Raw genomic sequence first — 72,089 nt, forward strand, 5'->3', positions numbered from 1 at the left:
TAATGACAATCTGGAGATTATATAGTCAATAACTCACCTCCTAACTTGATAAAGTCATTCTGCTGTTTAGAAGTCACAGATCAATATTGCTGAATACTGTCCACTTGGCTAGTTGAGTGCAATGCCAAGATCACAAAAGGAGCTCAGTATCATCCAGAAATAAGAACATGCATCCACCTGGATCAGAGATCCATGCTAGTCTGGAAGTTGAGGCCCAAAGCATTCCAAGGCAAGCAATCCCAGAGGTTGAGTCAGTCAAGGCCTGAAGGTCAAACCCAGAAATGATGAGCCCTGGGGTTGAGGCCTGAAGGTTAAACCTGTCATCAGTGAGTCCTTGGATCGATATCCAGAGGTTGCTGAAGTCTGGAGGGCAAAGCTGAAGGTTGAAGTCCAGGGCTCAATGAGTCTAGAGGTAGAAAGCCCAAAAGGTCAAAGAGCGAAGTTGATGAGTCCAGGGGTAGAAAGCCCAAAAGGTCAAAGAGCAAAGTTGATGAGTCCAGGGGTAAAAAGCCCAAAAGGTCAAAGAGTGAAGTTGATGAGTCCATCCAGAGGTAGAAGTCCAAAAGTTGAGTCTGCAAATCTGGACCAGGGACTGGAAGTTGGAGGCTGGAGTCTGTGCATCTGAGATTCTTAGGTCAAGGACTGGAGGCCCAGAGGCGGCCTGTCTTGGGGTTGGAGGCCAGTGTGTGTGTGTGGGGGGTGGGGGGGAGGAGCTAATTTTGCTATTGTTGTCTTATTTTGTTCTGCTGAACATTGTGATATACTATGTTAGTGCTGCAATGTGTGGCGACATTTACAGGCTGCCTCCTGCACATCCTTGGGTGTGTTGGTGTTAACATAACTGACTCATTTCACCTTATGTTTCAACGTACATGATTAATAAATCTGAATATGAATCTAAATCTTCTCCTAGCTGTGCAAGTTTCCATTAAATGTATTAATTTCACTTAAGCCTCAAGAATTATACTCAATGTTTCCCTGTTAAGCAGTGGCTTGCCAGCCTGATTCAGTAATTGCGAAGTAAATTTTTTAAAAATGCCGGAAATATTCAGTGAGTCTGGCAGCATCTATGAAGAAGGAAATAAATTTGGCATTTAAGGTTGATGGCATTTAATCGGAACTTGGAAAATTTGGAAGGGCAACATTTTAAAAGTATCAGTGGAATATCTGTAGTACGGAAGAGAATAAGAGAAGATGGATGACATGGATAGATGTCAAATGAGAGAAGGCAGTAAAAGGTTGTTAATGGAAGTTAACATTGCTGGAAGAAAATCTAAAGAGAGACTGAAAGCAGTGAAAAGAAAGAATGAAACAGAAACAATTTTGTGAGCTACAGAACATAATAATTGTTAGTAATCTGAAATAAGGGTGAAAGGTGAGAAAGCACAACAGTTCAGATAGCACATATTGCAGTGGGAAAAAGAGTAAATTTTACAGGTTGACTTTTTCGAACATCCTTCTTCATTTCAGATTTTCAGTCACTGTTGTGATCTATATCACAGTTTGTTAGTTTGCTGGTTTGGGTTCTTGCTTATTTCCTGTTCTGATATATCACCTTCAACATACTTTCTCCAAATAAATAATTAAAGTCAAAAATATGAGCACTAGTAAGCCATTTAGCCCTTTGACCCTGCTCTGTCATTTAATAGGTCATAGAAACATAGAAAATAGGTGCAGGAGTAGGCCATTCAGCCCTTTGAGCCTGCACCGCCATTTATTATGATCATGGCTGATCATCCAACTCAGAACCCCGCCCCAGCCTTCCCTCCATACCCCCTGACCCCTGTAGCCACAAGGGCCATATCTAACTCCCTCTTAAACATAGCCAATGAACTGGCCTCAACAGTTTGCTGTGGCAGAGAATTCCACAGATTCACCACTCTCTGTGTGAAGAAGCTTTTCCTAATCTCGGTCCTAAAAGGCTTCCCCTCTATCCTCAAACTGTGACCCCTCGTTCTGAACTTCCCCAACATCGGGAACAATCTTCCTGCATCTAGCCTGTCCAATCCCTTTAGGATCTTATACGTTTCAATCAGATCCCCCCTCAATCTTCTAAATTCCAACGAGTACAAGCCCAGTTCATCCAGTCTTTCTTCATATGAAAGTCCTGCCATCCCAGGAATCAATCTGGTGAACCTTCTTTGTACTCCCTCTATGGCAAAGATGTCTTTCCTCAGATTAGGGGACCAAAACTGCACACAATACTCCAGGTGTGGTCTCACCAAGGCCTTGTACAACTGCAGTAGTACCTCCCTACTCCTGTACTCGAATCCTCTCTCTATAAATGCCAGCATACCATTCACCTTTTTCACCGCCTGCTGTACCTGCATGCCCACTTTCAATGACTGGTGTATAATGACACCCAGGTCTCGTTGCACCTCCCCTTTTCCTAATCGGCCACCATTCAGATAATAATCTGTTTTCCTATTTTTGCCACCAAAGTGGATAACTTCACATTTATCCACATTAAATTGCATCTGCCATAAGTTTGCCCACTCACCCAACCTATCCAAGTCACCCTGCATCCTCTTAGCATCCTCCTCACTGCTAACACTGCCGCCCAGCTTCGTGTCATCCGCAAACTTGGAGATGCTGCATTTAATTCCCTCATCCAAGTCATTAATATATATTGTAAACAACTGGGGTCCCAGCACTGAGCCTTGTGGTACCCCACTAGTCACCGCCTGCCATTCTGAAAAGGTCCCGTTTATTCCCACTCTTTGCTTCCTGTCTGCTAACCAATTCTCCACCCACACCAATACCTTACCCCCAATACCGTGTGCTTTAAGTTTGCACACTAATCTCCTGTGTGGGACCTTGTCAAAAGCCTTTTGAAAATCCAAATATACCACATCCACTGGCTCTCCCCTATCCACTCTACTAGTTACATCCCCAAAAAATTCTATGAGATTCGTCAGACATGATTTTCCTTTCACAAATCCATGCTGACTTTGTCCGATCATTTCTCCGCTTTCCAAATGTGCTGCTATCACATCCTTGACAACTGACTCCAGCAGTTTCCCCACCACATGATACATGATCAATATTCCCACTTTATCCCCTTATTCCTTGATGCTTTTTGCCTAGAGGTGGAAATAGGCAAAAAACAAAAACAGTACACAGTTTCATCAAAGGAACTATGATTCTGCAGAAGAAATAATAAAGAGAAAATTTGAATTAGTTTGTAAATTCTGTGGAGTTATTTCAGAGCACTAATGTGCATAAAATTTAAAATTCCAGTTTGAGCTCCTACAGCAATTCAGATACCAGGTTCACACTGACCCACACATATTAATCCCATCTCTCAGCGGGTGATCCATAGCCTTCTTTACCAAGGCAATTCAAGTGTTCATTTAGATAAACTTCATCTAAAACACCACTTCCACCCCTCTCTCAGACGATGCAATCCCGGTATTCTGTGGGTGAAAAAAAATCCAGCTCAAATCCCATTTAATTCTCTTACCCTTTATCTTACATCTGCCATCTAGTTTTAGCTACCTCCAATATGGAGAAAAGTATCCATCTATACCCTTCATAATCTTATGTGTCTCAGTCATGTTCCTTCTTAACCTCCTCCACTCCAACTGAAATGCTCCATCCCAAGCAACATTCTGGTAAATCTCTTCTGCAGGCTGCCCATCATATTTTTCCAGAAATGCAGCTGAAGTCCGATTTTTTTATTAGTTCAGTATATAACTTTCCAGCTCCTGTATTTATTGCCCTGGCTATTGAAAGCCAGTATCCTATGTGGGCACGTGGCCAAGTGATTAAGACATTTGTCTAGTGATCTGAAGGTTGCTAGTTCGAGCCTCAGCTGTGGCAGCGTGTTTGTGTCCTTGAGCAAGGCACTTAACCACACATTGCTCTAGTGTCTGTGCAAGGAGTGGCTCCCCACACAGACTTCCAATCTGTGCCTTGTAAGGCATGAAAATGCCCGACACAGGCCTCTCATGGTCTGAATCAACATTCCCATCCTATAGATCTGCTTAACCAAGCTTCCATTGCACTGCCATCTTCAAGAGTCTTTGGACTTGTACACCAAGGTCTCTCCATTCTTCAATAAACCCCAGTGCCCTGCTTTATGTCCCAGACTCATTTGTACTTTATTTGTGAATTTCGCCGAGATTTTATCATGTATTATAAGATTTACAATATCAGATTCAGAGGGTGCTTTATAGATCGGATGCTGAAAGTATGTGCAGTTTATGAGCTAAAATTTCAGAACTAGCAACTTAAGGTGAAAATAAAGAGGGATTTCTTGCTAGACGCAAGAGTTATTAAATGTAGTCATGGCCAAATTCTGGCAAATATTTGATCAAGAGAATATTGGGAGAAAAAGTGGTTTTGAGGCTTTACATGGACAAACTGTGAAATGAAAGTTTTCAATAACTGAAATCAATTAATTTTGCCAACACTGATGAAAGTCAACCCTCTACAGAACCAGAAATAAAAACTGTAAAAATCTTTACAAAAACACCCTTAGTTTACTCCTCAATGATAACCTTTAGATTTACTATTTGAAGAACATGTTGACGTTAGTCATTAACTCTCCTGTTAGAGAGACTCAGGAGATAGGGATGGCAGGCAGGAGGACAGTGGTTGGAAGGGATGATGGTTAAGGAGTTACTCATTTTTGTGCCACTTGATGGAGAGCCTGATAAATTGGCTGGTTTCGTACCACTCTAATTTACTATTCCAATTCCCAGTTTGCTGTGATTTCAACTTCACAGCATTCTGGATGAGGAGTCCAAAATTGCTGTGTCCATAGAAAAGTCTGAGGATTTCTTTGTGGGTCTTTGATCTGTGGTTTCAAACAGATGCATACTAGTTCTGCTTGTGCCATACCAGTTAATTTCTATAGAATGCAATACCAACTTGGCGCAACCTCTAACCCCCTTCACCTTCACAACCCACTCCCACCACCATCATCATCATCATCAGGTGCCATGCCCAGTTTGAGCTTTGACTGCCATGGCCCACACACTCCTGTTTCAGGTCAAGTGGATCAATTCATTGGTATTCATTTCCAGTTCTCTAGCTGCTGTCTCCATCATCATTTGTCTTTGTCTTCCTCTTGCTTTCTTCCCTTCAATCTTTCCCATAATTACCATGCATTCTAACTCCTCTTTCCAGATCACATGTCCAATGAAGTTATCTTGCCTTTTCATGATCTCATACATTATTTCTCTTTTTGTGTTTGCTCTGTTCATGCATCCTCGTTAGATATTCATTTTGTCCATGATATTCTTTGTATCCTCCTCAAAAACCACATCTCTGCTGCTTCAATTTGTTTCCTCATGTTACTAGATATTGTCCAACATTCTGAGCCATATAACATAACTGGATAAACGTAACAATTCAGTACTCTGAGGCGGGTTGCCATGCCTAGTTTAGTATTGGTCAGTATACCCTTCATTCTCATAAAGGTGTCTTTTGCCATCCCTATTCTTCTTTTAATGTCCAAGTTGTGCCTGCCATCTGATGTCACCCAGCTTCCTAAGTAGCAAAAGTTCTGTACTTGTTTTATGTCTTCCCCATTTGTTCCCACTCCCACCACCATGTATTTTTATAGCTTCATAGCCAAACTGATCAATTGTTGTAGGGATTTATAAATTTCAGTTGAGACATTCCTAATATTTGGCATCATTGAATTCAGGAGTAGGAGTAAGACGAGGAGTAGGTTACCTGGTCTCTTCAATGTGATCAGTCTGATCTACTCCAGGCCTCAACTTCTTCTTAATGCCAGATCCCCATGGCCTTCAATCCCTCAATCTTTCAAAATTTCATCTTACTTTACTTAAAATGCTTCTAATGAGTTAACCTCCATGAGTTTCTGGGACAGAGAATTAAGAGATTTGCCATTCTGTGCTGCAGAGCTGGTATAATTCCGGTTATCCTGCACATCTTCAGCAAGACGTTAGATTAATAAGCATCTTACAGGTTCAGATTTTACTTTGAGATTCTATCTGGCTCCTCATTTCTAATTTTGGGGTCTACATGATCATTTTTCTCTTTTAAATACGTCTGGATTTGAACAATTTGTTTAACTATTGGCAAAAGGATACATGACACTCTCCATCAGTTGATGAAATTAATTTCTATTTTAGCACTTCTTTGCAATAAATTCCACACTAAAATCAGAGAGTGTACTGTTGTGATTCTTATAAACACCTCTTTTAATGACTTTGGTAATAGAAGACTTTTTATTTGAACTTGTGTAATCACAGCAGGAGTCCTCCTTGGTTAAACACTCTGCCTGGTCCCTTGGAGAAAGCTCTACAGATGGTGTGAGCTCATTCTTTTTCATGCTGAGGTGTTGCCTTGTTTCCACAGGATATAAAGTATGAGCTGATGTGAACAAACTAGTGCAACAGGAACTATTACCTAAATAAGAACCACAAAGTAGAACATTTTATGTTGCCAACATAAGTAGCTTAGATTCTGAACAATAACATATATCAAACTCATCTGATCAATATACATATTAATATACAAACTAATTCAGTTTTTTCGTCATTTAAATTACTTGTATTAAAATTAACCTATTTGAAAATGTAGTTCTTAGTTATCTGTGATACTTTTAAACAATCAAATAATTTGAAAAAAAAGCAATGATATCAGGTCACTCACATTTTTTATTTGTTGTATCATCTTGGATTCATCATAAAATGCTTAATTAGAATTTGATTATGGTGTCTAACTGCTATTTTAAGAACTAGTTTTCATATTTTGGAAAAATAATATTTGTCAAGTTCTAAGTATGAGGCTGTAAATTATATTGCAAATTAATTTTACACAATTGTTTGAATAGTTTTCTCAAATTGGTATTATGTAAACTCAGAGAACAGTGGTCTTAAGAGTTTGGGCTTCGATGACTGATAGTTGTTAGTAAATTGGGTCTGTAGCGTCTTCTCAGTACTGTCCTTTGATTAGACAGCGTGTCATTAGTGCCAGTCAGTAGGGTGGCTGGTGACTACTTTCACTTTTTATAGTTCATGAAGAGTATGGAAGCAATACAGCTGGTGAACTTGGTCCCTTAGAATTACCACAGTGATATACAACTAGCAGTCTTGGAGCTTGAGCACTGACTAAAGACTGAAAGTTACATGGAAAGCCTATTTTTTTTTTAAAAAAAGAGATGGTCATGCCGCAGCTTAAGGAAAAGGAGTCAAAAAGGAATGGTGACTTCCAGACAGAGAATATGAGCCAGGCAGACAGTCAGTAAACCTCTGATGCATCTTGATCAATTGGCATTTCAAATGGTGAGAGTGACTTTATCTCTGAAAACTCCAGACAGATCTGATGTGGACGTAAATCCAAGATGGTGTGTCTACATTAATGGATCTGGAGCCAAGGGTCTTATCAATAGTTGCAGGCCATTCTACATTGAGCGGGTAAATTGTCATTTGTTCTAACAACACAGGAAAAAGATAGATGAAGTGCTGCAAAATAAATTTAGGAAGCTAGGTCACAGATTAATCAGAATCAGAAATCAGCTTGATTATTATTGACATCTGTAGTGAAGTCTGTTAACTTGTGGCAGCTGCACAGTGCACAACATAAAATTATTCAAGCTACAATAAATAAATAGAGCATAGGAGTAGTAACCAAGTAGAGTTCATGGACTGTTCGGAAATATGATGGCAGAGGGGACAAATTTGTTCCTAAAACATTGAGTGTGAGTCTTCAAGCTCATGTACCTCCTCTCTGATGGTAATAATGAGAAGAGGACATGTCCTGGATGGTAAGGGTCTTTAATCAGGATCAGAATCAGGTTTAATATCACAGGCATATTTCATGATGTTTGTTGTTTTGTGCCAGCAGTGCAGTGCAATAAATAATAATAAAAAAAAAACATAATTTACAAAGAAAAATATACATAGTATTTAAATTAAATAAGTAGTGCAAAAAGAGAGAGAATAAAGAAAAATAGTAAGGTTGTGTACGTGGGTTAATTCACCTCTCAGTAATCTGATGGTGGAGGGGAAGAAGCTGTTCCGAAAACATTGAGTGCATGTCTTCAGGCTCCTAAGCCTCCTCCTGAATGGTAACAATAAGAGGACATGCCCTGGGTGATGGGGATCCCTAACGATAGATGGAGCATTCTTGAGACTTCTCCTTTTGAGGATGTATTCAATGTTTGGGAGGCTAGTGCCTATGATGGAGCTGGCTGAGTTTGCAAACTTCTGCAGATTTTCCCAATCCTGTGCTGCCCCTCCATACCAGATGGTGAGGTAACCAGTTAGGATGCACTTCATGTACATCTGTAAAAATTTGCTGGCGTCTTTGGTGACATACCAGGTCTCCTCAGACTTCTAATAAAATATAGCTGCTGTCATGCCCTTTTGTAATTTCATCAATGTGTTGGGCTCAGGATAAATCTTCAGAGTTGTTGACACCCAGGAACGAGAAACTGCTCACCCACTGCAGATCCTCGTTGAGGACTTGTGTGTGTTCCTTCGACTTACCCTTCCTGAATTCCATCATCAATTCTCTGGTCTTGTTGATGTTGGGTGCAAGGTTGTTGTTGCAACACCACTCAACCAGCTGATCTGTCTCAATGCTGCATCTCTCCTCGTCAACGTCTGAAATTTTACAACAATATTTGTGTCTCCGGGAAATTTATAGATAGTGTTTAAGCTGTGCCTAGCCACACAGTCATGGGTGTGGAGAGAATACAGCAGTGAGAGAAGCACATATTCCTGACATGCACTAGTGTTGTCAGCAAGATGGTGTTATTTCTGATTTGCACTGTGGTTTTCCAATGAGGAAGTCAAGGATCCAGTGCAGAGGGAGGTACAGAGGCCCAGGTTTTGCAGCTTGTTGATTAGTACTAAGGATGAATAGTAATGATTATACTTCTTAAGGAATTGCCTCTTGAAGATGTCCTCAATGGTGCGGAGGGTTCTGCCGATGATGGAGCTGCCCAAGTCCACGATCCTCTTTTAATCCTATACATTGGAGCCGGATGTACACCTTGCTGTTGTCTAAGTGTTCAAAAGCCAGGTGGAAGTCAATGAGATCACACCCACTGTAGACCATCGTGGTGTTAGGCAAACTGCAGCAGGTCCAGGTCTTGCTCAATTGGGAGTTATTTCTAGCCATGACCAACTTCTTAAAGCACCTAATCGCAGTAGATGCAAGTGCAAATCGGGTGAGGTTGCTCACCCTGCTATTTTGTACACTGGTATGATTGCTGTCCTGAATCAGGTGCGAATCTTCGATTGCAGCAGTAAGAGTTTGATGATGTCCTTGAACACTCCAGCTAGCTGGTCTGAACAGATTTTCCGTACCTATCAGGTACACCACTGAGAACTAACGCCTTTCAAGCATTCATCCTCATGAAGAATGTTCTGATGTCAACTTCCAAGACAGATCACAGGATGGCCAGATGCTGAGGGCATATGCACAGGTGTAATGTTATACTCTCTTTGGAAACATGCATGAACATCACAGCCAGCTAGGTTTTGCCTTATAGAATGTTATGGCATGCAAAGCCTGCCATAGCTGTCGTGCATACAGTTGGGTCTCTAATTTCACATGGAATTGATTTTTTTCCTGTTCTCATGATGGCCTTCCCTCGGTTGTACCTGGACTTCTTGTGGTGCTCTGAATCACCAGTCTCGAATAGCACAGATCTAGCCCTCAGCTGACTGCAAATCTCCTGTGTTCAATCCAGGTTTCTGGTTTGGGAAAACTTCATATGTTCTCAAAAGCAAATGCTCATCCATGCATGCCATGAAGTTAGCGATGACTGTGTTGTATTCATTTAAATCTGAAGATGATCCCTGAATATGGTCCGTCCACCAATTGAAGAGAAACCTGTAAATGCTCCTCCGCCTTCCCTGACCATACCTTCGCAGTCCTCACCACTGGTGGTGTGGCCCTCAGTCTCTGCCTATGTACTGGGAGTAGAAGTACAGCTACGTGATCGAACTTGCCAAAGCGCAGGGGTGGGATAACATGGTATGCATTCTTAATGGAGGTGTAACAGTGATTGAATGTGTTGACTCTACTGGTTCTGCAAGGTAGCATGTTGGTGGTAGTTTGTCTGAGATTTCTTCAAGCCAGCCCGGTTGAAGTCCACCCCCCCACCCCCCAATGATCGGAATGCATCAGGGTTCACTGTTTTGTGCCTGGTGATCACATGCTCAGTTTCTTGAGTGTTAGCATGACCTTTACCAGGTTGTAGTCTTTGGGTTAACTCTGCCATGGATGATCCCAAGCCCCGCTGTGAAAGGAAGAGGGTTGTGTATGGGGCTAGCACCCCATTCTGTAAAAACCTAGAGCTACAGAAGCTCCAAAGACTCTCCCAGGGAGAGGATGATTTTCGCCTAGAAGACATATGAAGTGTTGTGGTGGAAACTGCAAGTCTGTGGAAGCCATAGGGCTGATCAACCTTCTAAAAGAGAGAACAGCCAAAGGATACCTGGCAACATGACCTTGAAGCTGATGCCAAGAAGATCTATTTGTTCTATACTTGGGGACAACCTGACCAGAGCAGAAGACTCTAGTGAGCTTCTGTCAGTGGCCCATGCCCCAGAAAAGCTGATGGTCTTAAGAATCACCACCTCTGGATTGATTCCTATGCCTCACACTCAGTGAGTGATAGAAAGACATGTCAGCTGTGTGTCTAAAGGGATGTGTAGGAGGCAGGGATTCAGTATCCTGGATCATTGGAATTGCTTTTGGGGAAGTTGCAACATTTTACTATAACAATCTGGAGGTACCTGAATGGAAATGGATCCAAAATCCTTGCAGGGAGGTTTGCTGATGCTGCTGTAAAGGGTTTGAACTAATTCGGCAGCAAATTCACTCCCCCTCTGACCTTGCTGTCTGTACACATCTGCACTGTTTCAATAAGCTCCTTACATTGAGGCAGAATTGAGGCCAGGAACATCAACTCATCTCAGTCGACTATCTATTCATTTCCATTGATGCTGCCTGACTGGCTAAGTTCCTCCAGCATTTGTGTGTGTTGCTTTGGACTTCTTGCATCTGCAGATTTCTCATGTTTACCATCTTCTACCTGCTAATTTTTCCAAATTATATTATGTTCAAATTCCATCTTACAAATTCTCTACCTTCCTGTCTCATCTCTGACAAAAACATCTTTTTTTTCCACCACTGGCAGCCAGCCTTCATCTCCCTTGCCTTTCAACACCAGAATTTTTCACTGAACCTCTAAATACATACAGATAATGCTCCAGACTTGGTTCAGACACCATCCACTGTCTGATTATGCCTCTGTGATGCACCTTAAGAATTTTTTTTTACTAAATTATAAAACAAATTCTATTGGGTAATGCTATAAGCTTTGATTGTGGTGTCCTTTGGCTCTCTTGACATCTCTTCTTGGGGTTATATACTTCTCTCCCTTTCAACCCAAATAGCTTTACCACGTGTATTTTTGGTAAGGTAATGGTCAATTCTACTCCTTATAAACATTGTATGCATCTTCTCCAATTCTAGCACAGCATCTTTTCCCTTTTCCTCTCTGCTATCATTTAGCTCTTTCACTTCACAGCTCCTCCAGCAAGAGCATCTCCATCCACTGTATGACACATAGTGGTATCATATTCTTAGTCTAAACCCTATCAGGGATATGCCCCTTCCACTTCACCCCCTTCTATGTAACTTACTAGATTTGATTTCTACTTTTCCTCCATTCTGATGAAAGGCTGGTAACCTTTATAAAGAGGCTGCCTGTTCTCTCGAGTATTTCCATCATGATGTCACTGTTTAAAATAATTTCCTGTAGAGTTCAACAAATAAAGTAAATTGTTAAACCCAAGTAATTTAAGGAAACACATTGTTGAATAAGAGGCTTCCATTCACAGTGGCCTCACTCTAAGGAAAGTGCAATCCAACATTAACTCAGGTTACTTCTCCTTGGTGTAAACATATTGGAACTGCCACAGGCTTTTTTTTTTACAATAACGTACTGGATGAAGAAACATGCACATTTTTAAAAACTTCCATTATCAATTTGTGCTAAATAGATAATGAAAACTGTTGCTGAAAAATCAAATTGATCAAATATGATCATTATTAATCTTTAAATTATTTCAAATTTATCTGGTTAAGTATTTACCTATACCCTAGACGCAAGAAAAAATACATGCAGAAAGTTGATGTTCAGAGAATTATTTTTATTTTACAGGCCATCAATTATTAGAAACAACCAGCATCTCATATTAAACATGGAGAAACTTAATGCATGCATACTGTAATTCAAATTGCTGGATAAGATGTAGCAAATAATCTGCTGGATGAACTCAGTGAGGGGAAAGTTATCAAAATTCTACATCAAGACTAAGAGTGGAGAGGGGAATATAGCCAGTAAAGGGGGGGGGAGGTTGGTAAGCAAAGACCAGAGAGGATTACTGTACTGATGGGGTGAATGATGATGGATAGATGGAGCCAGACAAGGAAGGGGAGGGGTGGAGCTGAAGTCATACATACATGGATAACAATGAAGGTAGACAAGTAAAGAAGCAGAGGCACATGGATTCAAGTGCGGGAGGGGAGAGTGCAGGAAGAGGCTGAGGGGATGGTGATCATCAGGAACACAGAGGTTACTGGTGTTGAAATTTAATGTGAGGAAAGTGATCATAGGAACCATTAGGAATGAGGTGAAAGGCACATGGAATCAGAACCAGATTGGGTGGTGTGTGGTTGGTGAGATGGGGGAGAGCAGGCAGATGAGATGTGTGGATTTTGGGTTGATGGAACTGGGAGGGGAGTATGGAAAGGAGACAGGGCAGGGAAGAAACTCACTGGAGGTGATGGTCACCTGAAATTGAGAAGTTTAATGTTCGTACTATTGGGCTGTATATTGCTCAGGTGGAATACAAAGTGTTGTTCCTCTAGCTTGTGTTGGGCCTCACTATGGTTGTCAAGAACAGACAAGTTAGTGTGGAAATGGGAAAGGAAGTTGAAACATCTGCTCAAACGGCTGAGTTCCACTTGCAGATTGTGTGTTACTCCAGATTTCAGTATCAGCAGTCTCTTAAGTCTCCTCTGGAGAAGATATGTTATGTTAAAATGTACAACCAGAAACAACATGAAGTTCATTATAACTCTACTGCAAAGTAACAGATGCTTCAAAGCAATATGCCTATTACTGTTTTTGAACAGTAGAGGAAAGGACATTATTTGTGAAAATGAATGTGATCTGTGACTAACACAGTACTGCTGAGACACAAAAATGAACACCCCTTCAAAGTGTTCAAGTTTATTCTCTTCTCTAATTTACAGTCACAAATTTCAAAAGTAAAATTGGAAAGATAATGCATCTCCTGTAAGAGAAGGACCAATTGTTTGGCCCTTCAGTCAAAAGTAGATATTGTTACTTGAATGCTGTACGATATTTACCTTTCTTCAACACAGCTAAAGCTTTCAAAAGAATACTTTGATAATTTCAACCTTTCTAAACACATTATAATATTATTTGCAATGCATAAATATCCAAGTGCTTTAATGTGTCATTTGAAAGTAACCGCAGTACTCGGTCATGTAGTGCTTTATTTGGGTTACATCATTGCCCACACTTGTAAGCAGATATAAAGAGCCAACTACAACAAGATGAAATAATTTGTACAATTCTGTTAACGTATCTCAGTAATTATTTTCCCAGACACAAGCCCAGATCCAAGGTATGATTACATAACAGCTTAAGCTGGAAGAGAATACCCATTTCTTCTTGAAAACAACATATTGATCAGCATTTTGTTTGAGAGAGAAATAACCAACAGTTCCCTTATACATCACCACTCAAAAAGGGATTGTTAGTGACAGGAACACTATAAATCATGGTTTTGTTCTACAGGCCAATACCTATACTCAGCAGTCATCGTTCATCTCTTCTGGGCTAGCTGCCTGACAGGTGCTGGGTGGGGTGAACACAGATGGATCGCTAATCCCTAAACGCAGATCAAAAAAGCGTGTAGAACTTGTAACATTGTAGCTCTTGGTGTAAGTTTCTTGCACTGGATAGCAATCCTTTACAGTGTAAACTCCAACCCATGTTTCAACTGTGGAAAACAAGCAGAAATACAAAAAAAGATAAAAGTAGCCCAATGTTATTTTGAGATATAATCAATCATTTACATACCAAAATTAAAACAGGAAATTATAACCCAAAACAAAACCTAGATCAACTGGGAAAGTGGGCAAAAGAATTGTAGATGGACTATTTTGGGAAGTTAAGACAGGGTAGGAGTTGCACAGTAAATAGCAGGACATTGGGGAATACCATACAGCAGAGACACCTTGGAGTACAAATACAGTTTACCAAAAGTAATGACAGAGGTACAGTATATAAGGTGGTGAATAAGGCGTATGATATGTCTGCCTTCATTGATGGGGCATTGACTGTAAGAGTTGAGATGTCATGCTACAGCCTCTGGTGAAAGAGACCTGGAATATTGTGACAAACAAGAGAGAATCTGCAGATGCTGGAAATCCAAGCAACACACACAACATGCTGGAGGAACTCAGCAGGCCAGGCAGCATCTATGGAAAAAAGTGCAGTCGGCGTTTCAGGTCCTGCTGAAGGGTCTCGGCCAAAAATGTCAACTGTACTTTTCCCCATTGATGCTGCCTGGCCTGCTGAGTTCTTCCAGCATTTTGTCTGGAATATTGTTTGCAGTTCTGGTAGTCACATTAAAGGAAGGCTGTGATTAAGCCAGAGAGGGTGCAGAAAAGACTTAAGGATATTGCCAGGATTGGTGAGCTTGAGTTATGAGGAGAGACTGGATAGGCTGGGACTGTTTTCCCCTGGAGTGAAGGTTGCTGAGGAGTGAGGGGTATAGATAAGGTAGATGGTCACAATATTATCCAAGGGTAGAGAAGACTAAAACTAGTGGGTATTAGACAATAGATGCAGGAGTAGGCCATTCGGCCCTTCGAGCCAGCACCGCCATTCACTGTGATCATGGCTGATCATCCACTATCAGTATCCAGTTCCTGCCTTATCCCCATAACCTTTGATTCCACTATCTTTAAGAGCTCTATCCTTCTCTATTTTGAAAGCATCCAGAGACTTGGCCTCCACAGCCTTCTGGGGCAGAGCATTCCATATATCCACCACTCTCTGGGTGAAAAAGGTATTGGTGCAAGTTGAGAAGGGATAGATATAAAGGGGACCCAAGAAGTTAAGTTTTTGATACAGAGGGTGTTGAGTATATGGAACAAGCTGCCTGAGGAAGTGGTAGAAGAGGTACATTTACAACACATTAAAAATACATCGAGACAACTTCATGAATCAGAAGGTTTCAGAGCAGGGGTCGGCAACCTTTTTGCCTCTGTGGTCCGGATCGCGTTTAATGAGCGGATGGGTGGGCTAGATAAATGCCATAAAAAACGAAATATGGGAATTATCCATTTAAATACATCTAGTTATGTTCTGCCTCAAATTAATGAATAACGCATGCTAGAAAATCATTTGTGCTCAAGGTTTCCTACCCTTGTTTTAGAGGAATACGAGTCAAAATGTAGAGAAATGGGACAAGCTTAGAGAGGCTCATTTCTGTGTTATGTAATTCTATGACTCCGAGGTCAGATAGCAGCCGTGGAAAGAGAAACAAAATGTTTCGGGTCTGGGCCCTTATCAGAACTGGGAAAGATATAGATCTGTTTCCACAAATACTGCTGGACTCGCTGAAAGTATTTGGTTTTTATTATAGATTTCCAACATCTACAAGTGTTAAATTTTAAATTGTCAAAGTGCATTCCCTCACAGTTAACCTGCCTGCTAACTTGTTATGATTCGTGTATTGCAACACCTCCATCTCTCCAAACTTCACTCATTTGCAGTCTCTCAGTTTAGATAACAATTTGACTTTTACTTCTGCGTAAGTTATGGTAAGGTAAGAGTTTAAGACAACATCTGGGTAAGAATAGTCTGGGGCAGTTGCAGTCAAGTAAGACCGCCTCTGTTCACTACAGATGAGATAGGAATAACGGAAAGATCTGAAACACACCCAACAACTAAAGGATAAATGCTTCACTAACTTCAAAATATCATCGGTTGTCAGCTTGAAGTTTCGATTGACTTTTAATACCTCAGTTGAGAACGGTGATTGATCTTGTAAGGAATTCAAACATATACAGTACAATTTACCAAGTGGTCAATATCGGTAACTGATATGTCAATTCTGTCTGTAAAAAAAATAGCAGTATCTGTTCAGACTTCAGAACAGTGTGTGTGACAGGGGCCCATGCCGATCTTCTGGTGTACAAGTGGTGTGTGTGTGTGTGTCCTGGGCCCAGTTATTTCAGTTACTTTATTTTATTATCAGCGATGACAATTTCTCTTACTTAAGTGCATGACATCACATTTTGTCATATTAAACTTCCTTTGCCAGGTTTTCACCAAATTATTCACTTATTTAGTCTCTCCTCCCCCTCCCCCACCCCACACACAAATTCTACAACAGCAAATTTAATTTTACATCTCAAATTATTGGGTAGTGATCTGTGAATTCTGTAAGGGTGAATATCTATAATCTGAATATCTTACCCTTTTATAAAATATCACAATAGACCATTTCACCTATTTTCATATCATCTGCAAACTTGGAAACTCTACATTTGTCCACTCAACCATGTCAATAATGTAATTAGTAAGTGATTTCAGGCCAAGAACAATTGCCAAGGTACTCCATTTGTTTTATCCTCCAACCAGAAAAGGACCCATTTCTCCAACTCTGTTTTCTATGTGATGGCCAGTTTTCAATCGATGATACTTTTGGCACTTTGGGCTTTTAATTCAAGCACTGGCCTCTTTTGAGGCATGCTGTCAAATGCCTTTTGGAAATCTAAATACAGTAGATTTCTCTCTTTCAATGCTCCATGTCATATCTTCAACAAATTAAAGCAGATTTATCAAGCATGATTTACGTCTCATACTGACCCATGAGTTATTTCCTCTTTAATTATTGAATTTTACAAGTTAATTTACAAGAGGGTCACCTTGGCTGATTTCCAATCTTCCAGTACCTTCTCTGAATTCCAGTACCAATTCTGAACATTTTCAACCAATTTATCCACTATCTCTTCAATTTAAGTTTACATTAACTTATGCTTGTCCTCCTCTTATAATGTACAGTATTGTTGCAAAAGGTAATTTTGTTGGGATTTATATGCTGTGTATGTACACCTATAATAAGCTTGAACTTAAGGCAGTCCTTTTAAGCCTTTGAGCACAAACTACAAGGTTCCAGTGATTTTTTTTCCCCTTTAGTACCGTGAGTTTCTTGAATATTTTATCTTTTGTGATTGGGATAGTTACAAGATCCCTCAACTATTACCTTAGGGATTTTCATACAGTGCTCTTTAGTGAAGATCGATGGCAAAGGATTGATTTAACGTGTCTGCCATGCTAATCAGTAGGAGTAAACAGGTCAACAAATAGACAGGCAAGCTAAGCCCTTAGCAGGCATGTTATGTCTGAAGGTCAACAATGCAACAAGTCAGGACGTTACTATATTGCTTTTGGCGACCTCAGAAGAACTTCAGCAAATTGCAAGCATCAGAGGGAAGCTGTGGATATATGCAAAAGCGACTGAGGTCCAAGATAGTGACTGGAGAATAGGACTGCAGGGGAGTGAAGGGCTGAGTGAAGAATTTAGAGGAAGAATGCATCCAGAAGTGATGATAGGTGTCACGTTGTCTGCCAGGAAAGCCATGAAACAGCAAGAATAAGAGAAGAGCACCGAGAAAGGAAGAAATTATTGACTCAGGTTCAAAAGCAGACTAGATGAGGTTTTGTTTGAGTTGCAGGTAAGACAACAAATTAACAGACCAAGGCTTGAACCGAGAAATTTCTGCCTGAAAGGTCAAATCTGAGCATGAGACGTTAGTTCATTAATTGAAACTAGTTAGTTTGACACCAGCTGATGGCTGATTTTGGTCATCCCAGCTACACATAAACCAAGAAGGAATCTTCAGCAGCTAGCCAATGCTAAGAGTAGGAAATAAAAACAACATTCATGGTTTAATTTAACATTCCCACAAAAAGTACAGAGCAGAACATCAAAGTTAAAGACCCAAGATAACAAGTTAAATAGAGAACAAGACAAAAAACAAGAACAAAGACCCAAGACACCAAGAGGTTAATGAAGCAGAAAGCCAAGGAATGGAGAGCATGTGAGTGAAATCAGGGGAAAAAAAAGGTCATTATCAAATTGCCACAACAAACATTAAGAAAAATCCAGAGATGATTTCTAAGTTCATAGAGGTATTGTACAAAAGGATAACTAAGGAAAGAATAGGGTCTATTAGGGACCACAAGATAGGCACATATAGAGTCATGTGTGGGTATGGTTCTCAATGAGTATTTTGCAACCATCATCACAAGATGGGATGTCATTGCTGTAAGCTAAAGACACTAGTTTTTCAAATATTGGATGGAATAAACATAGCAAAAGAGATTTACTATTTTTGAAAGTGGATAAATTACTAGGTCCTGATAAAATATATCAAAAGTTGTTAATAGCAAGGAAGGAAATTGCAAATGCTTTGACCATCAATTTTTAATCCTCTCTACCTATGGTGGCACAGAGACCAATCCGATGACTGCAGTGTACCATCTGTAAAAGTGACTGAAAGTATAATCCAAGCTATTGTAGCCTTTCTATGAAGGGTTACCTGACTTGAAACATTAACTCATTTCTCTCTCCACAGATGCAGCTTGATCTGCTCAGTTTGTCCAGTGCTTTGATTCCACTTCAGATTTGCAACTTGTGTTTTTTTAATTAAAAGCCAGTTAGTTTAAATTTGTTGGGCAAATTATTGGAATCTGTTTAAGGGACAATACACTAATTGTTCATTTAGAAAGATACAGATTAATCAAGGATAATCAATCTTGATTTATTATAGGAATATTGTGTCTGACTAACTAATTTATCTTTTTGAAACGATGTAAGTAATCTTACAGGAAATATGGTTGCATTGGAGTAGGTGCAGATGAGATTTATGAGGAGGCCGTCAGGAGTGGAGAACATTAATATTAAAGATTCTAAAGACAGGATACACTGGAGTTGTTTTCTTGGGAATAGGGCTTTTGAAGAGATTCCTAATTGAAGTAGACAAAATTACAAAGGGTCTGGATTAAGTAACGGAGGTGTCAAAAATCTGGAAGATGGGGAAGTGTAAATTTAAGGTTGTCAGTAGAAGTAATTAAGAGAGTGAGGAAAAATTATTTTCACCCTGAGCATGGATGGAGTCTGCAACTCATCATTTCAAAGATTAGATGAGGCAATAACCTGCATCACTTTGGATGTGCACCTGAACACCAATGATATACAGGGCTAGACCAAGTGCTGTACCGTAGCACTTTCTTAACTAGTGTGGTCAATGTTTCCTTTGATGCTGTAATTTTCTAAAGATACCCATCATAAAAATCACAGTGTGGGGAGGGTGTTTGCAAAACTTACGGACAGAAGATACATCACGAATATGTGTAGTACAGCAATGTGATTTCATTGCTGCATCACAATTCTGAATTTGGATGTAAATGATTACGTTTTATGTAAAAGTCTAGATAAATTTAGACTACAGTGTTTGAAGATGAAGAAGAGATTTCTTTCTTGGCCAGAAAATTGATAAGTCTATGGTGGTTTGAGATTCTTCATTGGATTTATTTGGAATAATGTTAAAATAATCTTCTAGCTATAATTTACAAGGCATAGAAGTATTAACTCAATATAAAACAGTGATGCTTTTGTTTTCGTAAAAGATTTTTTAAATTTCTATCTAATTTTTAAACCAGACTTAAGATAGTTATAACTAGACTGCATCCAACCATCTTTTAAGTAATTACCCAAAATGAAACAGGTACCAAATTTCCTGCAACTGAGAAAAATCTAACCTACTTAAGCAATGACAAAGTTTGGAAATATGGCTAAAGGGATTAGGAGCAAGTAGCTTAACCACTCCTCTATTAGCAGACCTCCTGCTAATAGAACCCCGGTCTTGTTTGGCAACTATTCAATTTCTAAGCAGTAGAGTGCCAATGTCAGCCATAAAATGCAACTTACCATACACTAAGTGAGTACTTTTCATGACAGAATAAAATTACTGTTTCAAATAAGATCATTTCTAATTCCAACATTCAATCTAAAATTTGGACTTCCTTCTGAAGGAATCTCAATTCCCAACACTGCAAATTCTCAACAACTTTGCTTCTACAGCTGCAAAATTCTAATCTCAGTATTTTTCACAGCAAAAAGTCTGATTGAAATTCTTAAAAATCAGACACAGTAGAATATACGCAAATACTATTTGCGTAATATTCAAACTAAATAAACTACATTCATATTTACAGAACAAACAGAATGCTTTTGCAGCCAAGTTCAAAGTTTGAAATCAAAATTCACTTTGGACAGACCTTGACATATCTAGTCTCTAGCCAACAGCTAAATAGAAACCTACCTTCTACTAAACTTGCATTTTCAAGTAATTTTTATAGGATCCAAAAGATAGAAAATATATTCAAAACTAGAAAATGCGCTTCATAAAAATTTAAAACACAAAGTTGGATCTTATTTAAATTCTGGACATATTAGCCTACGCACACAGCATGCAGCAATTGCATTCTGATCTGTAAAACAAATTATTAAACTATTTGTCTTTTCAGCAGCATAAGCAGTACTGGATGATAACAAGTAAATATTTAATGCCTTTTTAAAAACATTAGCCTTTGAGATTATATAGATATTTAGACAAGAGAAGATCAATGAGAGGAATAAAAGATTTGTATTTACATCTCAGTTGGGCCAACTTGGCAAATTGAATGTGTTATCTTAAAACCTCTACCTTAATCTACATTGGCCACGAGTTGTTTTTTTGGTTCAGGAGATCACATTATGCTTTAAATATATTCCCACAATGGCCAAGACCTAGTTTGTCAGCCCTTCCATATCTATTGCAATAAGTTTATAATTATTGCCATATGATACAATGAATCAGATCAAAAACAGCATAACAAAAGACATCCAATTCCACAGGTTGGGAATTGCAGCAGGGCTAATTTGGAGATGGGGGGAAATTGGGTAGGTCAATTGGATGAGCTTGTTTGGAGGAAAATGAACAAATGGCAAGTGAAAAGCTTTTAAGATTGAGATATCAAGAGTTTGGGGGCAGCATGTTCCTCTTAAGGTGAAGAGTAAACCTGGCAAGTTCAGGCAATCCTGGCTGACAAGAAATATTGCAGCTCTAGTCAAGAAAAAAAAAGTAAGCATGCATCTGGTTCAGGAGGTGGGGGAGTGTATCCCTTGATGACTAAAAAAAGGTTAAGAATATACCAGTGAGAGAAATCAAAACAAGGAGAGGATACAAGATGCATCTGTCAAGGTAGGGTTAAGGAAAATCCCAAGAGGTTCTATAGCCATATTACGAGTAGAAGGTGGCTAGAAAGAGAGTAGGTCCCCTGAGATTAGCAGGGCCACCTATGTCTTGAGCCACAGGAAATGAATGGGATTTTTAACAAATTTCTCCTCAGAGTTTAATGCTTCACAGTGCATTAAGGTGGATAAATCCACAGGACCTGAATGAGCTTGTGGGAGGCTATTGAAGAAAAGTGAAGAAAATGCTGAGATTCTTTGCTTCATTAATAATCACTGGAAGTCCGCAGAGGTGACTAACGTTGTCATGTTGTTTAAGGGCAGCAAGGACAAGGTAGGGAACTAAAGGCCGATCAGCCTGACATCAGATACTAGGGGGGAATTCAAAGCCATATAAATCTACCAGCATCTGGATAGGCAGTCTAATTAGGTGGAGTCAGCATACGTGCGTGGGAAATTGTGGTTGACAAATCTTGTAAATTCATTGAGGTAACTAGAAGTATAGCTGAAGGTAGGGCAGTGGATGTCATCAAATTGGTCCGTAGCAAAGCTTTGACGAAGTCCTGCATGGCAGGCTGCTGTAGAATCCAGGGAGGTGCTAGTAAGGTGGATTCAAAATTAACTCAAAGGTAGGAAGCAAAAGGTGGTGGTTGAATGTTATGGAAACTGGTGACTAGGAGTGTGCCGCAGGGATCAATGTTGGGACCGTTGTTCTTCATCATTGATAAAAATGATTTGGATGTGAATGTACATGGCTCGATCAGTAAGTTTGCAGATGATACAAAATTGGGAAGTGTTGTTGATAGTGACGTAGGTTCTTGTGGATTACAGTGGGGTTTTAATCACTTAGAGAGGTGGGCTGAAGGATGGCAAGTAGATTTTAATACTGATAAGTTTGAGGAGATGTATTTTGGATAGTCTAATCAGATGAGGTCTCATATTATGAATTGAAGGGCACTAGGGATTAAAATGGAACAGATTGCAAGTGGCATGTTCGCTGAAAGCAGTGTCACAAGTAGACAAGGTGGCAAAAAAGGTGTTTAGCATGCCAGGGCACTGAGGATAAGAGCTGGGATATTATGTTGCAGTTGTGTACGAGTTGCCCATGAAGCTGTATTCGGAGTACTGTTTACAGTTTTGGTCACCCTGTTAAGGTAGTTACATTGGAAAGAGTACAGAAAGAATTTACAAGAATGTTGCCAGTACTGAAGCAAATTATGATAAGTATAGACAAGGTGGATTATGTCCAAAATTAGGGCGCATAGATTTAGGATGGGAGGGGAGAGATTTATAAGGGACCCAAGGGGCAACCTTTTCACCATACAACGTCTGGTGAATAAATGGAAAAGTTTGCCAGAGGAAACGAAGAGGCAGGTTTATTAGTATCATTTAAGAAGTGCTCAGCTAGGTACATTAAAGGGAGGGGCCTGGAGGGAGATGTGATGAATGCAGAAAATAGGGACACCATACTCGGTATGGACAAAAGAGCCTGTATCCATTCTGTATCACTCCGTGACACTTTATAACTGCCATCAAACACTAGAAACATTCTTTAATGCACACCAATATTTGAAACTACCACTATACTCAATAATTTAAATGATCCAGTAGCTTAAAACAAAACCAGAAGACACAAGTGACAGGAGAGTTAGGACATTCAGCCGCTAAATCTGCTCTGCCATTCCATCACAGCCGATTTACTACACCGCTCAGTCTCATTCTCCTGCCTTTTCCATGTAACGATTGACGCCCTGACTAGGCAAGAACCTATCAACCTTCGCTTTAAATACACCCAATGACTTGGGCACCACAGCCGCCTATGGCAATGAATTCCACAGATTCACTCCCCTCTGGCTAAAGAAATTCCTCATCTCTCTTCTAAATGGACCTTCCTCTACTCTGCGGGTGTGACCTCTGGTCCTAGACTTACCCATATAGGAAACATCCTCCCACATCCACTCTAGCCAGACCTTTCAATATCAAATAGGTTTAAATAAGATCCCCGCTCATTCTTCTATACTCCAGTGCGTAAAGGCTCAGACCCATTAACCTTTTCATTCCTGGAATCAAATATAACACCTTCAGTCCTGTATTCATCGCCCTTTTAAATGTTGGCCCCATGTTACACGTCAACATCCCACTGGCTGCAAATTTGCCCCGTCATCTGCCTGTCCTTCATCACAGTTGCACTAGACATGACATCTACTTGTGTATCAAAACAAGGTTTTATATACAGCTATTCAGAATATCAGAAGTTCTAAATTTTGGAAGGCTAACCAGGATATTATTGCAGATGTCAATAGTGAATTCAGTGGAAGTATTCAGTTGATTTATACAAATTAAGATATCAATAGCCTAATAAAATACTAAGTTTTAGGTTTTAACTCTTATCCCTCGTTGCATGTAATGGTGCCTTTATTAATACTTGTTTCTATTTGATTACTCTCAGAAGAGTTCATTGGGTCAATGAGAAATGTATGTGGTTTTGATATTGTTGCAATATTTTAATATCAATGAGACTTATAGTAGGGGGATTGCATCAGACATCAACTTTGTGTTGCATTATCTGCATCCACTGGGAATAAAATTGCATTGAAGTTCACTGGAAGAAATCCCAATCTTAATATCTTCAATACTTGTAGTCTCAATCAGCTAAAGTATCACCACCTAATGCACCTCTACAAATAGCATGCTACTTACATTGACGAGCAGGTTTCCTATCGGACCATTCTTGAACCTCAATCTGGTCTCCTGGCCCACCGATGTTGTACTGATCTTCATACGTGGAGTTATCAGGAATATCATATGGGTCCCATGGCTGAGGAAGAGGCAGTTTGGTACACTGCATTGTCACTTGCTCAATCTTGAAAAGCACTGGGTTTTTAAACAAATAAATGTATTCATAAAATCTAGAAGGAACAAAAAGAAAGTCAGGGGCCATATAAAGAGATATTGGACATCTGAAAGAAAAACAGAAAATAATGCAGATACTTTAATGACTTACCTCAATGTTGTCAAATTATGTAAATTCTGCATCTGTTTCTTAAAAGTTACCAACAGCCTATCCATGAAATCTTTTAATGAAACCCGATCTCCCATAGTTTATTTTGTTTAGATTTGGAATCCTAGCTTCAAAATGAATTACTGCACCTTTCATCTTAATGACTTATGTCATGGTCACTACTTCCTAATGAACTTTGCCCTACAAGTTTAACTAACATTGTCTTATTGAAAAACACCCAGTCAAGGGTAATCTTCTTCCAGTTGGCTGCTCAACAAAATGATACAAAAAGTCATCCCACACACTACAGGAATTCTTCCTCTGGAGTATTATTGCAGATTTAGTTTGTCTTGACTATAAGCAAAATAAAGTTACTAACAATTCTATTAGCATTGTCCATGATACATTCACCCTTCATTTCCTGTTTGCTGTCCCCTGTATTACCACAATAATTTGGTGTTTCAAGGTGTATAGACAACTTCAACCAATAATTTTCATGTTTTTGTTTATTCGCTCCATGCAGGCCCACTCCTTTACACAGGTACTGGAAATGACATGAAACAATTTTTAATCTTGAAATTGACTTTATTCTTTACTAGCAGCAACACACTAACCGGTTTTTCCTTTTTTTAAGTTCACAGATATGATAAAGAATGCATGCTGAATGCAGAAACTAGTAGGTTGAAAGATGACAACCAAGGAAACTACTTTTGTTTTGTAATGAGGCAGGATGGGCTGGTAGGGGAAAACAGATACAAGAAGTCTGAGAAAATAAGCAAATGTTTCATCGACCAACACAGAAGGGAAAACAAGTTTCCTGAAAGAGTGGAAAACTTAAAATGTCCTGAAACAGACGATCTCATCGTGAAGGCAGATGCAACAGAAAAACTGGGAGAAAGGGAGGTCATCATGATAAGAGACAGTGTGAAGAGGTGTAGTCATAGAGTTTTAAAGGAGGGAAGCAGGCCCTTCAGCCCAAGGTCCATGGGGACTGTGTTGTCCAGTAAGCTAGTACCATGTGCCTCCATTTGGCCCATGGCCCTCTAAACCCCTATCCCCATACTTAACAAGATAGCTTTTAAACATTGCTAATGTGCCTGCCTCGATCACTATTTTTGGCATCTCATTACAAATACGCAACCCTTTGTACGAAAAAGCTGTTCCTGGTATCCCTTTGAAATTTCTCCCTCTCATCTTAAACCTATGCCACCCCCACCCTTGCTAGGGGGGGAAAAAAAACAATGTGCTTTCACTCTGTCTATGCCACCCATGATCTTATATACCTCTTCAGGTTACCTCTCAAATCTCGTGTTCCAAGGAATAAAGTCAAAGTCTATGCAAACCCACCTTCTAACTCACCACCGCCCCCCCCCCACCACCTCATCCAGGCAACATCCTGGTAAAGCTTTTCTACACCATTTCTAGTTTAATAGCATCTTTCTTATAATAGGGTGACCAAACTACATAATAGTTCCGAACTCCTGTACTCAGTGTCCTGACCGATGAAATCCAGTACCCTAAGCACCTTATTCATCACCCATCTTTCAACAAACTATGCAGTTGCACTCTGCAGGGCCCTCCCATTCATTGTACAAATTCCACCCTGGTTCAACCTTGCAAAAATGCAATACCTCACATTGATATGAATTGAAAGCCATTTACCAATCCCCATCCCATTTACCATCTGATCAACACTCCCCTGTAATTTTTTATGACCTTCCACACTGCCAAAACACCAGCTATTTTAGCATCATTTGAAAACTTGCGGACACTCAAATCATTACAAAAAAGACAAAGGTTTCAGCACTGACCCATGGCACACTACCAAGTCACAGGCCTCCAGTCTGAAAAATAGCCCTTGACCATCAGCCTTTGTTTCCAGCTGTGAGCCACTTATTAATCCCAATTAGCTATCTCCCCCGGATCCCATGTTTACCTTCCAGGCTAGTCTGCCATGTGGGACCTTTTCAAAGGCTTTGTTAAAGTCCATGTAGACAACATCCACTGCCCTAAAAGAACTCCAAGAGATTTGTCAGACATGACTTCCCACACATAAAACAGTGTTGAGTGCCCTGGATCAGAATCTGTGTCTCTAAATTTTGGTAGACCTGTCCCTCAGAATCCCCAATGTCAGACTAACTGCCCTATAGTTTTCTGGTTTATTTTTTGCGACCCTTTTTAAACAATGGCACCACATCAGCCACTCTGCAGTCCTCCAAAGCTCACTTGTGGTCAGAGATGAAGCAACAAATCTCTGTCATTTCTTCATTAGCTTCCCACAAGGTCTGAGAATGCACCAGGCCAGGCATTGGAGATTTACCATTTTAATGCACTTTGGCTGGTGGGGTAGAGCTACGTCTCTACCGAAGGAAGTGCAAGGCACTCCTTCCTACCCCTAACCTACAGGTGACCCTTGGGCAAGGTGTAGCACCTGCTTAGTTCCCCCCCCCCAAAAATCAGGGTCACTCAAAGCCATGGGAAGAGGTGGTGGATGGTTGTATGAGCAGCTGGTGCATATCACAAGTCCTGGGTATGCAACCAGTGACGCAGACAATCTCTGAAGAGTATTGATAATGGCTGAGGTCAACTGTCTTGTAAAGACACTGCCCAGAAAGAGGAAAGGGCAAACTACTTCTCTAGAAAAATTTCCCGAGAATGATCATGGTCTTAAAGACGATGATCGTCCACACCATCCGGCACGGCCCATAATGGTGATAATGAATGTACTTTAAGAACTCCAATACCTCTTCCCTGCTAATCTGTGTGATCCAAGACACCATCACTGATTTACCTTATTTCTTTAGCCTCCATTGCCTTCCACAATAGAAAGTGAGGAGGAATATTTATTAAGAAGTTTTATCCATTTCCTCTGGCTCCACACACAGACAGCTATACTGATATATAGGGGGACCTGTTCTTTCCCTAGTGATCATCATTTTAATATACCTATGGTATATTGTGTCACCTCGCATACCAGATCCCTCTCATCTCCTCTTTTTGACCTCCTAACTTCTCTCCTAACTGCATTCCTACACTTGTAAACATTAAACGATTCACCAGTTCCCAATTGCTTACAGTGCATGACTCCTTCATTTTCTTAACCTGAGCATGAATACCTTTCCTCAACCAGAGTTCCTGAAACTTACCAGCCTTGCCCTTCAGCACATCAGCTCCTCCCTGAGAAGCAACTTGGATCTAGTACAATTTGCTTACCATCACAACAGGTCTTCCTAGAACATTTGGATAGCATAGACACATACATTAGGATGCTCTTCATTGACTACAGCTTGGCATTCGTTACTATTATCCCCTCAAAACTAATCAATAAGCTTCAAGTCCTAGGTCTCAATACCATCTTGTGCAACTGGATCCTCATACAGACACCAGTCAGTTCAGACTGGCAACATTTCCTTCACAAGCTCCCTCAGTTCAGGTGCACAAGGCTGCGTGCTTAGCCCCCTGCTCTACTCACTTTATACTTATGACTAAGGCAGTTTCAATGCCGTATTTAAGTTTGCCAATGACACCATGGTCATTGGCCAAATCAAAAGTGGTGAAAAAACAGCATATAAGAGGGAGATTGAAAATCTGCCTGAGTGGTGCCATAACAACAACTTCTCACTCAAAGTCAGCAAGATCAAAGAGATGATTATTGAATTCCAGAGGAGGAAACCCGAGATCTTCGGGAGATCAAAGCTGGAGAGGGTCGGTAACTTTAAATTCCTCAGTGTTATCATTTCACAGCATTTGTCCTGGGTCCAACACACCAGCACAATCACGACGAAAGCACAGCAGTGCCTCTACTTTCTCAGAAGTTTGTGAAGACTTGGCACGTTGTCTAAGACTTTGACAAAATTCTATAGATGGGTTGTATATTGACTGATTGCATCACAGCCTGTTATGAAACTACTAATGCTCTTGCACAAAAAACTGATAAAAAAGTAGTGGACACAGCCCAGTCCATCACGGGGAAAGCCCTCCCCACCGTTGAGCACAATAATATGAAGCGCTGTCGCTGGAAAGCAGCATCGATCATCAAGGACCCCCACCCTCCAGGCCATGCTCTCTTTTTGCTTCAGTCATCAGGAAGATGGTACAGGAGCCTCAAGACCTGCACCAGCAGGTGCAGGTTCAGGATCAGTTATTACCCTTCAACCATCAAGCTTTTGAACCAGAGGGGATAACTTCATTCATTTTCATTCGCCCTATCACTGAAATGTTCCCAGAAGCTAAGGCCTCAATTTCAAGAACTCTTCATCTCATGTTTTTGATATTTATAACCTATTTATTTATTATCTTTCATTTTGTATTTGCGCAGTTGTTGATTTTTTCACATTGGTTGCTGTCTGTCCTGTTGGGTGGGGTCTTTCATTCATTCTGTAGTGTTTCTTGTAGTTACTGTGAATGCCTGCAAGAAAATAAATCTCAGGGTTGTACATGGTGACATGTGTACTTTAATCATAAATTTACTTTGAACTTCACCTTAACAAGAGCACACAGGTTTTCTAAGGATCCACTTAGCAGACACTCCTTTCCCTGCAAACAATCCCACCAAGTCAACCTCTAGAAGATCTTACCTAAAGGCTCCAAAATTTGCTCTGCTCTAGTGCAGGACCTAACCTACCAATCAATTGTATCCTTGTCCGTAACTATTTTAGAGCTAATAGAAGTGTGGTCACTGGAACCAAAGAGCTTACTGACAGACAGTTCTGCCATTTGCCCTGCCTTATTCTCCAGAAGCAGGTCCTGTATTGCACCCTCTCAAGTACTGTAGGACCCTCTCTGTACAGTTAAAGGAAACTTCCTTCCACACATTGCAAAGTGCAGTCCAGTAGCTGAAGGAGTTATTGGGATTATAGTAAATGTTAGGGGATAATATGTCTTTTGAAATAGAGATGGATAAATTCCAGTAAAGGACAGAAGTGTCAGAAATGGTCTAAAGGAATTTGACAGCAGGTGTAAGTTAGATATTAAAATTTAGAAATCTGCCTCTTTCAGGGGTGGTATTATTAATTTCTTATTGTTGTGAACAGTGGGCAGTTAAAGTCTGAATGCTTTACTGAGAATTGCTCACTCCGCAGCTGATTGGGAAAGCCTATTATTAGTCAAATGATACAACTCAGCTTTAACTCCACTGGAAAACATGTACCAGCAACTCGTGTCAGGATATCAGCGGGCATGTAGGTGCAGTGCAGATCCTGGCACATTATTTCTGAAGCCTCATAAATGCACTGTCATCACACAGCGTCGTTAGCCTTCCGCAGTATTTGTGCGAGCAGTACAGTATACCTACGAAAGAAACGGCCTCTCTTAAGTGTTATTCCGTGGGTAAGAATCATAAACACCCATTGCAGATAAACAGGGCAATAGAGCTATGTATTAACCTAAGCCCTTGGGTAACACAGGGCCCCGAGGAGGAGACAGGGGTAGCGGCCATCACGCCCGGGATTACACCTACTTTTTGCAGGGGATGTGGCCCTTCTTCTCATCCACGATCCGGATGCGCTGGTTTTTCCCGTCGTACGAGATCAACACTCGGCTGTTCCGACCCGTCTTGTGATTATACACAACAGCCCGGCCTTCCCACTGCTGAGGGGCTTGGCACGGCTTAGGCTGCACCGACACCGCGGACTCGAACACCCGGGTGGGTCGGGGTAGGCAGGACACGGACATCAGCCCGCAGTACAGCAGCGGCCACACCAAGCCCGCACGCAGCCAGCCATCAGCCATGGCGACACCAACTGATTGCACGTGACCGACGTGGGGCCAAAGAGCGGGGGGGGTAGCAACGGTCACGTGAATGGGGTCGGGGCGGAAGAGGTCAGCCCTCTGGTAATGACACCCATGGAGCTGAGGGGCAAGTGGGTGGCTGTCCGCTGCCAAACGCGGTTATACAGTGCAGGTGCTGGAAAGCAGCAAACTCATTCTCCTTCCCTGGAGGACCTGTTCTTATTTCTAGCCTCCGGAGTAATGAATGAGTTTTGTGACTGGCGATTTTTTTTTGGAAAGCTTTGAATTTTTATATCCCCCAACAATCTAGAAGTTGGAGGTGACGATGGGTTTTCTGTCATGTCTCTTGTGCATACTCTAGACCATTTTCAAACAGTGAAAATGAAATTCGGTGTCACTTAAACAAATTCTGAGAGGCGCTTTCCTTTAATGGGGCTGAGAGGCTGGCTCTTTAAATTTGAAAGAAGTAGCCCTGGAACCTGCTACTCTGGTGTACTGTACCACACTGTGGGAAGGATGTGATTGAACTGAAGGAGGGGCAGAGGAGGATCCCAGTGGACCTGGGATGGAGCATCACAGTTTATGAGGATATGCTGATTTACTGCTTTGTAAATGAGAAGCTGAAGATTGAGGTATACAAAATTATAAGGGGCGTAGATAGGGTAAATAATGAGAAATTGTTCCCCTAGCTGATTTATAACTACGGATTATAAAGGATGAGAGATTTGAGGAAGAATGTTTTTCACCTAAATAATGGCTGAACTGTCTGCAAATGTAATGGTGTCAGGAAACGTAGAGGAGGTTTGACCAAAACATAGGGCAGCAGAGACAATTTAGCAATGAGTAGTCACATCAATAATAAACTACAAAATAACAGGCCACAAAACAGATAGAAGATGCTTAACATGACAAGGTAACTGAAGGCTTGGAGCAACTGTTGAAAGTTGGCTGGCTTGATGGGTGAACAAAATATTGTCTGTGTCTGTGTCTTGTTCTACGGCGGTTGGCACCCAGTTTAATGGTGCATTACCGCCACCTTCTGTTCCGGAGTGTGCAATAGACGTACATTCTAAATCCCTTCGCCCAATCTCTCTCTCTCTCTCTCTCTCTCTCTCTCTCTCTCTCTCTCTCTCTCTCTCTCACACACACACGCACACTTTATCCTCCAATCTTTGGCCATCCTAGTACCCTATTCCTGTTTATCCGTCATAACCTATAAAAAAAACCCTGTACCTCTTAAGAGAGCTAAAAATACCCTAACCTGTGCTCTCTCACCCATGCCCAGCAACCGTTTGAATGTGAATTCCTGCACCCCCAATTCCCTTAGTTTAATTCTCATCATCTCTCTCTGTATCCCATTCTTGCTGCAACTCAGAACTACATGTTGTACTGTCTCCTCTTCCTGACAGTCCTCACACAATCCTGTCTGGTGTTTCCCTATCATTTTCAATGTTTTGTTTAATGCATAGTGTCCCAGCCTTAACCTAGCCCACACAGTTTCCTCTCTTCTGTTTCCACTACCTACCCTGGTACCTGCAACACTTTTTTGTATTTGATATAAATGCCTCCCTTTCCCCTTCCTGTCCCATCTTTCTTGCCACATTTGGTTGATTTTTTCCCAGATTACACACTTAACCTCTGCTTTACTGATACTAATGTGCATTTCTATGTTTTCTTTCTTTAACGCCCTCTTTGCAAACTCATCCACCCTCTCATTCTCTTTCACCCCTACATGTGCTGGAACCCATAGAAATTTTACCTGACCTCCCTGATTTGCAATTCTTGCAACTGACTGAAGGTCTTCATAAAGTACATCTTGCTGACTGTTTGTGTGAAAAGACCTTAAACTTGCTAGAACTGAGGCTGAATCTGAGCATATCAATGCTTTGATTTGTCTGGCTTTCAGCACCCATTGCAACGCAACCAACACTGCCAGCACCTCCACTGTAAACACCCCTAACTTATTATATGTTCTTCTGCTCATTCCAATTTCTTTTGCTGGTATAACCACCCCAAACCCTGTCACTCCTGTTTCAGGTTCCTTCGCACCATCCGTATAAATGTGAGTATAATCACTATACTTTTCCATCACTTGACAGTTAAATGCGAACAAAATATTGTGGATGAGAGCAGGTGATGAGTTGAAAAGTGGCACGTGACTCCTATTAGCAGGGCAGAGACTAGGAGGTGCCAATTTGTGCAGGTCTGACAGATGGAGGCGGACACTGTGACAACAATTAACAAAAACAAATTAATTTAACTTTTATTCAGTGAGCATCTGAAAACACCATGGTGCAGAAAGCTCTAACCAAACGTAGATAGATGCCCAAGTGAGCAGCATTTGGGTTGGGGGGAGGAACTGTTGACATATTGGATCAAAACTCTGCAGATTGTTTGTTGCTCCAGATATCAATATCTGCTGTCCCTTGTATCTCCTTAGATTGGAAACAGATAGCCAAAAGGCATTTTTCCATGCTGTATGAATCTATGATGTTAAGGTCATAGATGTGAACACTGTTGAGTACGTTCAAGACTAAAATCAATAGGTCTTTGGAGGATATGGAAATTGATCAGCAGGTGGATTTGAGATAGTGGGTAATAATATTATTAAACCACTGCGCAAAGAGCAATGTGGTCATGCAGGCAGAGTTTAGGAGGCTTGGGAAGAAGTTAAAAAGGAGGACTTTGTAGTGAGTAATCTCTGGATTACTACCAGTGCCACGTGAAAACGAAGCAAATGAATGCTGAAGATGTGATGTAAAAGGTTAGACAATTCCTGAGGAATTGGAATCATTTCTGAGGGAGGAGGTACATCAAAATGGATTGCACCCCAACAGAAACAGGACCAATGTCCTTGCAGCAAGTAGAGTAAGGAAAAATTACAAGCTGTAACTAAAGGTAACAAAATTAATACAAGTTGTAAAAACACAGTTGAAATTAAATTAAGTCAGCACAAATATTCCTGTGTGTGCATGGTTTCCTCTGGGTGCTCCAGTTTCCACCCCCAGTCCAAAGGTGTATCAGTCAGTAGGTCAATTGGTCATTGTGTATTGCCCTGTGTAGCTTAGTGTTAAACAGGTGGATTGCTGGGACAGCTCGTTGGGACAGTGCAGCCTGTTCCGTGCTGTATTTCAAAATAAATAAAAAATATATACAATGAAAGTGAAAATGTATTAAGATACAGTTTAGAGAGCTGGATCTGTTCTATAGGCCAACCATGTGAGAAGGAATGGAGTAGCAAAATTAGAGAAATGGAAAAGCAAGTTTTAATGGGTGGCTTTATTAAAGAGGGTGAAGAGTTTCTAAAATGTGTTGAGGGTAAGTAATGTGTTCAGGATAATTTTCCAGCACAGTATGTTTTTGGTACAACAAGGAAGGAGGCATTTCTGGATCTGGTTCTAGGGAGTGAGGTAGAGCAAGTACACTGTTTCATTACAGGAACATTTAGAAGATAATAATCATATCATTATATTTTTTGGTGAGCTATGGAAAAGGAATAAAGGTGGTCCAAAATAAAAAAAATAATTGGAGGGAGACTAATTTCAATGGAATGAGAGACAAAACTGTAACAAAACATTGCCTTTAAGAAGGAGATGGTTTGGGAATAGTTGAAGGTCATTCCCATGAGAAAAAAAGGTAAAACAAACAAATTCAAAGCTCCTTGGATAATGTGGTAAGTAGTTGTTGTTCGGATGAGAGGCAGGTGAACCATGTCCTTCCCCTGGGATTGGTGTCTATATTAGTGACTTAGACCTGTGGAATCAAGCCACGTTTGCTGATGGTATTGCATTATGTACTGTGAAAAGAATGATAGATTACAGCAGGATATAGACAGGCAATTGAACTGGATAGAGGCTTGGGAAATGATGTTTAATGTGAAGAAATTATCGGTGATGCTTTTACAATGAGAATGAGAAGAGGCAATATAGAATCAGAGTTAACCAACACAGATACATACCCATCAGCCCAATTTGCCCATGCCCGCTAAGGTGCCTTCCTTAGCTAGTCCATGTACTTGCATTTGGACCTTTCATATCCAAATATATTTTGGACTTCATAATTGTACACACTTTTAACATTTACACTGACCTCTAGTTCTATGTATCCACCAGCCTCTGCCCTTCAAGTCCCTCCAAGTCTTTCCCCTCTCACCTTGAACCAGAGGTTCCCAACCTGAGGTCCACAATAACCCTTGCTTAGTGGTATTGGTCCATGGCATAGAAAAAGGTTGGGAACTGCTGCCTTAAACCCACGCTCTCCAGTTTTAAACCTCCCTACTCTGGGGAAAAGGACTGTAAGTATACATCTTATCTATTCCCTTCATGATTGTAGAAATGTCTTTAAGGCCACATCTCAGGCTACGTCCACACTAGACCGGATAAATCTGTAACTAAAGATTTTCTCTTCGTTTTCACCCTCCATCCATACTGAAATGGTGTTTTCCTCCCCCAGAAATGGAGCTTTTCTAAAATGCTCTGCAGAGTGTTTAAATCTGAAAATGCCGGTTGGGTGTTATAGTGTGTACGGGGTAAAGGGAGGTTTTAAAAAACCTGTCGTCCTTTTCATCGGTGAAGAGACTATGGCTGTAGGAAATGTTTCTAGGGTGACCCCTCTGTGGGAGTGGGGAAGATGTTGGTGGGTCCACCCGGGGGTCTGTGTGTCCATATGTGTAGCTATTGTAGCTGCTGTGAGGCTGGTATTGTGGTGGTGAAAAGTACTGGGGGGGGGGGGAGCCATCATATTCCTCATCATTGCAAATCCCTCTGCAATAGAGTTAGTCAGTTTTTCAATGTTTGTTGTCAGCCGGGTCATACTGTCCGTGAACTCCCTGTCGGTTGCCTCCATACGCTCCAGTATTTGTTTTTTTAGTTTTAAGTCCTCCTGCACGAGCGCCAACAGCTGTCCATCATTTGGCAATTTCCTTTTAAGTTTTTCCGGTCTGTAACTGGACAAACGTGCACCAAGTAGTCCTCTTCGCTTGTTTTCTGTAGATGTGTCCTGCGCATGCCCAGTAGGAGGAGATTCGCCCAGATACCCGTTTTAATGTGGATGGAGGTATTTTCAAAAACGCCTGGTGTGGACGCCTATTGTTTTTACATGAAACCGGCGTTTTCAAAATTATCCGGTCTGGTGTGGACATAGCCTCAGTCTCCTTCACTCTCGTGAAAGCAGACCCAGCACGCCAGCCATAACCCAAGCCCTCCATTTCTGGCAATATCCTAGTGAAATTCTCCTGCACCCTCTCCAGCTTAATCACATGCTCACTGTAGTACGGCTATCAGAACCGTACATAAAATGATAGATATTAAGGAGGTGCAGAAGCAATGGGAATTTCACTATGTGTGCACAAATCCCTGGAAGTGGCAGGACAGGTTGATAAAGCATTAATAAATCACTCACAATTCTGGACTTTATCAGTAGAGTCATATAAAGGCAGATAAGAACATACAGTATACCATAAAAACAAAGATAATATAAAAGTAGAGAATCCACACTGAACAGCATCTGAAGTAATATGTTCATTTTTGGCTGCTTTCATTATGGGGAGGATGAGAAATCACAGGAGAGGGTCTTAGAGTCGTACAGTAGAGAAACTAGCTCTTCAGCCCAACTGGTCCATGCTGACCAAGACTCCAATCTAAGTTGGTCCCTTCTAGCTGTGTTTGGTCCATATGCCTCTAAACCTTTCTAGGGAGGGTCCTGAAAAAATTGTGGGAATGGTTGATGGACTAAAGGACTTCACTAAAAAGGATAAATTTGAGAATCTGGGTCTACTTTTGTTGGATCAAGTACTAAAGGTTACATGCATAAAATAAAAATAGAAGATTTTTTTTTCCACTAGTGGTGCCCCACAACAGTTTGTGCTTGGGCCCTCGCTGTTCATGCCTGAATAAATTGGATTTGAATATGAGAGGCATGGTCATTAAGTAGCAGATGGCATGAAGATTGGTGGAGTTGTTGATAGTGTGGAAAGTTGTCTCAGGCTGACCAGAGATGTTAGTGTGTTTGTGGAATGGACTGAAAAATAGCAGATGGAGTTTAATCAATTCTCATAAAATCGGTGTACAGATGAATCTGAGCTGATGCATTTTGGAAGCACCAATGAGGCTAGGATACACATCATCAATGGTAGCACATTAGGGAGTATTGACAAACAGAAGGACCTTGAAGTACAAGTCCACGTATCTTTGAAGATGGCAATGTAGGTAGATAACATGGAGAGAAAGGGACATGGGATACCGGTCTTCATTGTTTGGGGCACTGAATACAGAAGTAAGGAGGCTAAGCATCAAATCTATAAAACCTTGGTTGGACCTGAGCAGGAGAACTGCCTGCGGTCTGATTACCAAGATGTGGAAGGGTGTTCCTGTGCCATATGACTGATTCGATGAGCACACCTTTATTCCCAGCTGTTGCTGGCATCTGAAATGCACTATCTTTAGACGTAGTGGTAGAAGGTCCAATAGAACCATAGAACACTACAGCACAGAAAACAGGCCATTCAGCCCTTTTAGTCTGTGCCGAAACTTTATTCTGCTAGTCCCATTAACTTGCACCCAGTCCATAACCCTCCAGACCTCTCCCATTAATGTATTTATCCAATTTATTCTTAAAACTTAAGAGTGAGCCCTGCACAGCCAATTTCAAATCCAGTTTGCAACCTCTCCATGCATACCTAGTGTCTGAACCTTCTGAACTAACCTCCCATGTGGGACCTTGTCAAAGGCCTTACTAAAGTCCATGTAGACAACATCCACAGCCTTTCCTTCATCTACTTTCTTGGTAACCTCCTCGAAAAACTCTACAAGATTCATCAAACACGATCTACCATGCACAAAGCTATGCTGACTATCCTTAATCAGCCCTTGGCTGTCCAAATACTTGTATATCCAATCTCTCAGAACACCTTCCAATAATTTACCTACTACTGATGTCAGGCTCACCAGCCTGTAATTACCTGGTTTACTTCTGGAGCCTTTTGTAAACAATAGAACAACATGAGCTACCCTCCAATCGTCCAGCACCGCACCCGTGGCTAAGGACATTTTAAATATTTCTGCCATGGCCCCTGCAATCTCTACACTAGTCTCTCTCAAGGTCCGAGGGAATATCATGTCAGGCCTGGGGGATTTATTTACCTTTATTCGCTGTAAGGCAGCAAACACCTCCTCCTCTTTAATCTCTTTCTGTTCCATGACACTACTGCTTATTTCCCTTCCTTCCATATATGCTATGCCAGTTTCCTGAGTAAATACAGATGTAAAAAAAAACTGCTTAAAAACCCCCATCTCATGAGGCTCCACACATAGACAACCACTCTGATCTTCTAGGAGACCAATTTCGAACCTTACTATCCTTTTACTTTTAATATACTTGTAGAAACCCTTCGGATTTACCTTCACATTATCTGCCAAAGCAACCTCATGTCTTCTTTTTGCCTTCCTGATTTCCTTCTTTAGTATTTTCTTACATTTTCTATACTCTTCAAGTACCTCATTTGTTCCTTATTGCCTATACTTGCTATACACCTCTCTCATTTTCTTAACCAGATCACCAGTATTCCTTGAAAACCAAGGTTCTCTATGCTTGTTAACTTTACCTTTAATCCTGGCAGGAACATGCAAACTCTGCACACTCAGAATTTCGCCTTTTGCTGATGACAATAAGATTGGAGGTGTTGTGGACAGAGAGGAAGGCTTTCAAAGCTTGCAGAGGGGTCTGGACCAACTGGAAAAATGGGCCAGAAAATGGCAGATGGAATTTAATGCAGACCAGTGTCAGGTGTTGCATTTTGGAAGGTCAAATCAAGGTAGAACATACACAGTAAATGGTAGGGCACTGAGAAGTGCAGAGGAACAAAGGGATCTGGGAGTTCAGATACATAATCCCCTGAAAGTGGCGCCACAGGTAGGCAGGGTTGTAAAGAAGGCTTTTGGCATCCTGGCATTCATAAATCAAAGTATTGAATATAGGAGTTGGGATGTTATGGGGAGGTTGTATAAGACATTAGTGAGGCCAAATTTGGAGTATTGTGTGCAGTTCTGGTCACCTAACTATAGGAAGGATATCAGTAATTGATTGAAAGAGTGCAGAGAAGATTTATTAGGATGTTGCCGGGTCTTCAGGAGTTGAGTTACAGGGGAAGATTGAACAGGTTAAGACTTTATTCCTTGGAGTGTAGAAGAATGAGGGGGGATTTGATAGAGGTTTCCAAAATTATGAGGGGTATAGACAGAGTAAATGTGAGTAGGCTCTTTCCACCTAGACTAGGAGAGATAAATATGAGAGGACATGGCTTTAGGGTGAAAGGCGAAAGGTTTAGGGGGAACATTAGGGGGAACTTCAGGGGGAACTTCTTCACTCAGAGAGTGGTGGGAGTGTGGAACGAGCGGCCATCTGCCGTGGTAAATGTGGGCTCACTCCTTCCACTTACCGAGCACATCCTTGCCAGAAAACAACTTATCCAAATCTGCTCTTCCTTGATCCTTTCTCATTTCCACAAAATTGGCCCTTCTCCAATTTAGAACCTCAACTCGAGGACCAGACCCGTCCTCATCTATAATTAACATGAAACTAACGACATTATGGTCACTGGACCCAAAATGTTCGCCTACACATACTTCTGTTGCCTGACCTGTCTGGTTCCCTAATAGGAGATCAAGAATTGCATCCTCTCTCATAGGTACCTCTATATATTGATCTAGAAAACTTTCCTGAACACATCCCTCCCCCTCGATCACATCTGAAACAACGGAACCCCAGAACATTAAGCTGCCAGTCCTGCCCCTCCTGCAACCAAGTCTCACTAATAGCAATAATGTCATAATCCCACGTGCCAATCCATGCCCTAAACTCATCTGCCTTACCTACAATACTCCTTGCAGTATCTTAAATCTAAATAATTCATCAGGTAACATAAGGTGGGAATGGGATATAGTGAGGAGTTTGTTTACCTTCAAGAGATCAAGAAAGCCAAACGTGGGTTGGTGAGGAATTTATCAACAGTTTTCTTTATTCCTGGTTGGTTCATTTCACAGGTAAAACATCTTTGAAACCATTCCTCCAATTGGTGACATTATCACCCTAATCAGCAACTTTATGCAACCCTTGTGTAAAGAATTGTTGCCAGTTAGCTAAGATGGGCAGTGTCCAATGTGGCCTTTTAGGGGAAAATGGATATGTGTATATGTTGGAGAAAAATGTGCAAAGCCATAGAGAATAGACTGGTGTGTGGAACTAGAAATTTGTTCTGTTAGAAGGCCAGTGCCGACATGCTGGCCTGAATGGCTTCTTTCTCGGTTGTATCCATTCTTCGATCATACAGCAGAGCTGACCAAAGGAGCCAAATTACTCCCTTTTTATATTTTTACATTTTAGTCATATTGGAATCAGAATTAGTTCATTATTGTCCCATGCACTGAGATGGAGTGAAAAACTTGTGTTTGGTGCTAATTTAGTTGGAAACAATACCCGTGACACACTTCAACTATCTTCTGTGCTGGAGGATTCCACAGATTGACCACTCCATGGAGAGGAGATGTCTCCTTTCTCAATTTGAAATGGTCTGCCCCATATACTTAGACTGATCACTGATTCCATTCTTCCCCACCATCAAGAACATCTTTCCTGCATCAAATCTGTTCAGTGATGTTAGGGTTTTAAAATTCCTCTGAGATCTCCTTTCATTTTTCTAACCTGGGAAAAATACAACTCAAACCAATCTCTTTTTAAAACGTTAGTTCTGCCATCCCAGAATTGCTCTGGCAAATCCTAGTTGCAGTCCCTCATTCTTCAAGATTGCATACAGTATTCTGGGTATGGTGCCATCAAGGTCTGTTTAATCTTATTAAGATTTCCTTCATCCTGTACATTTCCTTTTGCTTTGAAGACTAGTATATCATTTGCCACCTTAACTTCCCACTGAATCTAATTACTTACATAATCAACTGGTGTACAAGGTCTCACCCCTCCCCCTTCTGACATCTTGCCACTAAGGTAGTAGAATTATGGAATCACAGAAACCAGACTCTTCAGTCCAACTTGCCTACGCCTGCAATATCTATCTGTTTTAATCCCATTTGGCTGCATTAGGCAATATCTCACTACATCTAACTAAGTACCTGCCTTTTAAACATTGTAATTTTATCCCCATCTCTGTGTCCTCCGGCAGTGTACTCCAGATAATCAGAATCAGGTTTAATATCACTGGTATATGTCATGGAAGTTGTTGTTATGTGGGAGCAGTACATCGTAATATATAATAAAAACTGTAAATTACAGTAAGTGTACAGTGTATATATATTTTTTTAAGTTAAATTAAATAAGTAGTGCAAGACAGGGAAAAAGTAGTGGGATAGTGTTCATGGGTTCACTGTCCATTCTGAAATCTGATAACAGAGGGAAAGAAGCTCGTCCTGAATTGTTGAGTGTGTGCCTTCAGGCTCCTTCGCCTCCTCCCTGAAGGTAGCAATGAGGAGAGGGCATGTCCTGGGTAGTGGGGATCCTTAATGATGGACGCTGCCTTTTTCTGAGGCATCACACCTTGGAAGTGTCCTGGATGTTAATAAGGCTAGATGGAGCTGACTGCGCTTACAACTCTCTGTAGCTCATTCGATTCTGTGCAGGGCTTGTCCCCCAGCCCATACTAGATGGTGATGCAGCCTGTTAGAATGCTCTGTAAGGTACATCTACAGAAATTGGTGAGTGTCTTTGCTGACGTATCCATTCTCCTCAAACTCCTAATGAAATATAGCCACTGTCGTGCCTTCTTTGTAACTGCATCGATATGTTAAGCCCAGGATACATCCTCAGAGATATTGACCCAAGAACTACAAATTGCTCACCCTTTCTACTTCTGGTCCCTCAATGAGGACCGGTGTGCACTCCCTCATCTTACCCTTTCTGAAGTCCACAATCAATTCTTTGGTCTTGCTGACACTGAATGCAAAGTTGTTGCTGCCACACCACTCAACCAACAGATACATCTCACTCATGTAAGCCTCCCTGTCACCATCTGAAATTCTGCCAACAATAGTTGTGTCATCAGCATATTTATAGATGGCATTTGACCTGTGCCCAGCCACACAGTCATGGGTGTAGAGAGAGTAGAGCAGTGGGCTGATCACGCATCCTTGAGGTGAGCATTGTTGATAATCAGCAAGGTGGGGAGATATTATTTCTGATCCGCACAGACTGTGGTATTCCATTGAGGAAGCAGAGGATCCAGTTGCAGAGGAAGATACAGAGGCCCAGATTTTGGTGCTTTTTGATCAGAACTGTAGGACTGATTGTGTTAAACACTGAGCTGTAGTTAACCCACTGACCTTGTGTGTGGAAAAACTTACCATCAGATTTACTTGGAATTTTCTCCCCTTTCGTCTTAAACTCTTTCATGTTAGACTTTCCCCACATCAGGAAAAGGCCTCTGGCTATCTTATCCATGCTCCTCGAGAAGGTCATCATCTTTTATGGTAGATTTAATTTCGGAATGTATCTTGAAATACGTATATGGCGTTCTGGTCCGACACCTCCTGTGGTAAGAATTTAAGATTGATTTTACCCAATCCAAATTTCTCAACTTTGAATCCTAAACATCTATAACATAGTCTATCGATGGAAGTTGGATTGCTGCATCAGACATAGTTGGGCTACATTTAATTTTTTTGGCGGTATAATATTTACATCTGTATCATAGGACAATAAAATTTAAAAGCATTAAAAGCAGATAGAGATTATGTTAAAAAGACATATTAGAATGAACACGCCATTCTGTAGCTCACTGGACGCCGGACCCATTGGCATAATTTCCACGGGCGTGTTTTCAGTTAACCTGATAGCTCCCGAGGGTCCCGGGTTGACGGCAGGACCTCCTTTCACTCATTGTCAAGTTCACCGCCAGCCTTCAATTGGTTGCTCCACTTAAATGCAAGCAATAGAATTATCATCCCCACCTACCTGAACCGATGTGTTTTTTAGCTTTAACACAAGACGGTATATATACCGTGTTAGAGCTGGTCAGTTGATCGGCGCTTTGCAAGATGTTACCAGTGATTGCTGCAATCTGCCTTTGGCTTGGCGCACGAGTCTTCGTGCAGGGAGCACTCTGCGAGCCGATTAAGATCCCGATGTGCAAAGCAATGCCCTGGAATATCACGCGAATGCCCAACCATCTACACCACAGCACCCAGGAGAATGCTATTCTGGCTATAGAGCAGTACGAGGATTTAGCGGACACCAGCTGCAGCCCGGTGCTGCCCTTCTTCCTCTGTGCGATGTACGCACCCATCTGCACTTTTGAATTCCTGCACGATCCCATCAAACCATGTAAATCCGTTTGCCAGAGTGCAAGAAATGGTTGCGAGCCTATTTTGAAAAGGTACAACCACAGCTGGCCCGAGAGTCTGGCATGCAGCGACTTACCCGTGTACGACCGAGGGGTCTGCATCGCTCCCGAGGCAATTGTCACCGATTTATCCGAGGGTGAGATATCAAATATTCCAGGTTTTTACTGAAGAGCTTTATAAGTACTTAAAACAGAATATCTACACCCCATCAACAACATATTAAAATCTGGTTCTCTTCCCATTTAAACCGTGAAAATGTTATTTCAAATAAAACCTAAGTAAAAAGAAAATATTACAAATTCCATCAGAAAAAAATCGTGATAACTTTTTACTAGTATTCATCAATTACAAATATCGCTGGTATGTCAAGGGTTTATTGTACCTTGTATTTAACTAAATGTGGAGACGGCAATGCATGTAATAAATTCAACCTCGCGCTCTTATTTCCGCCCCCAGATGCAAAGTGGATGGAATTCACCGGGGATGTGGTTGTCCCGAAAGCTTCTGAGTGTAAGAGTTGGAATTCAAGTGAGTGCCAGGAAATTGGAGTCTTTATCCGGCCTGCTTGTGTAAATTGATAGAGGGTCCCATATAGTGGTACCGCTTCTCGTGGTCTTTATTCCAGAGAGAGTGAGGGAAAAACAAACTTAAGTTTTCTTTAACAACACACATCAAAGTTGCTGGTGAACGCAGCAGGCCAGGCAGCATCTGTAGGAAGAGGTGCAGTCGACGTTTCAGGCCGAGACCCTTCGTCTTTTCTTTGAATTAAGGGCATTTCGCCTCTTTGATCCTTCGGGGGAATTCGTGGCGAACTGTTTCAATTGTAAGAAATAGGCCGTTGATCGATCATGGAGGCTGATGATATCCGGAAAGAAAAAGGCAGACATGACTTGTAGCAGAATCGAGTACCATTAGTGAACAGGGTTCAGGCATGCAAATCAGTGGATACTGTCCTTCGCCACTTCGACTAATGTCGCCCACATAGCCCACAGGAGCTCTTTGTGTGTACTAGTGAACTACAAACATTGTGACTAATCAGATGTGAGAAGAGCGAATCCATCTATTATTTCACTCTTAACTCGTTTTGGGAATTCTAAAACAAAATCAATCATACATACTGCAGTATATATATAAAAACATTTCGCGGATTTAGAACATTTTGGTTTACAGGTGACTTGTTAGATATTTCCACGTGCCCCTCTGTTTCACTATCCCTCTATAAAATACAACAATCATTTATTTCCCCTGTCCTGTTTAAACTACACAGATACAATATTTGCTATTCCTTTTCCATTATTGGTTCTGACAGAGCAGTTGTTTAATGCTAGTACCTTATTATTTATATATTTATATATCTTCAGCATTATATTCTTCCCTTTCATTATAATAAGTTACTATCTTTCTACAGATCGGTGTAAATGTAGAAAAGTTAAACCAACACTAAAAACATATTTGGGCAAGAATTATAACTATGGTAAGTGATGGCTACTTATATCAGGTAGTATTTTGTTGTAAAACCCACCGTAGCAGAATTCCTACCGATGAAGTTTCTTTTAAACAAACACAGCTTCTAGATCTTAAAATCTGTGACTGTATTTTAAATTGGCAGCAGTCCTGGTTCTTGTTTGATTGCAGAGATGCACCATTACATTTTATAATTTCAGAAGCTAGAAACTGAGAACACTTTCACAAACTCTCAAGCACTTAACCCAATTAGCACACACAAGTCCTTATTTCTGCCAAGCTCTTTTGTGGCACTTTAAACTATTGACTCATTAGATTTGAACTGAATATAACTTGTATTTTGTAACTTCAACAGTAAGCATCTATTTCCTTAGTCCAGTGAAATTCACCCCAAAAGATTGAAGACCTTTACTATAGATTCTCCCCAACTCCTTTGGTAAAACCCCGGCCCATATCCCAGGTTTAAATATAGAACATAGAATATACACAGTACAGTGGAGGACCTAGACCTTCAGACCACAGTGTTATACCAAACTAATTAAATGTGTAACTAATCCCTTCTGCCTACTGAGTACAGTACTCACATCCCTTCATTCCCAGCACATTCATGTGCCTTTAACAGTCTCTTAAATGCCCGCACTGCTACCCAAACAGTGCATTCCAAGAACCCACCACTGTCTGTTTTTTTTAAAACTTGCCCTGCTCATCTCCTTTGAACTCCCCCTCCCCCCTCCTCTCCTTCTTCTATTCCCCATTCTGGTTACCCTCACATTCCTTCTCCTCCTCCTGGTGCCTCTCCTTCCATTTCTCTGATGGTTCACTGTTCTCTCCTGTCAAATTCCCGCTTCTTTAGCCCTTTACCTCTTCCACCCATCACCTCCCAGTTTTTTTTCCTTCATTCCCCCTCCCCCGCTTCACCCACACACCCACCTTCCCCTGTATTTGGTCTCACCTATCATTTGCCAGCTTGTACTCCTTCCCTCCCCTGTCCCACCTTGTTATTCTGGCTTCTTCCCCCTTCCTTTCCAGTCCTGATGAAGGGTCTCAGCCCAAAACATCGACTGTTTATTCTATTCCATAGAGGCTGCCTGAAATGTTGAGTTCCTCCAGCATTTTACATGTGTTGTTTGAGATCTCCAGCATCTGCAGAATCTCTTGTATTTAGGTAAACTGTTTTCTTTAACTCCCCTCCCCGCCCCCAGTATTTTTCTCAATCTATGTCCCCTCATTATTGACTTCTCTCCGAGAGGCAATGGACATTCCAGCTTAATGTTACTGTATCTCATTCTCTCATAATTTTACACCTCACTTAATACTTCTTCACCTAGGTGACTTTTCATTGTAACTGAAGTTATTCAGCCCAGGTAATATCAGTTCAATTCTCTGCACCCACTTTACAAAGGCCTGTACTGTGTGTGGTAGAGTCTTGTCCAATTCTGGTGTGATTTTGCTGAGTCTGTGTTGTGCTCCTTGGCAATAAATATTCTATATGCCTTCTTAAGCACCTTATCAACATGTCCTGTCACCTTGGGATTCCATGGAAATTCAATCTAGCATCCCACTATTTTTTTACTTTTTAAGATTATAATCATTCCTTGTGGATTCCCTAGACCTGCTTGCTCTCCCCTACTGCATCATATCACATTTTCCAGAATGATTTCCACTTTGCACTTCTGTGTTCTCTAAGCTTAAACATTTCTGTGCTTGTGCTGTCCAGAACTATATTACCCTCCACCATCCATTCTGCCAATTTTACAAACTACTTAGTTGTTGTCCCTACATTTAAGATCAAATCATACCTCAAAAAGCAAGGAACCCACTACATTCAGCCTTTCATTAATTAAAACCGTTGACCACTACCCTTTTCTTTTTCACACTGAGCCATCCTTTAATCATTTTCCCTTGATCCCATAAAGTGTATTCTTTCCAAGTGAATCCATCATGTGGTACTTCATCAAATAGCTTACTGAAAGCCATTCAGCCAGAATAAAACACAATTGACCCTCTTTGAGGAAATAAAAATAAGTTCTGTCATTAGTCCTTCTACATTTCCATGCTGATTATCCTGTGTCTAATAAATTCTCATTTTTATTGTTACTCAGAATTATTTTTTTTCTAGTAAGTTGTCCACCACCAGTGTTAAGCTGTTATTCAATACTTAAATTTTTTTGGCAAGTAAAATCAAGGACAGTATTTACTTGCTCTGTTTTTTTTTAACAATGGTACCATAGCAACAATCTTCCAGTTTACTAGCGTTATGCCTATTACCAAATAGAGTGGGGAAAATCATGATAGAAGTCTCTTCTACTCCAAATGTTTAACCAAGAGTGCAGATTTATCCATTATTAAAGATAAATGCAGAGACATTGTATATTAAGGGATTTTGTATCCTTATTAAAGATACTAAATGCCTTTATAAACCATGTCTCTGTGTTTATCAAATCTAATTCTTCATAGTTTTCATCTTTTGTATCAATGATCTGCATCATTCCACTCTTCCCCATTAATCCCTCTTAGAATACTGTATGTCTCAGAAAAAACTCCTCATTCTTCTAGAATCTGGTACATGTAGGCAAACTTGCTCATTTGTTCTTCAAAGCTAACCTACCACTGTCTCCCAGAAATCAGTTTTGTTAGTTATGATGTAGTGTCTCCAGACACGGAGACCTTAACTGTGTATATACACAGACACACAGAAACACACAAAATGGTCTCATCAAAGTACTGAAAATTAGCTAGCCTGGATTAGGCATTAGTATGACCAGTTGAAAAGATGTATCTGAAAATTGCTATGCAATAATTTTCTCAGTTTTGGATGTGCACATGGAATGTGGGGGCATGCTGTTTACCAGATTTTAACAACTTTTTCACCTTTGGTATTCAAATACACACGGTACTTCCAGATACAGTAGCTGGTACTCTGCCTGAATGTTCCAATGGCCAAGTATGATCCTCACATCTAGTGGAGTCTGTATTTTCTGCCTGTTAATGCATAGGTTCCCCAGGTGCTCTGATTTCCTCCCATATCCCAAAGGCATGCTGATTGATAGGCAAATTGGCTACCTTCAATTACTCTTAGTGTAGGTGGGTGGTAGGCAAATCAGAGTGCATTTAATGACTTAATGATATAGAGATGGTGCAGAAAAATAAGTGGGAGAATGAGATTGATGGATGACCATAAATGATGTAAAATAAGTATAAATATGAGAAATGAGGTTTGTGCAGAGCAGCATTTACTCTGCTTTGACATTTTATTCAAATCAGAACACCAAAAACCATACATTGTTGGAACATCCATTTTCACACATTTTAATTGCACTTTTAAAATGTGAATTTTCCAATTAGTTATAAGATTGGTGCAGTATTAGACCATGTAGTCTATTGAGTCTGTCTCACCCTGTTCTGCTGGTTTCTCTCCATTATCTTCCTCCCCTTTACCAATCAGGAACCTATCAATCTCTGCCTCAGATACACCCAATGACTTGGTGTCTGCAGCGCGAGTTCCACAGATTCACTATCTTCCAGGCTGAATAAATTCCTCCCTTTTTTTTTAGTTTTAAAAGGCTGTTCTTTTATTCTGAGGCTCTGCCCTCTGATCCTAGACTCTCCTGCTGATGGAAACATCCTCTCCTCATCCTCTCCACAATGTAAAATTTGTGCTGGTGGAGTATTGAACTGTTAGAGGATTTTTTTTTTCAGAAAGTATTCTTCAGATTCTTCAAAAGGAGAGAACAAAAATAACTTGTATTAGTTTTGGTGGACTTCAAATCTAAAAAGTATTATTTCAACAGTCTTTTAGTCCATCATAGCCAAGTATTTAAAACTGTGGAAGAAAGGATCAAATAATACTTTATTGTGATATATGAAAAATCAAAGCTAATTATTAGAGCCTTTTAATTTGATAGCTATATTATCAAAATATTTTCAGAATAATTGTTGCTATATTAAAGATTTCATAAAGATTAAGGTCAACATTAGATTAGAATAAGGTTTATAATTGAGGTTGAATGAAATTGCCTCCAGCAATTAAGCAATTTAAATTGCTTAAATGTTACTGAACAGACTTTGAGTCGTGATTTTCTAAACACAACATATCAATGATTTGGAAAATAATTCCTGAGTTTTCCTTTGTCTTTTTATTTTCATTTCAGTTATTCGGGCCAAAGGAAAAGAAGTGAGCAGAAGTGGCTGTAATGAAATCACTACAGTGGTGGAGGTGACAGAGACCTTCAAATCACCAGCACCTATCCTGCAACCTTATGTAACCCTCCTCACCAATTCGTCATGTTTGTGTCCTCAGCTGCCACCCAACCAGGACTCACTTATCATGTGCTATGTTCTCCGCTCACAGTAAGTGGTACTGGTCTTTGATGAAACTCCACATGCATGGAATGAAGATTGTCTGCTGATTCACCAGACAATCAGCACCTTTGTAACAGATGTCACATAATTTTAAACAGATTGATTTTCAGTCTAAGAGGGAATATTAACATTTGAAAATTGCTCTGTTTTAGACTACAATTCAACATGGGTAACATCATGGGAAAGCCAAGTTGGATGACATGCTTCAGGAACGGATAATGGAACTGGATTGTTGTGTATTATTTATATTACTTGTGTACTCAATCATTATAGAACTTCCAAATTTTATTCTGCATTGGCTATGATCTCATGGAATAAAATTTAGAGACTGTAAGAGTGATCCATACTGTTTGTGAGTAGCACTGTTAAGTAACAGATTTGTTTACTCTTAAGATTCTTCATATTTAAAGTGCTTCAAACTTCCATAACTTTTCATTTTACACATGGATATAATACATTTGAGACATGAAATATTAACAGGATGTATACAGCAAATAGCAGGGACCAGGAGTGTTAACATATAGGATGCAAGTTCATAGCTCTCTGAAAATGTTGACAGGTGTAGATAGAGCAGATGGTTAAAGTCTTTCTCATTGAGTGGGGGAGCCTAAGACTAAAGGCATGAGTTTAAAATGAAAAGGCAAAAATTTAAATGAGATTTGAGAAACTGTTCCATAAAAAACGGTTCCATAGAAAAGATTCCATAGAGGGTGATGGTGCTGCATAATGAGTTGCCAGAGGAAGTGGTAGAGTTTAACAGGTGTTTGGTCAGTTACATAGATATGAAAGGGGTGTTACAGGCCTAGTGCAGACAAACGGAATCAGTATAGATGGGCTTCACTATCCGGATGGATGAGTTGGCAAAGACCATTTCTGTGCTGTACAATGTTATCTCTAACTTCGATCTTTAGGATCAACACTAATCATTTTGCATATTTTGAGTTTTCATTCATGTTTTTCGGGAGGGTTAGTTAAATAACAAGGGGAAAAAAAAGTAGGAGTAAGAAGATCAGAAGGGTTACAGCGTTGAAAGAAGACCAGTACATTGAGCTTATATCTGCTCCCTGCAAGAGCAATACATCTAGTCCCAATACCCAGCCTCTCATAGAAACATAGGAAACCTACAGCACAATACAGGCCCTTCGGCCCGCAAAGTTGTGCCGAACATGTCCCTACCTTAGAAATTACTAGGCTTACCCATAGCCCTCTATTTTTCTAAGCTCAATGTACCTATCCAAAAGTCTCTTAAAAGACCTATTGTATCTGTCTCCACCACCTTTGCCGGCAGCCCATTCCACACACTCACCACTCTGAGTAAAAAAAAAACAACTCACCCCTGACATCTCCTCTGTACCTCCTCCCAAGCACCTTATACCTCTGCCCTCTCCTCAAGCTATACAAGTCCTTTCCTTTCATGCACATTCCAGTTCCTGTTTGAACATGATAATTGAACTTTCCTCCAGCACTACTACTGAAAATGGATATTTCTCATGTCACTCTGTTCTTTTACTGACCATTTTCACCCTAAGTCCTTTGTTCTTGACCTTTCTACCAATTAAAACTGATTTTCTATTAGCTCATTCTAAAATCTTCATGATCTTAAACAGTTCTATTAGATCCCTTTAAACTTTGGGATGAAAAAATCTGCTGGAGGAACTCAATGGATCGGGCAGCATCTTGTGGAAGTAATCAGGTAGTTATCATTTCCTTTTATTGCCTAAACTCCTGAATTCCTCTGGCAGTTTATTTTGCACCAGATTCCAGCATCTGCAGTCTCTTGTATCATTACAATTGTCATTCTAAAAGAACAACACCTCAGTTTCTTTAGTCTATCCACATGAAGTCCCTTTTCCCTGCAATCATCTTTTAAACTATGGACAGAATACAACCATTGCGGCCAAACCAGCACTCTATAAAGGTACCTCATGACAACCTGTGCTACTTTTTATAAAGCCCATTTACTCAACCTACCTTGCCACTATATGTTCAAACTATGCACATATACCACCGGGTCTCATTTCAGAAGTGCACCTTCTAGTTTCTATTGACATTGTCAAGGAGCGGAGTCTCAGAAAGGCAGCGTCCATTACTAAGGACCCCCCGCACCCAGGGCATGCCCTTGTCTCACTGTTATCATCAGGTAGGAGGTACAGAAGCCTGAAGGCACAAACTCAGCGATTCAGGAACAGCTTCTACCCCTCTGCCATCCGATTCCTAGATGGACATTGAACCCTTGGACACTACCTCACTTTTTTAAAAAGTATTTCTGTTTTTTTGTACAATTTTAATCTATTCAGTATATGTATTCTGTATAAAGTATACCGAATAAGATTTATTTATTATTTTTTCATCTATATTATGTATTGCATTGAACTGCGGCTACTAAATTAATAAATTTCACGTCACATGCTAGCGATATTAAACCCGATTCTGATTGTCTCTTTTCATCCTTCCTGGCAAAATTTCAGGTTGTGTCAATCAATGACAATAAATCTGATTCTGATTCAAAATGCAGAAACTCTGGACTTCTGAGAACTAAATTCAATCTCCTAACAGCTCCTTCTACCAATCTGCCAATATCTTCTTGAAATCCATTCACTGCACCTCCCAACTTTGTGTCTTCAAATGTTTTGTTCTGTCCTTAGTTCAGTCATTGTGCTGTGTCACCTTTTTGATGCAAGAAAGTGGTGTTGAGATAAATAGGTTATTTTTGTTTTTGTGTATTATTTTCTTATTTCAATCAACCCCTAAGGCAACAGGGAACAATCAGAAAATTGTAGGCCAGTATACATCAGTGGTAGTGAAATTATTGGAGAAGATACTTGGGATTTGCTTGCATTTGGAAAAACATAAACATGTCAGGGATTGTTGGCATGATTTTGAGTGGGAGATGGCATGTCTCACGAATTTGAGCTTTTTGAGGAAAGGATGAATATAATTGATCATGGTATTGTGTTATAGTGACGTAGTAAGTGTGTTACAGTGGATGCTGTTTACATTGAATTTAGTAAAGCATTTGACAAGTCCCTCATGATAGGTTGATTCAGAAAGTTAAGATTCATGGATCCAAAATGAGTTTGTAAAATGGATACAAGATTATCCTGGCCACAGAAGGTGGATGGTATTTGTGGAGGGGTGTTATTCTGACTGGAGGTCTGTAAGCAGTAGTATTCACACATGTATCAGTGCTGGGACATCTGTTTGCAATATACAGATGACTCTGTTCAACAGTCATTTAGGTTACAGAAATTTGTTCTTACGGAAGCCACAAAACCACTATCCAAAAACTTGATATGGGGAATAAAATTCACTTTTACAGAAATTCTGAGAAAAATAAATACATTTTAAAACTCCTGTTTCTTGGCACGTTATTGTATACAGTATATGGAATATTCCGTGAACCTGTTTACGAGGTATGTCCACATTGTCGTGTAAAAGAGAGGGATTTATGTCATTGTGTGTTTATTTGGACAATCTGCTTTCAATGTTGTACAAACAATGAGATGAGACTGTGAAGCTTGTATCAGACTAAGTATGAAATGCTGAAGTAGTACATTGACATATTAGAAATGAGCTTTATTGATACAGATAATTGATTATAGAGCATAGAAGAATATGGTGCAGGTGCAGGCCTTTTGGCCCACAATACCTGTGCCAAGAGTGGTTATTGATTAAGAGTGTTGTAGTGACGTTGAGTTGTGAGTACGATTGTTTGGTGGAAATATACAAGAAAATGGGAGCAGGGGTTAGGCCATCTGGCTCCGCAAGTCCGTCCTACCATTCAATATGATTATGGCAGATTTAGTCCAGACTTGAGCTCCTCTTCTGTGCCAGGTTCCCATAACTTTTAATCTTATTTTTCTTTCCTAACACCACTTTAATGAACTAACATCCACAATTCCCTGGGACAGAAAATTCTAGAGCTTACCTACCCTCTGCGGGAAGAGATTTCTGTGCACTACTCTTTTAAATGACCAACCTCTTCTACCTTGAATCCATGTCTCCTCAGTCAAGATTCTCTCACTAATGAAAACATTAGAACCTCTGGCTGGTGGGTGGCTCTTAAAAGTGAGATGGGGGAGTTCAAGGAGAGAAAATTCTCATTAGAGTGAAAGGCTAGACTGGAAGGTGAGACAGTTGGCTGTTTGCTGGCCCTGGCAGGGATTTTGAGTCCATCATTTGTGCAGTCAAAGCAATACCAGATGTGTAAAACCATTATCTGAGAGCCTCTGTGTGTTAACACTGCTTCCTCTGTCAGGTATAAAAGGCATGAGTTGTTTTGTGAGCTGGTTGAAAAGATATCTAACCTTCAGGTGGGAACAAGAGAAGCACCATAGTATAAATGACTATTAGCTTTCGGAGTGTGGTGAGCACTGCCAGCAGCAGCCCTCTATCGGTGGGCTCTCCTCGCACATAATATTTTTACATTTGTAGTAATAGTGGACTCTTCCAGTTGGCTGTGTGGATTAAAATGCTGTCCTAACATACAGATAGGATTCCTCCTCAGCAACATAATGCAGTGTTGTTACAAAGAATGCTATTTTCAAGTTAGCAATTACACTGACAGATAACCAAACATCAGGTCTTTCTGTTTGAGAACTGGGTATCATCATGAAGTCATCGTTCTTTGAAGAACCATACAAGGGTGGTAATGGAAATTTCTGTCTTTAGCATGTTGTTGCACAGTTCAGATATTTTGTTCCTCTCACAAAGGTTATGCCCTGGGTTGAGAGTGATGACTAAACAATAAATTCAGGTCTGTAACTGAATACACTAATATAGAACATAGACTGTAGTGCTAGAGATGTAGCTTTACATTCAAATCAGATCATCAAACTATTTAAGTCTTGGATGAATGAACCAATAATCATCTATGGCTACTGTCGAAATGTCTACTGAGTCAAAAGGATGTAAGTTCCCTTCTAACCTCGTTGTTATATTGTTTTGCTCCTACCTATCTAATTGCGAGTGTTTTTATGCTGAGGTCTTTCTTGGACCAAGTGGATGCTTGTTCTTGATTTCTTTCTCTTGCTTCAGCTGCTCCTTGTGCTCCTGTGTTTTATACAGACTGGTGCTCCTGGGGTCTGATTGCTGGTACACCACCCGCTGCCACCCCAGCTCAGGCCTCCGGCAAAGTCTGAGGCCATCTGCTGGCTAAGTTATGCAGTGCTTGTACACCAAGCCAATGTAAGAATCTGCCTGATGAATATATGATGTGCTGCAGGTTGGTTCAGCATTAAAATATCATTTTGATAGATGTTTATGCAGTAAGCTCCTGGAGATGGCATGGTTGCAAATAAATTATGTGATTTTCAGTATTTTCAGTTTTGAACTAGCTGAACAGGGAATAGCCCCAGCTTTTCCAGCCCCATAAGGTGGAGATGCTGGAATCAGGAGCAACTCGCAAAACACTGCAGGAACTCAGAAGGTCAGGCAGCATCTATGGAGGGAGATAGGCAGTTGATGTTTTGGGTTGAGACCCTTCAAGACTGGAAAGTAGGGAGTATGAAGGAGTGGGATAGGAGTTGGTAAGTGAGAGGGTGATAGGCAGAGGGGGGCAGGATGGGAATGATATCTGAGGTGAAATATGGAATTGGGAAGTGGAATTAAGATGTCTGGCTGACAGTAGAACATGGTTGGTACAGTGGATAGAGTAAAGCAGACCCCAGTTGGTGTCTAGTCTTTCCAATGTAGAGGAGGCCACAGAGGGAGCACCAGATTAATTAAATAGCACTGCAGTGTTCACATATAAATGACTGCCTCACTCGGAAGGAGTGTTTAGGACCATGGATGGTGGTGAGGGGGAAGGTGTAACACTTCCTGCGGTTATGCAACCAGTGCCTGGGGAGTGAGTGGGGCACAGTGGAGGTCCTCACAATATGGATTGTTTGTAAGTTCTGAAAGAACTGAGGAATCTCTGACAGTATAAACAAAAATGAAAGCAGCTGACTGCATCCATGCCATTAGAAAAATGCTCTGATGGTCTTCTACCGGCTAGACATTAAGAAGACTTCTTTCCTATTGAAGAATACTCTGCATTGTGAAATGAGAGCTCTATTGTCTGCATGAGTGGAGAGTATGAATGCCTACATTTTAGGGATATACTGGCAACAAATTGTCCTACACACTATGCTTCCTCCTGTGACTGAAGGTAAAGTTAAGAAGCCTTCTGGAATATAGAGTTTTGGAGACCATAAAACCACAAGCATTAAATGGGGGACCCTTATTCTGAGACCATCTCTGTCTTGCCCCTTAAAATTCTTATATTTCAATATGCTGACCTTTCATACCTCTGAACTCCATTGAGTAGAGTCCTAATCTGTTTAACCTTTCCTCTTACAAGAGCCACCCCAAACCTGCGATCATCCCATTACACCACCTCAGAACTACCTCTTTAATTTTTATTCATTAAGGGGACAAGGATTTGTTCATAGTATTCTCAATGTGATCTCTCTAGTGCTTTGCACAATTGCTGCAGGATTTTCTTACTTTTATACTCTGATCCACTTGAAATAAGACCAATATTCTATTAGCCTTCCTAATTCCTGCTGCACTTCTGTGCGTTTTCTGTACTTTATGCATAAACACCCCCAAATCTCACACTCTACCTGAACATTTAATATTCTTAGACATTATAATATTTCAGAGTTTATAATATATCTAAGTATTCACAAAATAATTATACACAATTGAAAATATAGCAGGGTTTTATTCTCAACCCTTGATTATGCAAAGGTTATGGAGGGGAGGCAGATAAGTAGAAATAACAAAATTAGGAGATTTGAGGAGGAATGAGTAAATGGGAAAGGGAATAACACAAGGCAAGCCAGTTCTGTAAAACAGTGTGCTCATATTCCTAGGGGGAAAATAATGACTACAGATGTAATTATAAGTAGCAGAAAATCATTAGAATCAGCCAACGTGGATTTTGAAACAGAAAGCTCACTTTGGAAAGAATGGGAACATGGTGGAATGGGAAGAAGCCAGATGTGGCCTACAACAACTTTCATTGAGCTTTTAAAATGATTCCACACAAGCAACCACTGAAGACAATTTATGGATATGGAATTGAATTGGGGAAGGGTAGTAAATTGGATCAAAACTGGTTGCAAGAGAAGGAACAAAGGTGCAGTAAAAGGTAAATGCGAGTGATTCTGCAGATGCTGGAAACCCAGAGTAACACATATAAAATGCTGGAGGAACTCAACAGTTAAGGCAGAATCTTTGGAAAGGAAAAGTAGTCAACTTTTGAGGTTGAGACTCTTCAGTGGAACAGGAAAGGAAGGGGGAAGAAAGCCAGAATAAAATGGTAGGGGGAGAGAAAGTAGTAGGAAAGTGAAAGGTGAATCCATGTAGGTGGGTGGGGGAGGGGGATGAAGCTGAGAGGTGGAAATGGTAAAGGGCTGAAGAAGGAGGAATCTGATAGGAAAGGAGAGTGGACCATGGGGAAAGGGAAGGAGGAGGGGCACAATGGGGAGGTGATAGGCTGGTGGGGAGAAGAGAAGAGGTGAGAGGAAGCCAAAGTGGGGAACAGAAGAAGAGGGAAGGGGGAAAATTGCCAGAAGTTAGAGAAATCAATGTTCATGCCATCAGGTTACAGGCTACCCAAACGGAGCAAAAGGACTAACAATTGTTGGCAATATTGCACTAGTGCATGGTAAGGATATCCTACAAGATACAGTTATGCAGCTATTCCTGTTCACTGATATCAGATGATTTCATCTTACTTCCTAAGGAAGTTGCACTGAGATTTGTAATGAAACCAAGATAGGAGGTACAATAAGTAAATCCAACGAACAAAGGAAATCATTATCAAAAATGTTATAATCACTCTGGGCATCTCATTGTTGCTTTTCTCTTCATTTCCATCCCTCACCCAAGGCATTGAAAAATGATCAAATTTGTGAAAGGTCACTTCTGTCTAAACATTTGGTGACATCTAAATTGATTATTGTACATAACATATTCATTTGTTTTGTGAATTCAAAAATGTCAAATCTCTTGAGAAATTCTGAAATACTTATTTTCCACAGAATATTATGCAAAGTGTTCAACGCTTTATTTCTGATTTCTCATAGACTGATGCTCTTTAATGGCTGTTTAGTTGAAAAATGGAGAGATCAATGGGTGAAACGGTTCAAGGTAAGGTATCTGTACCAAAAGAGATCCAGAGGTAGAAATTAGTTACTCTTCAATACCGGTTACATTGGTGTGTGCCACCCTCTCAGTATTAAGCACTGTACAGTATACACTTCTATGGGTAATATCATAAGACATAGGACCAGAATTAGGACATTCTGTCCATTGAGTCTGCTCCGCCATCTCATCATGACTGAAATTTTTTTCCTCTATCAGCCTGATTCTCCTGCCTCCTTCCCTTTGACACCCTTACTAATCAATAACCTATCATCCTCCACTTTAAGTGCATCAAGTGATTTGGCCTCCACTGTCATCTATGGCAATGACTTCCACAGAATCACTACCCACTGGTTAAAAATATTGCTCTCCATCTCTGCTCTAAAGGGATGTCCTTCTATTCTGAGGCTGTGCCATCTGGTCCTGCCTTTGCTTATCTTTTGCTGAAATCCTCGTTTACTCTTCTGTTGCCTTTATATTTGGCTATTTTAACATTTAATTGGCTGGCCTTTCTCATTCTTCTTTTCATAAAGTTGGGGCCACTAAAAACTTGTTTCCCATGGTCTCGTTCAAATTATCATCTTCGCCAATGAAGCCCCAAATAAGCAGCACCTCATTTAAAGTTTTCCTATTTCTCTGTGGCATGCTCCTCCCCTTCTCTGCAGTACTATAACCTTTCAGTACATCTAGTTCCCTCACTTCCAGTTCTTACACATCCTTGAAATTAATCACTGCACAACTGGTGGCAATGCCTTCAAATGGTCTAGTTCTGGACTCCAAAATTTCCTTCCTAGGTCTTTCTGCCTTTCTACTTTTAATACAACCTTTAAAATCTAAGTTTCTCATAATGAAAGGTATTAAGCTAGTTTATTCAGTAGAAGTTGCATTTACTACAAAATTCCCAGCTCTATTCCCAAAGAACTATTCTTGACTTTGCACGATTCTTCACCAACAAAGAATCAGCCATTTCCCAGCGTCGGAGTTCATTACACAGCAAGGCAGGTTCAGAAGAGCATGAGGATGCTATCAGTATGAACACAGGAAGGGTGTTAAATAAGAAACACAAAATATTAATAATGATTTATTGCCAAAGTTTTGCAAGGCTTTCTAAAATGAGTAGCACAGAGGATGGTGCAGCTGCCTCACAGTTCCACATTTGATTCTGATTTCCGAGCCGTCTGTACAGTTTGTGCATTCCTCTTGTGACTGCAAGTGCATGTATCTTTCATGATTGCTCTAGATCCCAAAGAACTTAAATTTGAACTTGATATGCAGGTTGGAAGTTTATTTCATTAAATATTCCTTGGTGTATGTCAGTGATAAGAGAATGTGGATAGGACAAGTTGATGAGCACGAGAGCAAGCAGTACAGAGAATTAAGCAGACCAAAGAAAATGATGGTATTATTCTGTGATTCGCATGGAACTTGTTGAGACAAATAACTTCCTTTGAGACTGAAAGAACCTTGAGTATAGTCTACCTGACTGAAAATGTCAGAGCCAGAATATCAAAATGTGGTTTTTATTATATCATAGCACTGTTAAAATTTCAGTAGCATGATGCGACACATAAATGTTGCCTGACAGCTGTCAATAAGGATTAAAATGGAAAAATAGTTGCCATATGCTTTAATAATAGTTGGTGTCTCTCTGAAGTTTATGTTATATTGTTTTGTGTTCCTTAGCACTGGGAACAAAGATTAAACCAACAAAGGCAGTTGCGTGTTACTCAAGAAAGAAACGAAAATGCAGGATACAGTAAACAGAGCGGTGGTCCAAAGATCGCAAAGAATCTGAGCCAAGTTCCTGGCATCCCTGGAAAAACAAACAAAAATAAAAGCAAGAAGAAAACCAAGAAACTATGAACTGGAAAGTTTGTGCACTTGCATTCTGAATATCATATTTTGGCTTCAGAAGCATCAGTAAGCTATAGATCACTTCAATCTAAATAATCCTGGCAGTTATTACAAAACTGCATTTTGAAATGTGTATATATCATAGCATCATCAACATCATAAAAAAGCTGGAGGTATAGTAAAGCAGGCATTGCTAATCATAATCATTGGTTTGCTCAGCAATGTGGTTGGCACCTATGAATGTCCTGGTATTTCTAATTTCTCATGTTCCAAAGCAAGGAAACGTGTTTTTGAAGCATTTTTGGCCATCTTATGGTCTTACGTCTGGCTGCCCTGCTACTACTGTTTGCTGTATTGCTTGTTGACAATGTGCCCTTTGAAAGTTTATCTCTACATCAGAATTATTTCTTCCATAGCATAGATATATTGCATTACTTATTTAAGATATTATTCTTCCAATGTGTCAGTTTAATGTTGAGAACCAGTAGATTATCAGTAAATGAAAATTATTCTTAAAAACTGCAGATGCTGGAAATCTGAAATGGAGCACTACAGCATAGTCTGTGCCTAAGCATTAATCTCCCTAGTTCCATCAACCTGCACCCAGACCATAGCCCTGCATGCCCCTCCCATCCATTTACCTACCCAAACCGCTCCTAAATGTTGAAGTCAGCCCCACATCCACCAGTTCCGCTGGGAGCTCGTTCCACACTCTCACTGCCCTCTGAGTGCAATAGTTCTCCCTCAGGTTCCCCATAAATATTTCACCTTTCACCCTTAATCCATGACCCCTAGTTGTAGTTTCACCCAACCTCAGTGGGGGAAAAAGACTGCTTACATTTACCCTATCTATATCTCTCATAATTTTGTAAAATCGCCCCTCCACCTTCTAAATAAAAGGGAATAAAGTCCTAATCTATGCAAATTTTCTCTATAACTCAGGTCCTCAAGCCCTGGCAACATGCTTGTAAATTTCAGTCTTACTTACATCTTTCCTGTAGGTAGGTGACCAAAACTGCACACAATACTCCAAATTAGGCCTCACCAATGTTTTGCACTATTTCAACAAAACACCCCATCTCCTGTACTCACTATATTGATTTATGAAGGTGACTGTGCCAAGAACTTTCTTTACAACCCTATCTACCTCTGTTGCCACTTTCAAGGAATTATAAATCTGTATTCTCAGCCCGCTCTGTCCTACCACACTCCTCAGTGTCCTACTGCTCACTGTGTGAGATTTACCCTGGTTGCCCTCCCAAGCTGCAACACATCACACTTGTCTGCATTAAATACCATCAGCCATTTTTCAGCTTATTTTCCAGCTGGTCCAGATCTTGCTGCAAGCTTTGGTAGTCTTCCTTACTGTACATTACACTGCCGATCTTGGTGTCATCCACAAATTTGTTGATCCAGGTTACCACATTATCATCCAGATCATTGATATGGACGAAAAACAACAACAGACCCAGCACCGATCCCTGTAGCGTTTCACTAGTCACCAGCCTCCGATCAGAGAGGCAACATCTAGTACCATTATCTGGCTTCTCCCATGAAGTCAATGTCTGATCTAATTCACTATCTCATCTTGAATGCCAAGTGACTAAACCTTCTTGACCAACCTCCTGTGTGGGATCTTGTCAAAGGCCTTGCCTTTGTATCCATGTAGACAACATCAACAGCCCTGCCTTGATCATATTTCCTGGTAACATCCTCAAAAACTCTGTAAGATTACATAGAAACATAGAAAATAGGTGCAGGAGTAGGCCATTCAGCCCTTCGAGCCTGCACCGCCATTTATTATGATCATGGCTGATCATCCAATTCAGAACCCCACCCCAGCCTTCCCTCCATACCCCCTGACCCCCGTAGCCACAAGGGCCATATCTAACTCCCTCTTAAATATAGCCAATGAACTGGCCTCAACAGTTTCCTGTGGCAGAGAATTCCACAGATTCACCACTGTCTGTGTGAAGAAGTTTTTCCTAATCTCGGTCCTAAAAGGCTTCCCCTCTATCCTCAAACTGTGACCCCTCGTTCTGGACTTCCCCAACATCGGGAACAATCTTCCTGCATCTAGCCTGTCCAATCCCTTTAGTTAGACATGACTTGCTACACACAAAATAATGTTGACAATCCCTAATCAGTCCCTGTTAATCCAAATACTGTATACTTTAATACCTGCACAATGAACCAGAATTGATTAGAGACCTTAAGGTAAAAGAACCATTAGGGGGAAGTGATCATATATGATCAAATTCACCCTGAAATTTGTGAAGTCTGATGTATCAGTAATACAGTGGAGTAAAGGGAATTAGAGAGGCATGAGAGAGGAGTTGGCCAGAGTTGATTGGGAAAGAACACTGGCAGGGATGATGGCAGAGCAGCAATGGCTGCAATTTCTGGAAGCAATTCGGAAAGCACATGATATATACATGCCAAAGAGAAAGAAACATTAAAATGAAAGATGACACAACCATGGCTAACAAGAGAAGTCAGAGCCAACATAAAACCAAAGAGGAGGCATATAATAGAGCTAAAATTAGTGGGAAGTTAGAGGATTGGGAAACTTTTAAAAATGAACAGAAGACAACTGAAAAGTCATTAAGAAGGTAAAGATGAAGTATGAAAGTAAGCTAGCCAATAATATTAGAGAGGATACCAAAAGTTTCTGCAGATACATAAAGTGTGAAAGAGAGGCAAGTGTGGATATTGGACTGCTGGAAAACAATGCTGGAGAGGTAGTAATGGGGGAACAACAAAGTGACAGACAACCTGAACAAGTATTTTGCATCAGTCTTCACTGCAAAAGACACTAGAAGTATGGTGGAAGATCCAGGTGTCAGGGGGCATGAAGTGTGTGAAGTTACCATAACTAGAAAGAAGATTCTTGGGAAACTGAAAGGACTGAAGGTAGATAAGTCACCTGGACCAGATGGTGTCTACCCTAGAGTTCTGAAAGAGATGGCTGAAGAGATTGTTGAGGCATTAGTAGTGATCTTTCAAGAATCACTAGGTTTTGGAACGGTTCCAGAAGACTGGAAAATTGCAAATGTCATTCCACTCTTTAAGAAGAGAGAGAGGCAGAAGAAAGGAAACATTGGCCAGTTAGTCTGACCTCAGTGATTGGGAAGATGTTGGAGTCAATTATTCAGGATGAGGTCTCAGGGTACTTGGAGGTACATGATCAAATAGGCCATAGTCAGCATGGTTTCCTCCAGGGAAAATCTTGCCTGACAAATCTGTTGGAATCCTTTGAAGAATTAACAAGCAGGATAGACAAAGGAGAATCAGTTGATGTTATGTACTTGGATTTTCAGAAGGTGCCCCACACGAAGCAGCTTAATAAGCTACGAGCCCATGGTATTACAGGAAAGATTCTAGCATGGATAAAACTGTGGCTGATTGACAGGAGGCAAAGAATGGGAATAAAGGGAGCCTTTTCTGGCTGGCTGCCAGTGACTAGTGGTGTTCCACAGGGCTCTGTCGGGAGTTATTCTTTTTACATTACTTGTCAATGATTTGGATGATGGAATTGATGGCTTTGTTGAAAGGTTTGTGGACGATATGAAGATACGTGGAGGTACAGGTAGTTTTGAGGAAGTAGGGAGGCTACAGAAGGACTTGGATACATTAGGAGAATGGGCAAGGAAATGGCAGATGGAATACAGTGTAGGAAAGTATATGGTCATGCACTTTGATAGAAGAAATGGAAGGGTTGGCTATTTTCTAAATGGAGAGAAAATACAAAATCCTAAGATGCAAAGGGACTTGGGAATCCTTGTGCAGGATTCCATAAAGGTTAATTTGCAGGTTACATGCCTCCTGCAGCTTAGGGGTGACTACTTCCTTGCAGCTTCTATCTATCACCTCCTCAGTCACCTGTATGAGTTGAAGGTTATCAATCTGCAGCTGCAGCTCCTTAACACAGTCTGCAGCTCGGTGCACTTTGTGAAGATGTAGTTATTAGGGAGTCTAGAGGTCTCCTGAAGTTTCCACATCTCATGTAAGGAATATACCACTAACCCTGCACCCATTCTCAGTTCACTTGCTATGGACTAACAAAACAAAAGCTTACTGGAAACTTAATTAATATATTTTTCAGGCTTTACCCGTTTTTATTCCTAAATCCTTTTTTGACTCTCTTGAATCTATTTTATCCTCCTATATATGGAAAAATAAATGTCCTCGTTTAAATAAAATTCATCTTCAAAAACCTAAAAAGTCTGGAGGTTTAGCCTTACCTAATTTTAGGTTTTATTACTGGGCAGTTAATATACGATATCTTATGTTTTGGATATATTATATTAATTATGTAGACTGTCCGGTATGGGTTTCTTTAGAAGCTAATTCTGTTAATAAATTTTCTATTATTTCTCTTCTTGGATCCTCACTTCCTTTATTTGTAAGTAAACTAACTAATAATTTACAATTAAACATACTCTGAGGATCTGGATACAATTTAGAAAACGTTTTGGTTTATTGAGATTTTCCCTTTCTGGTCCCATTTATTCTAAATTTTTTTAAACTCTCTATGACTGATTTAGTTTTTAAAGAATGGGATAGGTTGGGTATTAGATGTTTTGGGGATCTGTTTGTTAGAGGAAATCTTTTTACATTTGTGCAATTGTCAGCTAAGTATAGCCTACCCAAAACTCACTTTTTTAGATATCTACAAATTAGAGACTTTCTAAGATCTTAATTATGCACATTTCCTGTAAGCTCAGATAAGAACTTACTAGACGTAATTTTTAATTTGACACCTTTTCATAATGGTTCAATATCTAATATTTATGGTATGTTACTGGAGACGAGGAATGTTCCTTTAGACAAAATTGAGAATCTCTGGGAACAAGACTTACGGACATCAATATCTGAGGAAACTTGGAATGAAATTTTAAACTGGTTAATATGTCATTGCTATGTGCTCGCCATTCCTTCACACAATTTAAGGTGGTACATAGAGTCCATATGACTAAAGATAAGCTATCTCATTTTTATTTGGATATATCTCCCTACTGTGACAGATGCAATAATGGAGAAGCTTCATTAATTCATATGTTTTGGACTTGTCCATGTCATGAAAAATATTGGAAAGAAGTTTTTCAAACTTTTTCTTTACTTTTCAAAGTCAATTTTAAGCCTAAGCCTCTGACAGCCCTATTCGGTATTGTTGCAGGATAAGATACCACGTTGAAGACATCAGACTTACATATTCTGGCCTTCAGCTCTCTTATAGCTAAGAGAGTGCTTTTGTTTAAATGGAAAGATGTTTCTCCTCCTACTCATGCACAATGGTTATGTGATGTTATGTCATGCTTAGATTTAGAGAAGATTCATTGCTCAATCTCTGAATGTTGTCAAAACTTTCAAACATTGTGGGGACCCTTTCTGAATTATTTTCAAAACTTTCAAAACCCTCAATTCGTTGTTTAAATTTAGATGATGGCTATTATTAATTTTTTATTATATGAGAAGGTACTTTAACTTTTTTCCTCCTTAATTAACAGCTTCGGTCTTGGTAGGGGTTAGACTTCTTTTGTAATAAATTAGTATATTTCAATATAACTTTGACTAACCTACATGAATATGGGGTAATGAGATTGTTATCATGAATAGAAATAATGTAATTGGTAGTTGTTTTTTCGACCTTTATATATACTTTCTTGTACTCTGTATTCTTCTATGTAGAAACTAATAAAAATATTGAAACAGAAACTTAATTAGAGCCTGTGTCTGTGTTTGTCCAAGCCTGTTCTTGTCAAAAGCCAGACCAGTCTAACACTGTCCCATTCAAACAATGGCCACTCCAACAAATAAAAGTAGAAAATTCTGGAAAAAAATAAGCAAGTTAGGTGGCATATGTAAAAAGAGAAACGGTTAACCTTTCAAAATGAAGCCCATTATTCACACTTGTTTTTAATCTAGATACTACACTCAGTGGCTACTTTATTAGGTACACCTGTACACGTGCTCATTAATGCAAATATCTAATCAGCTAATCATTTGGCAGCAACTCAGTGCATAAAAACATGCATATAGTTAAGTTATTGTTCAGATCAAACATCAGAAAGAGGAAGAAACATGATCTGTAACTTTGACGTGGAATGATCGTTTGTGCCAGATGGGGTAGTTTGAGTATCTCAGAAACTGCTGATTTTCTGGTGTTTTCACATGCACCAGTCTCTAGAGTTTACAGAGAAAGCTGCAAAAAAAATCATATAGTGAGCAGTAATGCTGTGGGGAAAATGCCTTATTAATGAGAGAGTTCAGAGGATGATGGCCAGATTGGTTCAAGTTGACAGGAAAGACAACAGTAACTGAAATAACCACATGTTACAACAGTGGCGTATGGAACAGCATCTCTGAACGTGCAAAATGCCGAACCTTGAAGTGGATGGGTTATAGCAGTAGACCACAACCACACACTCAGTGGCCATTCTATTAGGTACCCCCCATACCTAATAAAGTGGTCACTGAGTGTATGTTTTAACTGAAATTGGATTTTCAAAGTTTGAAAAGATTACACCATTTTTTTATTTTTGCAAGATAGCACATTAATAAACACATAATTATGCCTAGTATTTGCAGAAATTGAATAAAATAATAATATTGGTACCTGAAACATAGTTAATAAGATGCAAAATAAAATGAACCTTTTTTTTTGAATTCAAAAGTGTAAGGTGAAAATTACAAGCACCAAGGAAGCAACAACTTTGGTTGTGGTGGTTTTTGTGGCATGTGATGATTTGCTCAGTGGACTTACTGGAACAGGTTTCTCTTTTTGCTATCAGCAAAGGAACCGTGAATCATAATGATGTTCATTCATTGATGGTTGACCTTCCTGCACTTGAAAAAATGAGTTTTGTGCCCTACCTAAGAGCAGCATTCCTTCAACTTTTAAATTCCTAGAATTCAATATTCCTCTGTATAAAAATATGAAATAAACATTAATAGCAGATTTGCATGGTTCTTTTTTAAAAATCTTTTTTTCTCTATGGTATGTTTTCAATTAATCTAGGGTCTCACTGTTCTGGTTTTGATGGTGTATAGAATAAGCACAATTTTTTCCCTTAAAAATGCAAGAAAAGTGTTCCATAATAAAGAATTAAGAAATTAATGAAAGCTCTTCATTTGTGTGTATGTGTTTTTTTTAGTGTTCAGTTACTAACATGGTTTGTACAAAATATTTATCGGCCAAGTTTATGTAAATTTCCTTATTAATAGTAACTGCAATTAAGTTTGAAAAATCAGAAATATTTGGAGGACAGAACCATCTCTGTTCAAGACAAAGTAACAGTAAAAAGAAATCTATGGACAAAGTTCATCAATAAATGAAGCATGGAATGTATTTCGATTAGAGGTTTGGAGAAATGTACATTCTAAATTGCTTGTTGTTTGACGAATGCATTAGTTACTCCAGGGATGTAGGTTCTAGAATACAAGCCTGATCTAACCACTGATATAGATATAGAATAGAACAGCACAGTACAGGCCCTTCAGCCCACAATGTTGTGCCGACCCTCAAACCCTGCCTTCCATATAAGCCCCCACCTTAGATTCCTCCATAAACCTGTCTAGTAGTCTCTTAAACTTCACTGGTGTATCTGCCTCCACCACTGACTCAGGCAGTGCATTCCACGCACCAACCACTCTCTGAGTAAAAAACCTTCCTCTAATATCCCCCTTGAACTTCCCACCCCTTACCTTAAAGCCATGTCCCCTTGTATTGAGCAGTGATGCCCTGGGGAAGAGGCGCTGGCTATCCACTCTATCTATTCCTCTTATTATCTTGTACACCTCTATCATGTCTCCTCTCACCCTCCTTCTCTCCAAAGAGTAAAGCCCTAGCTCCCTTAATCACTGATCATAATGCATACTTTCTAAACCAGGCAGCATCCTGGTAAATCTCCTCTGTACCCTTTCCAATGCTTCCACATCCTTCCTATAGTGAGGTGACCAGAACTGGACACAATACTGCAAGTGTGGCCTAACCAGAGTTTTATAGAGCTGCATCATTACATCAAGACTCTTAAACTCTATCCCTCGACTTATGAAAGCTAACACCCCATAAGCTTTCTTAACTACCCTATCCACCTGTGAGGCAACTTTCAGGGATCTGTGGACATGTACCCCGAGATCCCTCTGCTCCTCCACACTACCAAGTATCCTGCCATTTATTTTGTACTCTGCCTTGGAGTTTGTCCTTCCAAAGTGTACCACCTCACACTTCTCCGGGTTGAACTCCATCTGCCACTTCTCAGCCCACTTCTGCATCCTATCAATGTCTCTCTGCAATCTTTGACAATCCTCTACACTATCTACAACACCACCAACCTTTGTGTCGTCTGCAAACTTGCCAACCCACCCTTCTACCGCCACATCCAGGTCATTAATAAAAATCACGAAAAGTAGAGGTCCCAGAACAGATCCTTGTGGGACACCACTAGTCACAATCCTCCAATCTGAATGTACTCCCTCCACCACCACCCTCTGCCTTCTGCAGGCAAGCCAATTCTGAATCCACCTGGCCAAACTTCCCTGGATCCCATGCCTTCTAACTTTCTGAATAAGCCTACCGTGTGGAACCTTGTCAAATGCCTTACTAAAATCCATATAGATCACATCCACTGCACTACCCTCATCTATATGCCTGGTCACCTCCTCAAAGAACTCTATCAGGCTTGTTAGACACAATCTGCCCTTCACAAAGCCATGCTGACTGTCCCTGATCAGACCATGATTCTCTAAATGCCTATAGATCCTATCTCTAAGAATCTTTTCCAACAGCTTTCCCACCACAGACATAAGGCTCACTGGTCTATAATTACCTGGACTATCCCTACTACCTTTTTTGAACAAGGGAACAACATTCGCCTCCCTCCGATCCTCCGGTACCATTCCTGTGGACAATGAGGACATAAAGATCCTAGCCAGAGGCTCAGCAATCTCTTCTCTCGCCTCATGGAGCAGCCTGGGGAATATTCCGTCAGGCCCCGGGGACTTATCTGTCCTAATGTATTTTACCAACTCCAACACCTCCTCTCCCTTAATATCAGCATGCTCCAGAACATCAACCTCACTCATATTGTCCTCACCATCATCAAGTTCCCTCTCATTGGTGAACACCGAAGAGAAGTATTCATTGAGGACCTCGCTCACTTCCACAGCCTCCAGGCACATCTTCCCACCTTTATCTCTAATTGGTCCTACCTTCACTCCTGTCATCCTTTTTTTCTTCACATAATTGAAGAATGCCTTGGGGTTTTCCTTTACCTAACTTGCCAAGGCCTTCTCATGCCCCCTTCTTGCTCTTCTCAGCCCCTTCTTAAGCTCCTTTCTTGCTTCCCCATATTCCTCAATAGACCCATCTGATCCTTGCTTCCTAATCCTCATGTATGCTGCCTTCTTCCAGCTGACTAGATTTTCCACCTCACTTGTCACCCATGGTTCCTTCACTCTACCATTCTTTATTTTCCTCACCGGGACAAATTTATCCCTTATATCCCGCAAGAGATCTCTAAACATCGACCACATGTCCATAGTACATTTCCCTGCAAAAACATCATCCCAATTCACACCCGCAAGTTCTAGCCTTATAGCCTCATAATTTGCCTTTCCCCAATTAAAAATTTTCCTGTCCTCTTTGATTCCACTGAGATTACCTCAGTATGTTCCAGATTTGTTGGTACACCTCTTCTTCTGCACACTATTTCCAGAGGGATTTTACGGCACGTCCTGAGATTATTTGAAAACTTATCCCTTCATAGGACCATAAGACCATAAGACATAGGAGCATAATTAGGCCATTCAGTTCATCGAGTCTACTTTGCCATTCCAACATGACTGATCCCAGATCCCGGTCGACTCCATACACCTGCCTTCTCGCCATGCCCTTCCATGCCCAGACCAATCAGGAAACTATCAACTTCCATTTAAATATACCCACAGCCTTGGCCTCCACCGCAGTCTGTGCACAGATTCAGTGCTGTCTGAAAAAATCTTAACTCTGTTCTAAAAGATTACAGCTCAATCTTGAGGCTGTGCCCTCTATTTCTGGATACCCCCCCCCCTCCCACCACCACCATAGGAAACATCCTCTCCACATTCACCTTATCTAGTCCTTTCAACATTCAGTAGGTTTCAATGAAGTCCCCCTGCATTCTTCTAAATTCCAGTGAGTACAGGTCCAAAGGTGCCAAATGCTCCTCATATGTTAACCCCTTCATTCCTGGAATCATCCTTGTGAACCTCCTCTTGACTCTTTCCAATGACAACATATTCTTTCTGAGATATGGGGCCCAAAACTGTTGACAGTATTCCAGGTGCGGCCTGAGTGGTGTCTTATAATGCCTCAGCATGATCTCCTTGCTTTTATATTCTATTCCCCTTGAAATAAATGCCAAGATTGCATTTGTCTTTAGCACAGATTCGAGCTGTAATTTAACTTTCTGGGAGTCTTGTATGAGTCTTTGTACTTCTGATGTTTGAATTTTCTCCCCATTTAGACAATAGGTAAATTGGAAGAATGGGCAAAAAGTGGCAGATGGAATACAGTGTTGGGAAATGTATGATACAGAAACAAAAGTGCAGACTAATATATGTTCCATATGCCACTTAGATTTACAAGGATGTTGCCTGGATTGGGGAGCATGCCTTAAGAGATTAGGTTGAGTGAATGCGGCCTTTTCTCCTTGGAGCGATGGAGGATGAGAGGTGACCTGATAGAGGTGTATAAGAGGATGAGAGATATTGATCGTGTGGATAGTCAGAGGCTTTTTCTCAGGGCTGGAATGGCTAGCACGAGAGGACACAGTTTAAGGTGCTTGGAAGCAGGTACAGAGGAGATGTCAGGGGTAAATTTTTTATGCACAGAATGGTGAGTGTATGGAATGGGCTGCCAGCGACGGTAGTGGAGGTGGATATGATAGGGTCTTTTAAGAGACTCCTGTAAAGGTATATGGAGCTCAGAAAAATAGAGGGCTATGGGTAACCCTAGGTAATTTCTAAGGTAAGGACATGTTCAGCACAGCTTTATGGGCCGGAGGGCCTATATTGTGCTGTAGTTCTCTATGTTTCTAGGATTATCTCCACCTGCTGATGAGGTTTAGGATAAGTTTGAAACAGATGAGGAAAACCTTTTCATTCAGATGGTCGTGATCTTTGGAATTCTCTCTCTCTCAAAGAACTATAGAAACATAATTGTTGAGTTAATCCAAGACAAAGAGTGATAGATTTCTGGATATTGATGGATTAAGGGATACGGGATCATTATCATCATCACTATGTGCCATGTCAGATGTCATGGGCGATCATGGTCTTTGACCATGATTGTTTTTGGCAAATTTATTGACCAAAGTTGTTTGCCATTGTCTTCTGGGCACTGTCTTGTCAAGATAGGTGATCCCAGCTATTATCAATATTCTTCAGAGATTGTCTGCCTGGTGTAAATGATCGCATAACCAGGACTTGTGATATGCACCAGCTGTTTGTACGACCATCCATCACCCACTCCCATGGCTTCACATGACCCTGATCGGGGGTGGGGTTGCTAAGCAAGTGCTATATGTTGCCCAAGGATTTGGGGATAGTGCAGCAAAATAGCACTGAGGTAGGTTATTAGCTCAAAGGCACAAACGCTCTACCCTGATCTTATGTTCTTTTATTCTTCTGCTCAATGACATTCTTGTGGCTGTGCTTGTAGGCTTGCTAGTCTCTCTGTAACTTCCTGAATAGTCATGAGCATTTTGCAGAAGAGATTTGTCATCTCTGTCATCCAAGATCCACCTATAACTTAACATTTTGTGGCATGAAGGAAACTTTGAAAATTGTTACATAGAAAAAAGTTACAAATTCTAAAATAAGTGGATGGTATATTATAAATTAATAAATTGATTTTTCATCCACAGCCTCCAGCACAATAGGATAATGGCATCTTACGCTACATTATTCAATGATTCCATAGTTTGAAATTAAATCCCAATTGTTCAGGTACAATGAGCATGACAATAATTCTCTACTGTAATTAAAATGTGAATGAAATTATCTGAGCATATGATAATGTCAGGAAGCATCAATGGAAGCAGAGGGATGGTCCGTATTTCAGGTCGAAACCCTGCATCAGTCCTGATGTAGTAGCTCAACCCAAAACATTGACTAAACTCCCCCCCCCCCACCACCACCCACCATCACAGGTGATGCCTGACCCACTCAGTTCCTCCAGCAGTTTGTTTCTTCTAAAGAACTGTAACTGCCTTAACAACTTCCTAGTATTGAGACAGAAATTGGAAGCTCATCACTAAGTTGGTGTAGACATAAACTTGTGTTCTGTCTTGCCAGAGTCTATCATCATTATGAGACATCACTATGCCCAGAATGGAATATTTGAATTGGAAAGTAAATCAAAAATGACTAATTCAAAAGCAATATTTATTAAAATTTGCCTGACTCTTCACAATAAAGGTCTTTGGCTGGAACAACAAGACAAGAACAATTCAATGAACTATTTATACTTGAGTCATAAAGGTAATAATCAGATTTTTATAGTATTACTAATAAACTGTGGAAATGTTTAGATTTACATTTTTTATGGATTGGCCAATTTCTTTGAAGGACCATGAATGTTACTTACAACTAATGTAAAATGATATGTTTATTTTATTCTATTTCAATAATTATCTTGCCTCAAGTCTGTTTTCATACTTCCTGAACCTCGAGATTGCAATTTAGATGCCAGCTTACAAGTTTCAGATAAGTTTAGAAGTCACAAGAAATATTACTATTGGGGTTAATGATAATATTAACTACACAGATGGAACCATTTCTATTTTAAGACTTGTAAGCTAGGAAGCTTTGATCTTGGCTACATGAATTAGGAAGTGTCCTCTGCGCCAGCAATTATAATCAGCACCAGATTCAATTTGTTAGAAGGGAGCAGTTATGGTAATTGGAAAAACTATATTCAGATGGAAATCTAAATAAAAATAACTGCAGAGGCTGGAAATCTAAAATAAAAGCAGAAAATTCTGTAAACACTCAACAGTTCAGTCTGGGAGAAATAATGTTTTCTGGCAAAATAACAGTGACAGATCACTTCGCAGGAGAAGGTACTTCTCAACGGCTTTCATCAAAGAGTTTCATAGAACAGAAGCATTTTAATTGCCAGTATTAGTAATAGGTTTATCTTCAGTTACAACATTAATGGGACCAGATGTAGCTTCATTATCATCAACAACAGATACTTCAGTAGGAGCAGGAACACCTTCATTGCTGGCGTCAGCAGATTCAATAGCAGCAGATACATCTTCGTGGTCTGCATCAAGGGAATTCAATAGGAGCAGATGTACCTCCCTCATTAGCATCAGAAGCTTCAATTGGAATGGACTTATCTCCACTGACAGTATCTGAGGGTATAATAGGAGCAGATTAATCTTCTGTATTGTATTCAGGAGCTTTAGTGAAATATCCTCCGTATTTGCATTAGTTTGTATTTGCTTCATTTTGTGTAGACAGGTCTTGAGAATTAGAATCAAAGGCATCTAGGGCTTCACCTTGAGCAGAAAAACTTTCAGTGGTGGAATCAGGGACCTCACTAGGAGCAGAAATATTTTGGGTACCAGCTTTAGGATCTTCACTAGGGGGAGGTAAGTTTTGAACAGTTGAGTCAGAGGCTTCACCAGGAATGGATACATCTCTTGTGCTGTCTTTAGGAACAGATATATCTTCTGTGGTGGAATCAGGAGTATTACCAGGAATGTTACTGGCATTAGGGGCTTCACTAGAGACAGACACATCATGAGTAGTAGAATCAGGGTCTTCAACGAATATGGATACATCTGGGACGTGCAA

General features: G+C 40.4%; 2 protein-coding genes across 2 annotated transcripts; one reads left to right on the forward strand and one right to left on the reverse strand.

Moving 5' to 3' along the window:
- Nucleotides 1–12,131: 12,131 nt before the first annotated feature.
- Nucleotides 12,132–30,112, reverse strand: epdr1 (ependymin related 1). The gene is made up of 3 exons (XM_063057012.1): nucleotides 29,810–30,112; nucleotides 24,051–24,259; nucleotides 12,132–14,036 (listed from the first exon to the last, which is right to left on the reverse strand). The coding sequence occupies exons 1-3, from the start codon at nucleotides 30,079–30,081 to the stop codon at nucleotides 13,846–13,848; spliced, it is 672 nt and encodes a 223-aa protein (XP_062913082.1). The 5' UTR covers nucleotides 30,082–30,112; the 3' UTR covers nucleotides 12,132–13,845.
- Nucleotides 30,113–42,119: 12,007 nt separating this feature from the next.
- Nucleotides 42,120–58,250, forward strand: LOC134345869 (secreted frizzled-related protein 4-like). The gene is made up of 6 exons (XM_063047226.1): nucleotides 42,120–42,561; nucleotides 42,882–42,953; nucleotides 43,834–43,899; nucleotides 48,041–48,239; nucleotides 56,330–56,393; nucleotides 58,071–58,250. Exons 1-6 carry the CDS (start codon nucleotides 42,120–42,122, stop codon nucleotides 58,248–58,250), a joined length of 1,023 nt encoding a protein of 340 aa, XP_062903296.1.
- The last annotated feature ends 13,839 nt before the right edge of the window (nucleotides 58,251–72,089 follow it).

The sequence above is a fragment of the Mobula hypostoma genome, chromosome 1 (assembly GCF_963921235.1).
Source record: "Mobula hypostoma chromosome 1, sMobHyp1.1, whole genome shotgun sequence".
Lineage (NCBI taxonomy): Eukaryota > Metazoa > Chordata > Chondrichthyes > Myliobatiformes > Myliobatidae > Mobula > Mobula hypostoma.

What these genes read in the sequence shown, in the direction of transcription:
- epdr1 (XM_063057012.1), bottom strand. Translation starts at nt 30,081, where the DNA reads ATGGCTGATGGCTGGCTGCGTGCGGGCTTGGTGTGGCCGCTGCTGTAC. An exon ending in GGCCACATCCCCTGCAAAAA is followed by an intron (nt 24,260 to 29,809) that starts GTAGGTGTAATC and finishes TGTTCCTTCTAG; the next exon opens with ATTTTATGAATACATTTATT. An exon ending in TAGGAAACCTGCTCGTCAAT is followed by an intron (nt 14,037 to 24,050) that starts GTAAGTAGCATG and finishes TGTTTTCCACAG; the next exon opens with TTGAAACATGGGTTGGAGTT.
- LOC134345869 (XM_063047226.1), top strand. Translation starts at nt 42,120, where the DNA reads ATGTTACCAGTGATTGCTGCAATCTGCCTTTGGCTTGGCGCACGAGTC. An exon ending in GGGCAAGAATTATAACTATG is followed by an intron (nt 43,900 to 48,040) that starts GTAAGTGATGGC and finishes TTTTCATTTCAG; the next exon opens with TTATTCGGGCCAAAGGAAAA. An exon ending in TGCTATGTTCTCCGCTCACA is followed by an intron (nt 48,240 to 56,329) that starts GTAAGTGGTACT and finishes GATTTCTCATAG; the next exon opens with ACTGATGCTCTTTAATGGCT.